The following is a 71,390-nucleotide window of genomic DNA, read 5'->3' as shown; positions in this document are numbered from 1 at the left end:
ACCGGTTGTCCTCCACCCGGACATAGGTGAAGGTGGTGTCGTCGTCCAGGTGGTGTTCGCGCCAGACGTCCACCAGGGAGTGATGGTCTACGATCTCCCTGAGGACGCCCGCGGCTGCCTGGGAATTCTCAAGCCCGGAGCGGTCCTGGTCCTCGAGGGTGGTGTTAAAGTCCCCGCCCAGGACCAGGCACTCGCGAGAATCCAGAGTGCCAAGGAAGGCCGCCGCCCGCTGATAGAAAGGCACTCGTTCCAGGCCCGTGTTCGGGGCATAGACGTTGACCAAGTTCAGAACCAGCCCCTCCACACGGGCCCGGACGTGCAGCAGGCGGCCCGGCACGACCTTGGCGACCCCCAGCACCTCAGGCCGCAGCCCCGGGGAGAACAGGGTGGCCACCCCAGCCGAATGGGCGCTGAGGTGGCTAAAATAAACCCCGTCTCCCCACTCCAGCCGCCAGCTAGCCTCGACGGCCGGAGCCGTGTGGGTCTCCTGCAGGAAAATCACAGAGTACCCCCCCTCCCGAAGGAAGGAGAGCACCTGGCTCCTGCGGAGACCCACCCTACAGCCCCGGGTGTTCAGCGATGCAAAGGTGGTAACTGTCATGCAGAGGGCTGGGGCAAATCCTCACGGGCGGAGGGACCATCGGCCCCCAGCGGGCCCCGCAAGATCCCGGTTTCGACTCCGAAGGTCAAAAGGGAGTCGCAGAATCTGCGGGCCCGCCGATAGGCCGCGATGTCCCGCCGACCGGACCCCCGCCCCTCCCCCAAAAGCGCCTTCACGGCCCGGAGGACGAGATGGAAGTCCCCCCAGCGCTGAAGGGCGAGCTGCACCTTACCCTGGGAACCACGGGAATCCGATAGAAAGAGGCGCAGCTCATCCCGCAGCGTGGAGGGGGAGGCAGCGGCCAAGCCGCCGCCATCCTCCGGCGGGGCCCCTGAAGGGTCCTCGCGGCCCACGGTGACGGACATACAAGGGGCCGAGCTCCGGTGCTGCTGCGCCGGGCAGCCCGTCCCCATCCCCGGCAAAGGAGAGGGCGCAACGCAGCCCCAACAGTGGCAGGAAGGGGAGACACGAAAACCGCCCCCTGAGGGTTGTCTGCAGGCAACGGAAATGCGACAACCCCGGGGGCGGCAGTAACACCAGAGGTGGCAGAAGGAGACACCTCGGGGACAAGATCTGGGGCAAGGGCGGGAGTAGGGGCGGGGCTCGAGGCGGGAGCAGGGACTTGGGCAGGAGAGGGGACAGGATCAGGGACGGGAACGGGAACGGGCTCCCCATCTCCCGCTGCCAAGCCGCTAGACTGCGGCTCCCCTCGGCCAAGGTCTGCATCCGAGGGGACGGAGGCAGCAGGGACAGGGGAAGCCTCAGGGGCAGGAACGATGGAAGGGGCAGGATCGGGGGCAGGAACCGGCCGCTCAGCAACAGCCGTCGCCCCGAGGGGCTCGGCGGCCGTGCACGAGATGGTAGTCGCGGCCGGGCTGGCAGGTAGGGCTAAGGGTTCTCCCAGGACTAAGTCGGGGGCGGAGGGGGGGGCGGGACTAAGCCAGCACCCGGATCTGGGCCCGCTGGCGGAGGGTCGTCCTCCCCCTGCGTAACCGGGGTCAGACCCAGGGCCTCGATCTCATCGAAGATGGAGGCGAAAGCGGTCCCCTCGGTCCCGGCGACCTCCCCGCCAGTCACGGAGACAAAGGCCGCCCCGGCATCGGCGGCGGGGGGCACGGACGGAGCAAGGGCCGGGAGAACCGCTACGGAAGCCTCCTCAGGTGTGGGCTCAACAAAGGGGACAGAAGTTTCCCCAGCTGCTGCCACGGCATCCACGGTCTCCATGGCCGGCACCTCCTGCTGGGCACCGTCCGGGGGCGCGGAAACAGAACTAACAACGTCGGCCCCCCGCGGCATCTTTCGGGGGGCCTGCTCTCCCTCCTCATCAGAGGGGAGGGAGAGAGCCCGCGACCTGCGGGCGCCGCGCTTCCCCCGGACGGTCACCCAGCCCCCCGAGGTGGAAGAGGAGGTGGAGGGCCGGTCAGCAGGGGCGGGGCCAGAGGGCAAGGGCGATGGCTTCGGGGCTCGGGGCGGCAGGGGCGGAGGGACAGCAGGGGGGAGGGAAACCTCCCCCTGGGGCGGGCCCTTCCCCGCGGCCGGCGGAAGCCGCCCCGCCCTCTCCTCCGATCCAGGGTCGGCGACGGCAAGGCCCGCCCGCTCGGCCGTCTCCGCGGCCAGAGCGGGAACCGCGGCAGAAGGAGGAGGGGCGGCGGTAGCAGCAGTGTCCGAACCGCCACAGGGCTGGCACCCTCCCGGGCCCCGGGGGTCTCGGACGCCCCTCCAGGCCGGGCCAGGGGACAGTCCCTCCGGACATGCCCTGGCGCCCGGCAGAGGAAGCACCGGGCCTCCCCCGTCGAATAGTGGACCCGGTAATGGGCCCCCCGGTAGGGCACCAGGAAGGACCCCTCGAGCACCACTCCGGCACCCGCCGCCGCCGGCAGCTGGAGCTGGACCTGCCGGCGGAAAGACAGAATGTGCCGGAGGGCGGGGTCCTTACAGCCCAATGAGAGAGGGCTCAGAATGGAAATGGGCTTCCCCAGGGTGGAGAGGGCAGGCAACAGGGCGGCGTTGGGGAGGTAGAGCGGGACGGAGGTCAAGACCACCCGTACGCCCAGGTCCTCCAGGGGTTCCAAGGGGACAAACACGCCCCCCACCGCCAGGCCTCTTTCCACCGCCTCCTGCGCGGCGGCCTCCGACGCCAGGAAGAACACGGCCTTCCCGTACATTTTGGAGGCCGCCACGATGGCCGTAGGCCCCACCACCCTCGCCAATGCCCGCACATATGTTTCAATGTGGGGCGAGGCAGGCACCAAGTGGCAACGGACGCCGTGCCTCCTAGTCAGCGAGGGGAAGGGGCCGCGGTCACCAGGGATGGGTCCAGAGGCGGAGGGCGGGGCGGACGAGACGGCGGCACACAGAGGGTGTAGATCAATCTCTGATAATTTTCATATAACTTTACATTGTGCCTCTTCATATAACCTTGTGGTGGGTCTACCCACGTGTGACCTCTGTATCCTGGGACTTTGTATCAAAGCCTCATTTAGAAACTTTGCATTGCCCTTGGTATAATATTATAGCCCCTAAGGATAGAATAAGATAGAAGAAAAATTTATTTTTGCTAGCAGTAGAACAAGAGCTCTCCCCCCCCACTCTTAATCAATTGCCCTGTTGAATGAATGAGGTGTGGATGAGCAAGGCATGAAAGGCAGCACCTCCAGACAGCCTCAACTGTTGGAGAGGGGCTGGGAGCCAGACCCAAGAACAATAAAACGTGTCAAGTGGGCTCATTAAAGACAAGCAGACATACTGATGGCCTCGGGGGTTAGAAGCAAGCACCTTCTTTTGGAAACACCCTCTTTGCAGCATTGGAACAACACTCAAAAGAAAGCAGCACAAAGGACCAATGAACACAGACACAAAGTTTGAATCTGGTATAGATTTGCATAAGAGGAAAGCTGCTATAAAAGTGAGGTGTCTTGCAGAGGACCCCGGGTCTCGTCTTGTCAACATGGGAGCATCGATCCGGATCGGCAGAAGCCCGGCTCCACCCCCTCCCCCATCTAACTCACCTGGCCAGTGAAGTTAAGGGGAGCAACTAATTGGTAACAACAAGACAGAGTGTGTTTGTGTGTGTGTGTGTGAGTGTAAGTGTAATATATTATATGCATATAATACAGTGTTAATGAATACATGTATCACTAATAAATGTGGCGTTTTGTCTTATTCCCCCTAAAAAGATCCTGTGCAGTACTTTAAGTACAACATTTTGGTGGAGAATGCGAAAGGGGGAGCAAGCATAAAATCCACAGTTATTATAAAACTGGTGTGCACACCGCCAGCTTTAGCAAGCCTGGCACTAGAGGAAAAAAAAGTGTAAACTTTCAGTTAATTAACCAAACTCTGAAGGATATAGGAGTTTAGGTTTAAATTGTGTTCATGACTGAGCTAAAGAGGAGAACTTAGTGTTTCTCACTCTGATCCGGGGAAGGATCTAATCCGGGGAAGGATTTGTATAATTGGTGTATGAACCCTCGGTGGTAGCAGACCAAGTAATACAGAGGGAAGCTTAGCGTCTCTCCCTCTGGCCCAGAGTGGGTTAAAAACATAAGATGCAGATCTTGTTCTGTTAAACCAAACTCTGAAGAATATAGGAGTTTGGGCAGTGTAGTGTGGTTTATGTTTGTTTGTTTTGTTTTGGTAAGTAATATTGTGGTAATTTCACAATTTAAAAAAAAATGTTTAAGAAACGGAACCAGGAAGGGTGGGGGCTAGTTGAAAAGCCCACCCTCCTTGCTAAATTGGTAGTGAAACAAGGCTTGTGCCCATGGAAAGAAACTGTTTATTGAAAAAAGCAGGATCGGGCCCAGGCAAGCAACAGATAGAGAAACTGGAAAACAGGTTGGGTACAAAGAGTTAAAACAGCACTCTCAAATCTTACAGCAGCAGTAACATCAGGAGAAGGAACATTTAAGACCCCAGAAGGGGGCAGACCTTTGGGACCCCTCTGGAAATTGGGAAGGGAGATATTTGGGTAAATTCCTCCTCCCAGGGCCAAAATGCCATTGAAACAGTTAACAACAGTGCCTGCTTCTGCCTCAGATCTCCAGGCCATGGCAAAATGGCTGAAGATTTTAAAACAGAAATTTTTTTCTAGATGGAGTGTTAACACCCTTTTACTGAAAGAAAGGAAGGATTTACACTCACAAGAAATGCACCACTTAATTAGCATTTGTGCAGCCCCAAGTAACCAAACACACTGTGGCAGAGACTAAGCAGGTTCTGCCGTGGTGGAAGCACTGTGCTAATTTGTTTCCAAGCTTCTATCTTTCAGGCTCTGAACCGGAACATCAGGAGAGCTGGTACCAGCTGAAGAGTTATAAAATACCATGGTTATAGTGTCATGACAAAGTCTGTGTTCAGTGTTTTGTGTTGCATGTTCTGTGTCTGTCTCTAGTGGTGTCCTGTGCTAGCATTGGGTCCAGAAAAAGAGGGAATACTACACTAGACAGGGTAAATGTCTTTTCCTCTCTCTACTTCCCCCATCTCCATCCAACTTATCAATCACCCCTTGTGTCCAAAAGACTTTGGTCCCCAGTGCATCAGGGTTATTTTGTTTTGTTTTGTTAGGTTCTCTAATAATCATTTTGTTGTTAATTTTTGTTCTTGATACATTTGTATTGTTAGTTACATTTGCTTGTATTATTATTAATTCCACACTTTCCTCTATGCACTCTGGTTCTATTTCCCCAAGCCCTGAAGGGTAGTTCTTGGGCCCCCATAACCTGTAAAACCTTGGCCCATAATTGTATGGCCCCATCTTTCAGGTCCCCAGAAACCTCTGAGAACAACTGTTAAAAATAGGAAATTCTACAACATTTTAGCAACTAAATGTTAGTTTAAGTCCAAATCAGCTTAACCTTGCATAACAACTGTGGTACTCCTACAAAATCTTATTTGTTGTGTGTGCTTAAGAAGGTCCTGACCTCAGTGACTTTTATTGTTTGATGGCTATTGCAGCATCAAACTTGGGCCTCATTTTGTTTGTCAATGTACCCAATTATTGTAATGGTAATGGTTTTGTTGTATTTCCAATTATTATAATTATAATTGTTTGCATTTGTGTTTATGTTATATCTGGTGTTTAGTCAATTCTAATAGTTTTAGTTATATTCACCTGGTTATAATTGTTTGGTTTGTTTGCAACAAATACAAAAGATTTATATGGTGACCACTCAAGAATTGTTCTTGAGAGGTCAAAAGGGGGACAATGTAGATCAATCTCTGATAATTTTCATATAACTTTACATTGTGCCTCTTCATATAACCTTGTGGTGGGTCTACCCACGTGTGACCTCTGTATCCTGGGACTTTGTATCAAAGCCTCATTTAGAAACTTTGCATTGCCTAGGGTTACCATATTTCAGCAAGCAAAAAAGAGGACGGGAGGAGCCCCGCCCTAGCCCCGCCCCTGCCCCTCCCACTTCCCGCCCCCCCAGAACCCCCAACCCTCCCCCCGTTCCTTGTCCCCTGACTGCCCCCTCCTGGGACCCCTGCCCCTAACTGCCCCCCAGGACTCCACTCCCTATCTAAGCCTCCCTGCCTCTTGTCCCCTGACTGCCCCAACCCTTATCCACACCCACACCCCCAGACAGACCCCTGGGACTCCCACGCCCCATCCAACCACTCCCCACCCCCTGACAGCCCCCCCAGAACTCCCAACCCATCTAAACCCCTCTGCTCCCTGTCCCCTGACTGCTCCGATCCCTCTCCGCACTCCTGCCCCCTGACAGCCCCCCCCAGAACTCCCAGTCCCCCACCCCCCCGCTCCTTGTCCCCTGACTGCCCCCTCCTGGGACCGCTGCTCCTAACTGCCCTCCAGAACCCCACCCCCTACCTAAGACTCCCTGTTCCTTGTCCCCTAACTGCCCCCTCCTAAGACCCCCCCCAACTGCCCCCCAGGACCCTACCCCCTACCTGTATCCTGACTGCCCAAAACTTTCTCCACTCCCCCCAAAAAGCCCCCCCCGTTTCTTGACTGCCCCCTCCAGAACCTCCCTGCCCCTTCTCCTGCCCCCTGGCCCCCTTACCCTGCTGCTCAGAACAGGGTGTTGGGCTCTGTGCGAGCCGAGCCGGACATGTGGCTGCGCTCCCCAGCACAACAAAACCCGGTCCCTGGCCCTGCACAGTGCTGCCGGACCGGGCTACAGGGGAGAGCTGCCGGCTCAGAATGCAGGGCGGATCCGGCTCCTCTACAGCTGCTCCAGAGTCCAGCCCGGGACTTTCCTGCAGCCCTCCCAGCCGCTCGCTCTGCTCTGCCGGGGGAGGGGGGAAATCCCGGACATTGTGAGTGCTTTACAAATTCCCCCCGGACGCTATTTTTAGAACAAAAAGGAGGACATGTCCGGGTAAATCCGGACGAATGGTAACCCTAGCATTGCCCTTGGTATAATATTATAGCCCCTAAGGATAGAATAAGATAGAAGAAAAATTTATTTTTGCTAGCAGTAGAACAAGAGTTCTCCCCCCCCCACTCTTAATCAATTGCCCTGTTGAATGAATGAGGTGTGGATGAGCAAGGCATGAAAGGCAGCACCTCCAGACAGCCTCAACTGTTGGAGAGGGGCTGGGAGCCAGACCCAAAAACAATAAAACGTGTCAAGTGGGCTCATTAAAGACAAGCAGACATACTGATGGCCTCGGGGGTTAGAAGCAAGCACCTTCTTTTGGAAACACCCTCTTTGCAGCATTGGAACAACACTCAAAAGAAAGCAGCACAAAGGACCAATGGACACAGACACAAAGTTTGAATCTGGTATAGATTTGCATAAGAGGAAAGCTGCTATAAAAGTGAGGTGTCTTGCAGAGGACCCCGGGTCTCGTCTTGTCAACATGGGAGCATCAATCCGGATCGGCAGAAGCCCGGCTCCACCCCCTCCCCCATCTAACTCACCTGGCCAGTGAAGTTAAGGGGAGCAACTAATTGGTAACAACAAGACGGAGTGTGTTTGTGTGTGTGTGTGTGAGTGTAAGTGTAATATATTATATGCATATAATACAGTGTTAATTAATACATGTATCACTAATAAATGTGGCGTTTTGTCTTATTCCCCATGGGAGCATCAATCCGGATCGGCAGAAGCCCGGCTCCACCCCCTCCCCCATCTAACTCACCTGGCCAGTGAAGTTAAGGGGAGCAACTAATTGGTAACAACAAGACGGAGTGTGTTTGTGTGTGTGTGTGTGAGTGTAAGTGTAATATATTATATGCATATAATACAGTGTTAATGAATACATGTATCACTAATAAATGTGGCGTTTTGTCTTATTCCCCCTAAAAAGATCCTGTGCAGTACTTTAAGTACAACAAGGTGCGGTGGCCACCTGGGCGTACGCCCTGGGGGCCTGAGACTGAACGCCACCAGAGCTGGTGGAAGGGACTGCAGGAGAGGGAGGGGCCGTGGCCGATGTCGGGGCCGCGGCTGGTGTCGGGGCCGCGGCGGGGATTGCAGCCCCGCCCACAGGAGGCTTGGCTCCACGGGCGGGGCCCTTGCCCTTCTTCCTCCCTTGGCCCTTCCTGCCGGTGGAGGGGGCAGCCGTGGCAGCGGCGGTGTCCAGGACAGGGCCAGCCGAGGGGCCGGCCACTGGGGCGGATGGGGGTTCAGGGGCAGGGGCAGAGGCAGGGGCAGGGGCGGGGGCAGGGGCAGGGGAAGGGATAGGGGCAGAGTCCCCTGCCATTACAACCTGCAGCTGCTCCTCCCCTCTAAGCAAGGGACAGAGGAGGAGGGTCCAGCAAACGGGCCAGGGAAAGCGGGGAAGAAGGGGGAGGGGGCTAACCACTCCCTCCTAGAAGGCTACAGGAAGGGGAGGAGGGCGCCCCCGGGGTGGGTGATGGGGGAACGAGGAAAAAGCAACCACTCCTCCCCGCTAGGCTGCAGGCTGGGGAGGAGGGTGCCAACGGAGGGGGCACACAGGGGCGAAAAAGGAGGGGGGGGCACAGGTGCCAGAAAGAAAGCCGGCTCCTCCGGCTACACTGGGGGGGGGGGGGGGAACCACAACAACAGTAAAAGGGGGGGGACGTGAACAGTGCAAAGGGGGGGCAACAAAACGGGGGCACAAGCGCGCGCGGGGGGAGAGGGGGGAGTGGGCGCACCAGAGCAGCGGCTCAGGAACAAAGTGGAATGTCCAGCCAGCTGCAGCCCAAGGACGAGGGTAGGAGGAAAAACTCCAGCCAGCCGCAGCCCAAGGACAGGGCCGGGAACACAGCCAGCAGGCTAGGAACCGAGGGGGGGGGAACGGGCACCAAAGAAAATAAACCGAAGGGACTCAAAAGGGTGGGGTGGGGTGGGGTAGGGCCAACTAATACAGGGGGGGGCTACAGGGAGGGGACCCCACCAGCTAAACGCAGTTGGGGGGCAGGAGAAGTCCAGGGCGAGGGAAACGGTGCACCCACAGTGCTCGTGAAGCGTAGGCTCTGCCGTTCACTGCTGCAGGTAAACAGTCCCGGACGGTGGAAGAGGCGGGGGGAGCAAACAGCCCCGCCGAGGGGCGAGAAGCAGGTCCAGGTGGCACACGGGGCGGTGGAGGGGTTGCCGGCGGCTGTCGGCGGTGGGGGTGGTGGCAGAGGGGGAGCAGATGGACGAAGGGGGGGGGCACCGCACCCCCCCCGCGCCCCCTTCAACAGTCCGCTACGGGGGACGGGACAGCAGGATCCCAAGTCGACCTCGGAGCTTCCTGGCAAGCGATGGCTTCCAGTCCAAGGAATTACGAGCGAGAGGCTCAGTACCGTCCACACTCTGAACGCGACCGGAGGCACCACCACCCCAGGAGCAAAGATGGCAAAGTCACTCGAAACACAGTTCTCAAACAACCCCCTCCACAATCTCTCGAACCAGGGACGCAGTCTCTTCGCGCTCCGCGACGGAGGCAGCGGCTCCCACACAGGACCAGCAGCAGCAGCGAGCGGCAGTCAGCCGGCCGGGCAGCCGGCCAGGCAGGCAAGCAAGCAGGCAGGTGGGCCCCCAGATGGTGTCGGTGTTGGTGTTGGGGGGCCGGTGCTTCTCCCTCCGGAGGCGAGGGCGAGGGGGGGGGCAGGCCGGTGAGGCCCCCCCCACCGCACTCACTCACTCACTCACTCAGGCAGCAGCAGCAGCAGCAGCAGCAACAGCAGCAATAGCAGCGGCAGGAGAGGGCCAGGGAAGGACGGAGGGAGAAGGGAGCACAGAGAGCTCCAGCACCCTGTAGTGAGGGGGCCTGGCTCCCGACGGCCCCTGAGAGGGACGAGCCCCTCCGGATGCGAAAGTGGGCAGAGCCACTGGAGCGTGCGCCCGCCCCCCAAAGGTCAAAGCCCAGGACAGGAAGTATAAAAGCCCCACCCCAGGGCTCAGAAGTGGCCTGGCTGCTGGAGAAGCCAGATGCTGGGGGCCTAGCTCCTGCTGGGGAGACTACTGCAGCCTGTGACTGACCCGAGGACTGGCCATACCAGTCAAGGCCTGATGGTGACCAGACCCCGGAGAAGCTGTTAAGCCTACCTGTGAGAGGCGACCCAGAGGAGCTGCCAAGCCTATGGCTTGCCGAGTACCCTGAGGAGCCCATTGTGACGTTATTGACATAAACTGGGACCGTATAGATCATTGTTGCAACCAAGGTCCTGTAGTGGCACCCAAATCTTGTATAAAGGGGGTCAAATGGGGTGTCTAAGACAAGGTTATGGTTTACTGGTTATGATTATGCTGTCTATATGTGTGTATCAGTTTTGTGGTCGAAGTTATGAATATTGGCTCTATACTGTCTGTATGGCAAACTTATGCTATGCTTCTGGGTGACATCCCAGACAAGCTGAGATTAGCTCTGCCTAGCCTGCTTGATGGCCCATTAAGGACCATCAGCTATACAATGGACCCATTGAGAGAAGGCAGATACGCCTTGTAACTCAGCAAAGTATGCAGGGACTGGCCCATGTGACTCCAGACTCCATTTTGCTGTAATTTTCCACGGTAAGAACAAAGAGGTATTCTTACACCTGGAAAAGACTATATAAGGCTGATGCCTCATCTCCATCTTGTTTTCAATCCTGCTTCATACCTCTGGAGGAACTTTGCCACACGCTGAAGCTTTGAACAGAGGACTGAGGACCCATCCCAGCGGGGGATGTATTCCAGAGACTTGATTTGAACCTGCAGTTCAGTCCATTGCTGCTGCAAGCCTGAACCAAGAACTGTGCCATTACTGTATGTAATTGATTCCATTTAACCAATTCTAGCTCTCATCTCTATCTTTTTCCTTTTATAAATAAACCTTTAGATTTTAGATTCTAAAGGATTGGCAACAGCGTGATTTGTGGGAAAGATCTGATTTGTATATGGACCTGGGTCTGGGGCTTGGTCCTTTGGGATCAGGAGAACCTTTTTCTGTTACTTGGGTACTGGTTTTCATAACCATTTGTCCCCGTACGAGTGGCACTGGTGGTTATACTGGGAAACTGGAGTGTCTAAGGAGATTGCTTGAGAGACTTGCGGTTAGCCAATGGGGTGAGACCGAAGTTCCCTTAGTCTGGCTGGTTTGGTTTGCCTTAGAGGTGGAAAATACCCCAGCCTTGGGCTGCAACTGCCCTGTTTAAGCAATTTGTCCTGAGTTGGCACTCTCAGTTGGGTTCCGCCAGAACCGCATTGTCACACCCATGGTGCTTGATTCCGTGGAGGACACCGACCAGATGCAGGTACTGCTAGATGGGGAGATAGGAAGTAGCCTGGGGGCAGCCGACCCTAGTCTGGCTGTGGCACACCCAGAGCCAATGTCAGTGTGTTGTGGCCAGGATCCCCACTGACACAGCAGCAGGCTGCCTGCCGCTGTTAGGGCCCTGGGCTGGGATGCAGTGGAGTGGGCGGGCCTGTGTCCCCCCTGCCACCCCACTCACGAGTGGCAGTCTTCCCCCTTGCCCCAGATGCCCTGACCCAGGGCCTGGGCTTGTTCCTGAACTATTTGCTCAGCCCCTGCCTGAGGGCCTGAGCTCCAGACTGTGTGTTGCCCCGCCCTGACCAAGGGCCTGGGCCGATTATTGAACTATTTGCTCAGCCTCTGCCTGAGGGTCTGAGCCCTTGACTGTTTCCTGCCCCACCAGGCTAATTCCCTGACTCACTGGACCTAAGTAGTGAGGCGGCCTGGGTCCCAGCTGCCCCAGAGAGGGGTGACCCCCCAATCGAACCCCTCTACAACACCTCACCATCATTATCTTTACAGCCCATCAGTCAGGTAGGGCACTGCTGCTATCCCCATCATACAGTTGGAGAATTGAAATACAAAGGCCCAGACCCTCAAAGGTATTTAGGCTCCTAATTGCCATTGAAATCAATGGAAGTTAGAAACCTAAATTCCTTTTAGGATGTGGGCTGAAGAGACTAAGGGCTTAACTACACTTCAGCTTTCTTGTTGGTAACCTGAGTTGCTTTGTGTTAAAGTATCTGCTGTCCACAATCAAAATGTTTCACTGTGGATCATCTGGCCTTTGAACACACATTATGAACCCTATGATATCTATGAACATTGCTGGCATTGCTATTCCTCTAGTCATTCTTGGAAACGCAGCTGCTTCCCTGGTTGATGAATCCTTTTACAGGACACTTGGGGTACGTCTACACTACCCGCTGGATCGGCGGGTAGTGATCGATCTATTGGGGATCGATTTATCGCGTCTCGTCTAGATGTGATAAATTGATCCCCGAACGCTCTCCCCGTCGACTCCAGAACTCCACTGCTGCGAGAGGCGGAAGCGGAGTTGACGGGGGAGCAGCGGCTGTCGAACTTTGCGTCCTCACGGCGCAGGAAAGTTGATCTAAGATACATTGACTTCAGCTACGCTATTCTCGAGGCTGAAGTTGCATATCTTAGATTGATTCCCCCCCTCCCCCCCCCAGTGTAGACCAGGCCTTGGATGACAGAAAGGAGCTATTATATTGTCGTCTTGGTAGTTGCAGAATGACAGTGGAATGTATACTTGGGAGACTGAAAGGTAGATGGAGATGTCTTCTGCTTTGGTTGGAAGCTGATGAGAAATATCTGGCTCTTATGATAATTGCATGCTGTGTGTTCCACAAACTTTATGAGAGTATCTGGTGAGACATCTGTGACACTGCACCCCATATTCTTCATAGTGATATTATTGATATGATTATGGCATATTTATGCATTTTGTACAAAATAAGTCATGTGAGGTGTCCTTGGAAAAGTTATGATTTGCTGAATATGATTATCCTATTTGTATGCATGTATCATTTTTGTATCTGAAGTTACAAATATTGTCTATATATCTGTATTTCACATGTAGTCAGACCTGGGCAACACCCACTGGGCAAGATGCTATCAGTCTAGATAGCTGGCTGGGAAGGACCTATTCATGTTAATGGGCCATTAGGAAAAACAATAGGCCTTAGGAGAAGCTTACCTCCCACCTGGTGAGCCTTTCTGGGGGCTTGGCTACACTTGCAAGTTAGAGCGCATTAAATCAGCCCTGGCTCCTGAGGTGTCCACACTGGCAAGGCACTTAGAGCACCTGGACTCCGTGACTGGAGCGCCCCTGGTAATCCACCTCTATGAGAAGCATAGAGCTTGCTGCACCTGGCTGAAACACCTGGGAGTCGGTGTGGTGTTCCATTACTGTACTGTGCTGTGCTTGGCCTCCGGAAACGTCCCATAATTCCTTGAAGTCAAGTGGCCACTCTGGTCATTGTTTTGAACTCTGCTACAGGCATGCAGATATCCCCTTTCAAAGCTCCGTTTCTGACAGCCTGCATGCATATCTGCTCCGGGACACAAAGCAAACCATTACTGTGGAATGCTGCTGCTGCCGAGGCAGGCGTGTGTGCATGAGAGAGGTGGGGGCGTGGGGGCTGATGTCAGGGTTTCCCCCTGCCACTGTCAGAACTTACAAGACAGCATGCTGACACACTCTCTGCTCCCCAAAACACACTGTTTCTCCCCCTACATACACATAACACACTCCCTGTCACACTCCACCCCCCACATTTGAAAAGCACGCTGCAGCCACTTGCATACTGGGATAACTACCATAATGCACTGCTTTCTGTGGTGTTGCAAGAGCTGCTAATGTGGTCACACCACTGCACTTGCAGCTGACAGTGTAAACACATGGCAGCACTTTCCCTATTGCTGTCTCCAAGAGCTGGTTTAACTCCCAGCCCTCTACATCTGCAAGTGTAGCCATAGCCTGGGAGCAATCAAGACAGCCTGTAAGCAATGGCTGCTATGACTCTACAAGGGCAAATAACCAGGCCACGTGACTCTGGACTACATCTTGGGATGTTAGTATTTTTCCACAAACCAGTCTGGGAACTAAGTTTTTAAACTAAAGGGTTCCCGCCATATGCTAAAACTATATAAGGCAGGGAGTGACATCATCGGTGGTTCTTCACTCCCCACACAAGAAGACTCCTGGAAATACCTAAGGAACAAAGACTGAACTGGGGGAAGTGATGGACCCAGACTAAAGGGATTTCTAGCTTGTGTATGAAACACCTGGAGAGTCCAAGCAGAAAGGCAAGTGTAGCTTGTGCTTTAAGAATCTACAAGTCTGCCTATACCAATAGCAGATTTTCACCCTATCTATCTAGTATATTAAGCTTTTGTTTATTTGCTAGGTAATCTGCTTTGATCTGTTTCTATCACTTATAATCACTTAAAATCTATCTTTTGTAGTTAACAAACTTTTTATTTTAATCTAAACCAGTGAGCTTTGACTGGAGATCTTGGGGAAAAATCTCTGCTTGGTTACCATGAGTGTGCATTGTTCTCTTCACACTGAGGGAGAGGTGGACCGAGTATTAAACCCATATACTGGCCAGATTGCCAGGGCAGGACGGTGCTGCTCTGGGGTCCTAGGCTGGGAAGTTGGTGATTAGCGATCCTGCATGTAACTGCAGTTGGGCATGTCCCTGTGTGAATGCTGGTGAAAGTGCAGGCTGGAGGGCTTTGCAGTTTGTCACAGTAGCACAGTGTGAGAGGGAGCCCAGACTGGTGGGTCAGAGGGCTCAGTGGTTCCCAGGTTCCAGGTGGTACCCCGGGGGGAACCTGCCACAGCCTGACCAGTCTGGTGATAATTTGTAAAGCATCACAACAGGTATTGCTCCAAAACCTGATTTACCCTCTCAGACTGGCCATCAGTTTGTGGATGGTAAGCAGTGGATGTATGAGTGTGGACCCCAAGCAACTGTAGAGTTTTGCACAAAAACCATGATGTGAATGGTGTCCTCGGTCGGACATGATCAGTTCAGAGAGACCATGGAGATGGAAGAGGTGTATTGCCAGGAGCTGGGCTATTTCTTCTGCAGAATGCAGGTGTGCAACAGGGGCAGAGTGGCACATTTTAGTTAGTTGGTCTAGCACTGTGAGGACGACTGCTCAGCAGACACAGGAAGCTTAACCATAAAATCCAGGGTAATGGGCACCAGGGTTTGGATGGAGTTTCTGAAGGCATTAGGGTGCTGAGGGGCTTGTTCCTGGCTTTTTGGTGTGACCACATAGCTCACAAGAGTAGACATAGGAGAGGATTGCTGCATGGATCTGGGGCCACCAGAAGGAGCAGGCAACCAAGTGATAAGTCTTGAGGTGGCCAATTGGCTGGCTGATGAACACTCAAGACAGAGCCACAGCATCTCCCATGGGGGCAGCCTGGTGGAATGTGTAAGTGACCCTTGATGTAGAGCAAGCCATCCCTTACTTCCTGACTCAGGGTTCCTGAGAATGTGTGACACTCTGTGCCTTGGGGAACACCCTGCACCCCCATGTTCATCCTTATAAAATGATTGTGTGGTATCCCATGCAAAGTTTGTCATGTCGGATGTCTTCAGAAGGCTCATGATGCACTGAGAATTGTTGTTATAGTAATATTGTAGATTGTAATTTCATGTATATAGTTATGAGGCTGAAAATGTGTCCTCATGGCTTAAAACAAGCCCTGGCAAAATTCCCCAAGAACAGAGGGGCAGTTCACACCTCATCAGGGCATGTCTAGGACAAACCCAGCCCAGCCTCACAGGAACAAAGGACATTGGCTTAGGCAGCAACAAAGGATCTGTTGGATTCTTGAGTGAGTCACCCCCCCTTCCCTTGGTCAGTGTGGGACTGGGATGAGGTAATGCTCACCTGACCCTGAAGGGGCGGGGGGCAAAGCCAAGAGGGAAGAAAGAACATGCTAAAAGGGAAAGACGTTTGCCATGCTTTTCCTCTCTTCCACCTACATCTACAGACACCACCACCACTAAGCGACCTAAGCACTGATCAAAGGGGAGAGCCTGGCTGAAGGGCAACCAGCCAGTCTGTGGTGAAAAGCATCTAAGTTTGTAAGGGCACTGAAAGTGTTAAGATCAGCTTAGACTGCATTTTGCTTTTATTTCATTTGACCAAATCGGACTTCTTGTGCTCTGACTTATAATCACTTAAAATCTATCTTTGTAGTTAATAAATCTGTTTGTTTGTTCTACCTGAAGCAGTGTGTTTGGTTTGAAACATGTCAGACTCCCCTTGGGATACCAAGTCTGGTACATATCAATTTCTTTGTTAAATTGACAAACTCATATAAGCTTTCAGTGTCCAGCGGGCACAACTGGACACAGCAAGACGGAGGTTCCTAGGGTTGTGTCTGGGACCGGAGGTATTGGCTAGTGTCATTTGGTTGCACAATCCAAGGAGCAGTGTACCTGCCAGAGGCTGTGTGTGAACAGCCCAGGACTGGGGGCTCTCACAGCAGCACAGGGTAAGGCTGGCTCCCAGAGTCAAGGATTGGAGTGACCTGGCAGATCACTGGTCCAGATAACACCAGGGGAATGTCACAGAATGGGCTCCTCCTTCATATCTGAATGGATTAGGGACAGGAGGGCTTGGGGAATGGTGGCATCCAGGAAATTATGGGGCTTCAGGATGCGTGGTGGCTCTATGCAGGAGAGATCAGTTGGGGAGATATTCTCCCTTTTCTGTACATGGCATCGGCTGCCTTGTTCTGGGCTCATGGGTTACAGTTGATGGTAAAATTAAAGCTGGTGAAGAACAGGGCCATAGAACCCGTCTTTGGTTCAGCATCTTTGCCCTATGGAGATACTCCAAATATTTATGATCTGTGTACACCTGTCTCAGGTATTGGGCACCTTCGAGGTGGTGGCACCATTCCTTGAAGGTGGCTGTGATCGCTAGAAGACTCTATCCCTCTCCCTTGCTATTGTGGTACCCCTGGCTAGGAGTGTGTGACTGGGGTCCCAGGGGAGCCAACTGAGGTCACTCAATTAGGGTGATCTGCAAAGAATGGGGCAGACAATCCCCAAAGCTGGTGGATATTCCAATACTTAGATTTACCAAACCAGCACAAGAAGCCTAGAAGTCAACAACACAGTTCCCTTAAAGCAACCCAGCCTCAGGCCTCCACCAAGACATCCAAGTCAAATATGATGAGGATTACTGAAAACCTACCTTGAACCTCCAGAGCCCCCCGATATCTTCACTTCTCTCGAAGCAGATTGGCTCCAGGCCATCATCCAAACAGCATTTAACAGTGCACAGTCCACTAGATCCACCACCAATGACTGCAATCCTTTTCTTGGCCATGGCCATCTGTCTCAGGAGGAGGCGCTGAGAGCTGTGGAGGGATCCTAGGAAGGGAAAACATGCCTCTTCCTTTTCACATGGTTTACAGCTTTACCTCCGGAAGAATCCCTACAACTTCTGCATGAGCCAAGCAGTCCAGCAAAGAAATTCCTCCCAGAAACGGCTTTGTTCTTTTTATTCTCGAACAGGCCCCTTGGTGCTGGATCAGCCAAAGATACTAAACCACAGTAAGCGCTTGTCTCCATGGGGAAGTTATTCTGGAATAAGGTTGGGGTGAATATAAAGGGCTATAATTATTCTGCAGTAACTTTCTGTGTGGACAATTGTATCTCAGAATAATTGTGTCCCCGGAAGAGCTATAGTGGGATAGTTATTCCGGGACAGCTGTTCTGGTCACTTTTCCTGTGCAGACAATCCTGAGGCTCTTTGATCTGGAATGGTCATGGTAGGTTCTAAACTATTCTTGGCCGGGACTGTCTCTTCTTTTGTTTGTACAGCACCTAGCACAGTGGGGTGCAGGGGGATGTCCTGATCGCGTCTGGGGTCCTTAGGTGCTATTACAGAGGTCTAAGAACAAAGTAACTTAAATTTCATCCCCTTGTCCACACAGACACTCAGTTTATTAGAACTACCCTTGGCAAAATTTGTCACAGGTTGGTGTCCATGGTTTTCAATGCAAGATGGCAACAAATGAAAGTTAACACAGAGCCATGTAACAGAGAATCGAGTCTCTGTCTATGCTGCTCTTTGGGGGAGATCTTTGGGGCACAGGACAGGCAGGCCTGGAAACTGAGCAAGGAAACTGCTTCCTGCTGTTTGTTCCTACTGGCTCCAGGGAAACAGGATTTTGCTGACATTATTTGTAAATACACACAATTGAAGGAAAGAAATAACTGACTCTGATCAATTTCTCCTCCTAATGAAAACAGCCGGGCAAGGCCTGAATGGTAATTAACCACAGGCACAATTATTCTGCGTGAGTTAACCTTCACTGATCCACTAAGCAGGGTTTTTGTATCTGAATATACGGTATGGGCAAGCAGGTCCTGTCCTGACTCACAGGAACAGGTGTCCTTGTGCACCAATATGCACTGGGCACGTGAGTCAAAGTTTCTCCCCAAGCACTTGTGCAAATCAAACTTGGCTGCACAAATATTCATGGGAATGTTTAATGAAAAAAGACAAAACTAACAAACAACCCCCCTCCCCCACAAACCAAATTCAATGCTGTTCTGGGTACACTGATGTTAGCCCAGTTTGTTCTCTATGGGCTGAGTGGAGGTCTCAGTGTGGCTTCAAATATCTTATTTTGTTTTTGAATAAATGTTTTCATTCCCATCCCGGCAACACCACATTTACTATGGCATCAGTGGTGTTGTCACACTAGGACCACACTTGGAAGGGGCACATCACGACCACATGGGGACCTGTAGCACTGTGGGACTCACCCCTGCGGCACCTCCTGCTGGTCTTTGTCAGGAATTAGCTCTCCAGCCGTTGGAGCGCCCTCTGCAGGCCGGTGATCCGCCTTACCGCTGGCCCCGTGTCCCTCCCAGGACCCCGGTGCCTCTTTCTCTGGGCTGCTTCCCCTCTGGCAGTAACCCCCAATCTCAGGGTCTCCCCTCCCAGGGGAACCCTCCACCCCCTATCCCCACCTTGCCTCAGTCTTGGCTACTGCCAGTCACCACTTAGCCCCCATTCACTGGGACAGACTGCAGTGTATCAGCCACTCATCACAGGCAAGGGGGGTCTGGACCTGCTGCTTCTGCCTTGCCTACCTGTGGGCTGCCTCCTGCAATCCAAGTGCCCTATTGGCCTTACCCTAGGCCTGCAGCCTGCGGGTTTCCTAGGCCAGAGCTCCCTGGCTCCCTTGGCCTTTCCCCAGCCCTACTCCACTCTAGGCACTTGGTTAAGCGCCTTGCAGCCAGGCCCTTCTCTCTGCTGCAACCTGATTGGGGCATGGCCCCAGCTGTGGCTGCCTTCCCCATCAGCCTGGGCTGTTCTCCTAGCCCTCTCCCAGGGCTGGTTTTAACCGTGTCTGGGCTGGAGCGTGTAGCCACCCTGCTACAGGGCCCACAAATATGTTTGGCGCTGGGCCCACAAAAAATTAATCCAGCCCTGGTAACAAACAGAAACAATCAAAGAACCAGACAGAGATCATACAGACAAACAATAGAGAAGTGGAGACCATAAAGACAATAAAGAAAAGAGGATTTCACAGCCACAACTATTGATAAGTGATTTCTTGCCAGACAAAATGCTATCAAACCAAGTTTTATTTAACCATCTAAAGATCTGTTTCTTTATCTGGTGATGGTGGATGCTATTAGGACAGGATCGCCATCTTAACAGGATGTAACTTTCTGCTTCTTAGCTAATGGCTGCTGCTTTTCTAATATGGCTGCAGACAAAGGCCTAACACACCTTACAATATGGCTACAGGAAAAAGCCTTATCCTTACAAGCTTAGTCTCCATGACTGCTACATTTCACTGCCCATTGCCACCCACGTGGGTGAGTCCAGGGAGTGTTGTAGATGGTGTTCTCATGGCAGTTGGTCAATGAGTCTGGAACAGGGACCAAACTGGCAGAAGCCTGTCTGCCCTAGAACATCTGGAAGGACACTGCTTTGACCTAGCGTTCCCACGGTAGCTATGTGCCAGAAGAGCATGGTGGGGGCCCCGTGCAGCACTTCCACTTCCCACTGTGTGCTAACCAAGAGAATGGCTCTGTTGATCCCTTGAGCAAGCGTGCCCAGGGGGAAGAGCAGACAGGGTTGTGGGCACAGTGCACCTAGGGGGTACAGCCAGCATTCCCTGGGCATGTGCATCACAGGGACTGAAACGATTCCTGATCCAACACCAGGAGGGCCACTCAGCACAAGGGCCCTAGCAAGGCTTACAGGCATCCAACACCCCAGTGATTACCCCAGGGCAAGGTTAGGTCACAGACGAACCACAACTAGAGGGAGAACTGAACCGGGGGACAGGGACACTGGGTGACATCTGCCTACTTACCCTATAGCCACATACACTGACCCACATTTGGCCCAGCTCTTCCAAAACACACAAGATGTGTCATGATACAAACATGCCGCATTCCATTCCCCTGGCTGCAGCCCATGTCAGCACAGCTGTGGTTAGAGCTGCTCCAATCATTTGTTGCAGGCAGTTGTTTCATTGCAGTTGGCCCTTTTTTTTTTTTTTTTCTGTGCTCCAGCACATCCTCCAACATGCTAACGCTGTCACTGATTGAGGAAAAGTCTTTATGGACTATGCCAGCCCACAGAGGGAGGCACCACACTTTCCATGCCTTTGTGGTGACTCGGCTGCTGAGCCCCTCCAAGAGAGACACATTAAAATCCTCTTTGCCCTTGCCAGTGGCATGCACCGTGCCCACATAGTGATGCAGAATGCTCGGCCCCCTGCAGACCTGCTCCCCGCTTCCACTCCTGGAGCTCCCTGTGCCTGCTCATGGGACCAAGCCCTGACATGCTGTGGAAGGTCATGGCCCATCGTCTGCACAAGCCACTGCTGCAAAGTGCATTTGCCCTGCCCATCTGCATGATCATATAACTCCTCTTCGGGAATCTCCCCACTGGTTTCCCATCCAGTATTGTATCACATTTACACTTCCTGTGACCACCTCCAAGGCTCAGTAAAACTGCTGCTCCTGACTTACCATCGCTTGTCAAGCTTCGCATTGCCTTGTCCCTTGTCCAATGCCCTTGTCCACACATCTGTCGACCCTTCACAATCCCCTTGGCATCTTCTCTCCTGCAACCTTCAGATGTAGTCTGACCTCCCTGAGCTCAGCCACAGGCCCCTCCCATGTCCACAGCTCAGTCCCTCTTACAGAGCCACGTCGCATCTTGTGCTCCTTGCACAACAGAAGCAATAGGAACAGAAACCACCATGGGCACAGCTGATTCCCAGAGAACCAGACTTACTAAATCCACTCTGTAGTGAGGCCTTATTGGAAAAACCTGGGAGGTGGGCAGGTGCAAGCCCGCCCACTTCTAACGGCCCGTCCCCCAGCCTAGCAGGAGGGACCACTGGACCTGGGTTCCAACTGAATACTTGGGGCAACAAATCAGAAAACAGGGGTTGGAGTGATGGTCACAGGTTCAAAATGAGGGTACCAGATGGGGACACCAAGCCGAGAACCCTGGACAGTGCCTACTGCTCCTCAAAGGTGTCTAGGGAGCTAGCGGACACTGCCCAGTGGAACTCTGCCCTGAGGCGTGAGACCAGGGAGGAACGGAAATAGGCCCCACAGTCGCAGAGCACCCCTCGTCCAGCATCCTCCTCCTGGTGTTATAGATGGTGACTTTGGCCAGAGCCAGAAGGAGGTTGACAAGGAGGTCTCATGACTTCGTGGGGCCATGGACAGGGTGTGTGAAAATGACCAGGTGTGTGGAAAAGTGCAACCAGAACGTCAACAAGAGATTCTGGAGGAGCTGGAATAGGGGCTGCAACCTGGCGCATTCGAGGTAGGCATGAGCCAGGTTCTCCCTCACGCCGCAGAAGGGGCAGGGCTCGGGTATGGGGGTGAACTGCGCCAGATCCACTCCTGTGCTCACGGCTCTGTGAAGGAGCCGCCAACTGATATCCCTGGTGGGCTGTGGGACCAAGGTGGAATAGAGGCTGGTCCACTGGGGCTCCTCACCCTCTACAGGTGGTAAGTAGTCCCACCATTTGGTGTGGGGGCGGGACACGAGGGTAAGGAAATGCAACATGTGAAGCATGAGCGTGTACAGTTGGTCCCTGGGCACGGTCTGGAAGCGAACCAGCTGCAGGGTACACAGCCGGCTAGGATTGTGAAAGGGCGGGTGCTGGGGGCACTCGCAGAACAGGGACCCTATAAAAAGGTCCGGAGGGCCTGGGGTGATGGGTGGGCGGGGAGCGCCCTCTCGTAGGGCCCGCCACAGGAAGATGAGTGAAAGGGGTGACAAGGCAGCCCCATCTCCTGGAGTATGCGCAGGGTGGTCGGAAGGGTGGAGAGCCCCATGCGCCGACTGAATGCATGGGGATCCACCCAGTCCCCCCCCCCATTGGAAACCTCCTGGACTACGACCCTGGTGGTTTCTGCCAGGACCAACCTCCGGCACACCGAGGGAGACTCCGCCACCTGCACATGTAGATCGGGGTTGTGTAGCAGGGGCTCTGCAAGGAGGTCCGCCCCCTTGGTGCCCACAATGGACTGAAAAGAGCTTCCAGGTTTGGAGGAGGTCCTGGTAGAAGATCGGCAGCTCTGAGAGGTCTCGCCGAAGACCCCTCGGGTGAAGAAAAAAGAGCTGCCAGTCGTATCGGAGCCCTCAGAGGTTGCGGAGCAAGGCGTGCACCAATGTGCTCCATGCCGGACTACCTGCACCATAAAAAAATCTCTGCCAGGCCTGGAGGTGGCAGACATGGACCTGGCTACGAAGGCAGACTCCAGGGTAAGACTCAGAACCCCTGCAGAGACCCAGTGCAGTCCTGGCCAGAAAAACTCCAGGGCTGTCCTCTGGAGCCTGGCCAGGATCCCCCGGGCCGGGCTCGGGATGTTGAGCCGGTGCCAGAGCATGGACAGGACTAGCTGGTTCAGCACTGGCGTCCTCCCCTGCAGGGAGAGACACCAGAGCAGTCCTGTCCATCTCCGCAGCCGCTCACCCACCCTGGCCTCCAAATCCTGCCAGTTTTCTGGCAGAGAAGAATGCGTGGCGGAAAGGTAAACGCCGAGATAGAGTAGTGGACCTGCACTCCACTGGATGGCTTGAAGCTCAAGTGGGAGGGAGCGCACCTGCCACCCGTCCCCGACCATCAGGCCAGAGCGCTTGACCCAGTTGACCTGGGCGGAGGAGGCCACCGAGTAGATGGCCTGGCAGACCTCCACCCACACCAGGTCACCTGGGTCCTGGACCACGAGGAACACATCATCGGCGTACATCAACAGGACCAGCCGCAGCTCCGGCTCCTGAAGCACCAAACCCGTCAACCTTTGGCGGAGGAGACAGAGGAAGGGCTCAATCACCAGAGCATACAGCTAGCCCGAGAGGGGGCACCCCTGCCATAGTTCCCGCCCGAAGCTTACCGGCTCGGTCAGGGTCCAGTTGAGTGTTACCAGACATTCAGCATCAGCTTACAGCATCTGGAGAAAGCCCACAAACTGGTGCCCAAAGCCGAATGCCCACAGAGTGCCCAGGAGATACCCATGGTCCATCCTGTCGAACGTCTTCTCCTGGTCCAGGGACAGAAGGGCGAACGACAGACCATCCCTACGCCCTAGCTCCAAGAGATCCCGGACAAAGTACAGGTTATCAAAGATGGTCCAGCCCGGGACGGTGTAGGTCTGGTCAGGATGGACCACGTCCGCCAGCACGGACCCCAGCCGCAGCAAGATGGCCTTCACTATGACCATAGGCGTGCGCAGCACATTTCATTAGGGTGTGCACCCGGGGATTTTTTTTTTAAAGGCAAACATCATAAAGGTTCGGGTGCGGGAGAGAGTACAGGGTGTGCAGGAAGGGGCTCAGGGCAAGGGATTGGGGCAGAGGAGGGGTGCGGGGTATATGAGGGGGCTCAGGGAAGGGGGTTGCAGTGCAGGAGGAGTGTGGAGCGCAGGAGGGGGCTCAGGGCAGGGGGTTGGGGTGCAGGAGGGGTGTGGGGTGCGGCATGGGGCTCAGGGCAGGGAGTTGGGGGGCAGGTGCAGCCGGGGGCTCATGGCAGTAGGTTGGGGTGCGAGGTACAGACAGAGGGCTTAGGGCAGGGGGCTGGGGTACAGGAGGGGTGCGGGGTGCGACAGGAGGCTCAGGGCAGGGAGTTGGGCGGTGGGGTGCAGGAGGGGGCTCAGGGAAGGGGGTTGGGGTGTGGGGTGCAAGCAGGGGGCTCAGGGCAGGGAGTTGGGCAGTGGGGTGCAGGAGGGGTGCGGGGTGTAGGCAGGAGGCTTAGGGCAGGGGGTTGGGGTGCAGGAGGGGTGCAAGGTACAGGCAGGGGGCTTAGGGCAGGGTGCCGGGGCGGACTGCAGGAGGGGGCTCAGGGCAGGGAGGTGGGGTGTAGGAGGGGTGGGGCAGGGGGCTCAGGGCAGGGGGTTGGGTTGCAGGAGAGGTGTGAGGTGCAGGCAGGGGGCTCAGGGCCGGGAGTTGGGAGGCGGGGTACAGGAGCCCAGCGCCGCTTACCTGCAGCGGCGTGCTCCCTGCCTGCCTGCCTGCCTGCCCTGGCCCCACACCACTCACCACATCCCGGCGCGGCCCCTGGGGCGGGGGGGGGGCAGGCGCACAGGACTCCGCATGTTGCCCTTGCCACGCCTCCAGGTACCTCCCCCGAAGCTCCCATTGGCCGCAGTTCCCTGTTCCCGGCCAATGGTAGCTGCGGGGGGAGGGGGGGCGGTGCCTGGAGCAACGCATGGAGCCCTCTGCTCCCCCCCCCCCGGGCCCCAGGGATGTGGTGCCATGCTGGCCACTTCTGAGAGCGGTGTGGGGCCTGCGGCACCACGGGGAGCAAATCCTGCAGACAGATCCCTCTGAGGGGCCAGATTCAGCCCACGGGCATTAGGGTGTGCCTGGGCACACCCGGCACACCCCGTGCGCCCGCCTGTGGCTATGACCTTGTAGACCATGCTGAGAAGTGAGACGGGATGCCAGTTCCATAGGTTGCAGAGCTTCCCCTTCTTCAGCAATAAGGCGAGCATGTCTCGCCTGCACGAGAGAGGGAGGACCCCGCTTTCAAAGGACTCGGTCCGGACGGTGACGAGGTCTGGGCCAAGGATGTCCCAGAACACGCAGTAGAACTCCACGGTCAGCCCATCCATGCCCTGGGATTTGTTGGTGGGCAGGAGACGAAGGGCTTCCAAGAGCTCGGCCAGAGAGAGAGGCAACTCCAGCTAGTCTTGGTCACCCACGCTGACCGTAGAGAGTTCGGTCCAGAGCACCCTGCAGGCTTCAGCATCAGTCGGATCCAGGGAGAAAAGGCTGGTGTAGAAGGCCCTGGCCCTTACATGCATCTCCTTCGGATCCTTGAGGGGGCGTCGTCCTCCGTCAGGAGGCAGGTGACATGCTTTTTGGCCCCCCTCTTTTTCTCCAGGGCATAGAAGAAGCGTGAGCCAATCCATCCTCCGAAGGAGACGGATGCGGGATCGAACAAAGGTACCCCGGGCCCAATGGTCCTCCCGGGCCTGGAACTCCTCCTGCTTCTTGTGGTATGCTGTGCAGAGGGGTGGAACCTCGGGGCCAGAGGCCAGACACTTCTAGCTCTAAGACCTCCCGCTCCAACTGCCCTATCACCGCATCCCTCTGCTGCTGGCGCCCTGGGAGTAGTCGTGGCAGAAGAGCCGTGCGTGCACCTTCCCCACATCCTAGCAGTGCAGCGCCGAGAGAAAGGCACATCGCTGTCCCCACCAGGCCAGCCAGAACTCCCAGAAGGATGCCACGAAGCCCACATCCTCCAGCAAGCTGTTATTAAAATGCCACCACTTCATGGCATTGGTGGCTAAATGCTGAGACACCTACACTTTAACAGATATTGCTGTCTGCATTCTGTTAGCAATACTACACCCCAATCTGCTTTCAGGGACCAGGCAGCCAAAACCTTGCTAGAACACCTATGAATGACATCATACAGTTTAAAGGTACTCAAAGGGGGTGTGACCAGAGACAAACAGAAATTTTAGGTATACTGCCTTCACCGTGAACAGTGTCCAAGACTCTGGCAGTAAGTTCAACAGGAGGGTGTGATGTTGCATCCCATAATGCTTTATGGGAATATGCTTATGAATGTATATATGACATAACCGGAATATGTTTTCTGCTACATATGCCATCTAACATATTTCTGTAAAGGTATGAGCTACTGAATATATTCATCCTCTTTATATGCATGTGTCATTTTTGTATTCGAAATTATGAATATTGGCTGTATACTTGTTTAATTTTAAATAGCCTCAGTGAAGCAGTTGGTCAGCTTCCTGAGAAAAGACTATTCTCAGTAAGTGCCTGTCGGAGAAAAACAGAGTTCTCACTATTTGTTTAGGTACAGCAAGTCAGATGCTTTATTAACTCTCACAATTGCGCAGAGGGAGAGAGCTAAGCAGGTCTCTCAACAGGTAAACAATTACAGCAAGCATTTATACCTTTTGTTACAGACAATAATGAGCAACAGTTGCATTTTGTTTATACATAGGTCATTCTGATATCTTGTTCTGCTCACTAATGTAGACTAAGAGTATTATCTACACAAGGTCGCAACAACTTCTCACACAGTTCTTTCCCACTCGCCTCACACATTCCTCGCTTCTACAAGTCTCGCGTTATTAGGGTTACAGTTAGCCTAACTCTTGCTAACGAACTGTCATGCATTGCATCCCCTTCCTGTCAGTTCTTTCTCTGCTTCCACAACCCCCCCTTTTGTACTACTAGTACAACAAACATTTTCAAATGTCTATTTGCATTAAATCTCGGAATTCAGATTCTACATCAGATGCTTCAACCTTAGGGGTTTTGATTGGATGTAATGACAATGCATGATGAGCATGGACATGAAAGGTATTACTATTATTACGTCCTTTACAACAACAATAACATACTCCTGCACAACACAAGCAATAACATTCCCATAGCGATAATATGATGGGGTTGTTGTACAATCTTAGTCATATAACACAATACATCATACTTAGTACATAAGGTGGATACTCTATAAGCTGTCTGAAAGGCATACTTTTTAACTTGATACATATTTTGAAGCATGTGAATTTGCCCTTGTACTTCAGAGATTTTCTGAACCTCTGGTAACAGTGAAAGCAAATTTTGAAATTGATCAGGTACTAAACTAGTCCAATTAAAGGGTATCTGGAACCTAAGGACTACTTGCAAAATTCTATCTGCAGGCCAGTAAATAATATGATTGCCTGCAGTGGTAATGAGATTAAAATGTATGTCTTGCATTGTGGTGGCTTTAACATACACACAGCTATCATTAGCTTGAAAAAATAAGTGTCCTGTCAGGGTAGTTCCTTGTCCCCTACCCTCCCAGCAAACGTAGTCATGAAGAGTAACAACTTCTCCTGGCTTCAGTTTATGGATACAGTGAAGCTGTGGGGGTTGTAAGGGCCAAAATGTCCATTGACTCCCTAACCCCATCCAAATGTCAGATGTAATCCCAGGAGCACTGACTAAAAATCGATTGGGCATACCAGGAGGTCTAATTTCCCAGATGTCTCGTGAATTAGCCAATCCCACATGCATCCTCCCCATGGACCCGGCAGGATTCGGTATGTGGGAGCCCCCCCGCCCCCCCACCCCCAACCGGTCCATATGCTTGGAAGGAGCACTGAGAATGTCTGCACTTCCACCCAGAAAGTCTCCAAGTATGTCTCCATGGCCACAGATTAGATGGTACTCCTGATGTGTCTGTAAGGGCAGTGGGCCAAGCCTGATGCTCTAGATCATTCCGAATGGCCATTAGCTGGTCATTCAGGAAATCCTGAATTTCTGAACATGCTAGATCCCACTGCAATGCCTTCCCAGCCTCAGTGATATTCAATACCATCTCTGTCAGCAACTTCTGGGTCATTGAACTAAGGGTGGAAATAACATGTAACTCACCAACTCCAGCCTGTACCTGGGTTAGTTGTACTCCAGAAACAAGGCCAATGGCCTTCTCTAGTTGCCCCAATTTCTCATCATGTTCTTAGTTCTTAAAAATATTCCAAACTGCTGCTGCATTATTGGCCCCATCCCAAAGGGATCCGGTCAAGTCTCTCTTCTTTCTAGAGGAAATAACCCAAGCCCTCTGTTGTGCTAATCTAATGGCAGCCCCCTGTGAGCAATTTGGGTATGCAGAGGTAATCTGGAAACTGGATAAGGGCAATGAAAATGTAACAGTCCCTAGTGTAGTGTTAATCACAGTCCATTGATATCCTAATACATCTCTCTTTGGTGTAGTACTATACCACATCTGTTGGTTGAACACCTTTATGTACTTCCGGGAGGCATTGATATTAATGGCATAAGAAGGGGTGTATTGCAATAAGGTACAGGTCACATTATTAGTCACTGGAATAATTTCTATGCAGGTAAAATTTCCAGTGGCAAAACAAACTCTGGGTATTCGTTTAATTGTTCACTAATTGGGTGACCAAATAACAATAAGGGCCTCTCTCATTTAACACAGTGCAAATTCCAGGAACATTCGCTATAGAACCCATCAATTGCAATTACAGATTTTTGGGGTTCACTGGTAGTGATATCATATACTTTTATCTCATCTGATCCATTCAATTGTTCGCTTATATGGGATATCCTGAACCTTAAAAATATATTTTTTCAAACAATATTTAAATAAATCACTAAAGTGTGAAGGCCTTGGTCATTGGTTTTATCAAATATATGGCATTGTCTGTATTTGGATGTGTTACAGGGGTAATAGTGTAATGGAGGAGATGGCAGGGGCAATGGCAACAAGGTGCCTTTGGTACTTACAATTTAAAATCCAATTAGGAAGGGCAATACATGCTGAAGGACTTATCCAAAACACAGGGCGCAGCCTGTAGAATAAACCCCAAAATCCAATCAATACCACATTCCCAAGCATGGGTCCCACAAGTTTCTTCCTGCCAGTGTATAATTCTTTGTTTCTTCACCAGGGTCAGTTCTTAATGTCTCTTGTAGTCAGGAATCCCTGGACTTTGTTGTTTCAATGAAGCAAGTGTTCCTTCTTCTCTTTTCCTGAAACAGTGTGGTTTAGCATCATACAGGGGAGAGGTTACTAGCACATCACCCTGTAATGGTTTTGCTTCTTCTAGAAAAATCCAGAGGCACAGTAGGTCTGTCAGTGGACAAGGGAGAGGTTACTAGCACTTCACCTTGGCTTTTTTTTTTTTTTTTTTTCTTGCTGTCCAGAAGACACAGCAGAGCTAGAAGGAGAAATAGGCTTATCATCAGTCGGAGAGTCCTCCCGAGGTGGAGGGGTCTTTTTACAGTGAGAAGCATGGGTCCAGGCAGGTAGTCCTTGGCACTTCACAGTGGTGGTGGTTAACAGGACTTGGGCCTTTCCAGTGTGGAGCCAAAGCAGTCTTTCGTTGATGGACTTTACGTAGACTCAGTCTCCTTGTTTCAATGAATGGCAGGGCTGCTAGGGTCTTTGGGTAGCACTTCTTTTATCTGTGAGAAAAGAAACCTAACACATTTCATTAATGCCTGGCAGTGTTTTGCAGATCTCATAGTTGCTTGGGCACATTCAGGCCCCCCTTTTCTTGGCTGTCAGCCAAGTCTTAGCTGTGGGTAGTATCCTTGGATGGGGCCAGCGTCTTATCTTTGGGCTGAGCTTGCTAGCTATTTTTTCCTCAGTTAACTCATTCTGTTCTTTTTCCTTCTCCCCTTCTTGGCTTCTTTTAACCTACAAAGGAAACTTCCACTCTTCACTCATACACCTTTTCCCAACAATGAACACATACACATTGCCATTATACAGTACATTAGTCTTATTATTCAATGTATGCCATGTACAACCTTCCAGTAAAATAACTTTATTACAGAGCTTTGGCGCAACAAACCAGGACAAGCACACCCACTTTTGAGGAGTCCACTCGGTACAACCTCAGGTGTCCAATAGCTTTCCTCCCTCCCCAGCCCTCTGGCTAGAAATCTGAGGTAGCCAGAAGGATCCCATGGGCAATATGGGGAGTGGGTTAACCTTCCATGTCCTTGCTTCCAAAGACTGTTGGTATGCAAATTTTAACAACAATTTTTTCAATTAAAAAAATCTGGCCAATGAAGTTTCTTTTTCTTACTTAAGCAACTGTATTAGACTTTAGTATATCACATTTTCCTGATTTATCCAAACACTTTTTGTATTCCAAGTTGAATAAAACAAGTATCTGCTTTTTGATTTAACCCTTCTATTTAATTTTGAACTAGACTGTCTTATGAAAATATTAAACCCAACAATTCTGCCACAAGACAAACACCACAAGACGGGAAAAAGAACACAAAAATAATTCCTATTGTACCAGTAAATGCATGGTACATTGAATGCTGTTCAGCTGGCATCCGTTTTCTCTGATGATCTGAAAGACAAAAGAACAGAGGTCTACCCCTTCTGGGTAGTCAGTCATTGCTTAAAATATTTCCTTTATATACACACAGTCTTGTTGATTTTAGACAAAACAGAAGAATTACCCCATATTTCCTTGTATTTGTTTCATAGGCAGCCCAGGTTTCAGTGGCTTCTACCTTATTAGTTAGAAAATTGCATTAATACAGATGCTTTCTGGCTTGCTTCCAGATCCAAAGCTATCCACAGCTTAAAGATTCTTACTTAAGAAGTCACAATTAACTTTCCCAGACTTTTGATTGCCTTTTACTTCTAACTCCTGCTTTCAAACACCCAGTGATCTGAAAGAGACAACACAACCTATATTGGTAGGTTTGCATTTCTTTTACCTCTGCTACAATATACACTGCACATGTTCTGGGGAAAATACACATCCTATCCACAATTCAATTTCCACAACACTAGCCACATCAATTTCTACACAAGGTGTAACTGTTTCTTTTGTGCTTATAAAATCTCCATGCACCCCTAGTAAAGTGACAGCTCGACCACACAGAGCCAGGGGCACTGTCCTTCTCTCTCTTTTTACCAGCTCTTCTATCTGCTATTTTGTTACCCAAAAACAAATTCAAATCTTTATTCTTTCCTGAACACCGGGTAAAGGCCATTTACTTAACATATAACCCTATGCTTAGAGGGTTTTACCAGAGACCCACCCATCTGCCTGCTGATACTCTAACAGAGAATTACACAGAGAACAGAGGGAATTATGGCCTAATAGGATCCTATTACAGGAATTTCTACTAATACTGACCGCTACAGGGGACGGGACAGACGGATCCCAATTCAACCTCAGAGCTTCATCGCACGCGATGGCTTCCACTCTGAGGAATTACGAATGAGAGGCTCAGTTCCGTCCACACACCTAACGCCTAAATGTATAAGACAGAAATTCATTAACCGGAGTCGCCAGTAACAGCCACACCAAAATATCGGGTCCACCTAGCTGAGAGCCAATAACAGCCAGACAGGGATAAGGAAGAGTTGCTTTATTCAGCAGAAGAAAGGAGAGCCTTGCACCTTGGTACAAAGACTCTGTCTTACACACATTTTACCATTTCAGTTATTATCCTGGGGATTTGAAATCCCCATGCTTATAATTACTTACTCCTTTCCTTCCCTATGCCCTCAAAGTTTCCAACCTGTTCTCCAATCTCTCTATCTATTGCCTGCCCGCTTGGGCCCGATCCTGCTTTTCTCGCTGAACCGTCCCTTCCATGGGCACCGGCTTTTTCACTACCAATTTAGATAGGAGGGTGGGCTTCTGAACTAGCCCCCACCCTTCCTGGTCTCTTCTCTTAAACATTCTTACTCACAAGGCTACCCGAGTCCTCCCTCGTGAGGCTTGCCACTTGGGCAAAACGCATGGCCCATTGGCGTTTAACTATTCAATTTTCTCTTGTGGCAAACACACTGCTCTTACAGCATATGCTAACACAAATGGTTAAATTCTGACAAGTCCCTGAAGGACCGGTACTTGCTTAGCCAGTGCTTCCTTTTCTGCCTGGAAGTCCTGTCTCAAGGCTTGCAACTTGCCCTGGGTGTAGGTTTGAGTTGCTGCCTGGTTCATGATCTATGCTCTTAATTGCTCAATTCTAGTTATCAAGTACACAACTCTTCCCTTTTCTCCAACTTCTCTATTGCCCAGTCCTGCTACGACTGGGGTAGATCCACCTGACACCCTTCCCGGTCAACCGGGGTGGAAAGAGGAATGCTAAATCCCTCTCCGGTTCTCAGACTTACTGCGGCTGAGAGTAGGCACACTTTCATACTCACACACGTACGTCCAGACTGGCCATGTCTGTGTATAACGTTCAGAGAAGGTGCTGTGCAATCTCCAACTTGCTTCCTCTCTTGGGAGGGCAGTTCTTTTACACCCTGAGGTCTCCTGGGGTGTCTTTTCAGTGATTCCAGTCCAGGCCGGCTGCCTGTGGCTTCTTCAGCGTCCCCAAACCACGCCGGCTCCAGGGTCGCAAAGGCAGACTGTTGGATCTCACTGGACAGTTAAGCTTTGCAAATGTAATCTCAGCACTGTAACTTGTATTGCCTTTGGTTTGACTATGTCTATATTTTTTCACAGTCAGCTGGGGCCGAAAGCAGTTTTTCTTTGTACTTAGCCTGGTCTGCATTGATTCTTGACCTTGAACGCAGATTAACTTTCTCTTTATCTCTGGACCAAGCTGAATTTCAAATTAACCCGTTCCTTTCCTCAATAGACAAATTGCTCCCATTGTGTGTCAGAGGCTTTTTTGTGATTAAAAGCTCCTCTGAGATGTATGATCTTATCTAGATTGAAGGTACCTTCTAGTGGGCATTGTTTAGATGAATTTTCACGCGAGTAATGATTCCAATTCTCTAAATACCTGCAGGTTTTAGTACCATAATGTACGTACATGAAATAAGCTGGGGTACCCTTAGTGGGTGAGAGGGAATCCTTAGACTGTCCCCCACCCATTTTCCAATCACACACACAGGGAGGAGGATGCCCTGTCCGCGCTAGCGGCACATAAACTAAGGATCTCTCCCTTCAGGGTACTCACACAGGAAAGACTAACAAGGATGGCCACGACCCTCCTACACCTCCCTTCAGCAAAGAGTGTCGGCTAGTCTCAGAGAGACGGCGCCGCTTACTCTGTTGCATCCAGTGAGATGATCAGACTGTCAGTGGCTCACACGGAGAGGAAAAGGGGAGGGAAGATGGGTTCACACACTCCTAGACTCAGGTAGCCTCCTCGCCGGACGATGCCAGGCTGAGTTAGCCCACCGTGGGTCGGATCTCCTAAAAGATCCTCTAGTTACCGGGCTTGCGTTAGAGTAGTTCTGGTCACGAGACTTCTGGGCGTCTTCCGGTAACACTCAATTCACACTGGTGTACACACACACACACACACACCAAGGCCTTATTCCAGGTACTATTCCCAAGTACCTCGATGCATCACTCGAGGTGGCAAAAACCCCTCCTGAGGCGGTAACAACCCCTCAACAGCGGTGCATACCTATGCACCTCGCATATGCATACAGGCGGCGGCAACAATTCCCCTAAGCCGCTCAGCATCTGACCTTGCTGCACAGTCAATAAGTTCGGATGGCGTGAGCCCAACAGGGACAGACGGCCCCACGGACAGTCCTCCTCCGACACCCCAATAGAGATTTCAAAAGGTCTCCTACCTCTATTGTGGCGCCATGGGGTTCGAAGGGGAACGATCCGTAGCAGATGCCGGTGCTTCTGTGGGCGTTGCCATCCCGGACGAGCCCCCAAATTGTTGGAGAAAAACAGAGTTCTCACTATTTGTTTAGGTACAGCAAGTCAGATGCTTTATTAACTCTCACAATTGCGCAGAGGGAGAGAGCTAAGCAGGTCTCTCAACAGGTAAACAATTACAGCAAGCATTTATACCTTTTGTTACAGACAATAATGAGCAACAGTTGCATTTTGTTTATACGTAGGTCATTCTGATATCTTGTTTTGCTCACTAATGTAGACTAAGAGTATTATCTACACAAGGTCGCAACAACTTCTCACACAGTTCTTTCCCACTCACCTCACACATTCCTCGCTTCTACAAATCTCGCGTTATTAGGGTTACAGTTAGCCTAACTCTTGCTAACGAACTGTCATGCATTGCATCCCCTTCCTGTCAGTTCTTTCTCTGCTTCCACTTTTCTCTGCCCAATCAAGAAGCCCTTAAGCCAACAATGAACTTGGAGATGCCAATCCACATCTGAGCTTTCCCAGGAATGTGGCTTGGCTGGTAAGGAACTCAATCATGCATGGACATGTGACTTGCCCATATGACTCCTAAACTCCATTTTGTAGCTGGATTCTACACAGGGGGAGGGAGAGGTGTCCACCCACAAGAGAAAGTCTATTTAAACCCCTGGGAGACGCCTCCGTTTTGTCTTCAGCTGGGGGTGTGAGTGATTGCTGGACCCAGACTAGAAGGAGACTAGTCTGCAAAAGGAAGCTTACTGGAACACCTCTGAGGGTGAGGTTTTATCTGTATTCAGTCTTCTTACTGTATTAAGCATAGGCTTGCATGTTACTACTTGGAACCACTTAAATCCTACTTTCAAGTGGTGATCTGAGAACGGAGCTGGCCGAATGCTGGAGGTGTGGGCCCGGACCAGATGGAAACCTGATAAATAAAATTGGTCCAATTGGGAGTGGCACGACTGATCGTCCTCCATCCAGACATAAGTGAAGGTGGTATAGTTGTTGAGGTGGTAGTCAGACCAGACATCCACCAGGGAGTGATGGGCCACGCCCTGAGCAGTCCCAGTCCTCGAGGATGGTGTTGAAGTCCCCGTGCAGGACCAGGCACTCGTGAGGATCCAGAGTGCCGAGGAAGGCTGACACCTGATGAAAGAAACACACCCAGTCCGGGCCCACGTTTGGGGCACAGACGTTGATGTACTTCAATGCCAGCCTCCTACGCGGGCCCGGACGTGCAGCAGGCGGTCTGGCATGACCTCGGTGACCCCCAGCAACTCGGGCCATAGCTTAGGGGAGAACAGGGTGGCCACCCCAGCTGAATGGGCACTGATGTGGCTGATATAAACCCCGTCCCCCCACTCCAGCTAGCCGCGACGGCTGGAGCCGTGTGGGTCTCCTGCAGGAAGATCACTGAGTACCCCCCTGTGACATTGCACCCCATAAGGCTTTATGGAAATATTCTTATGAATGTATGTATGACATAACTGGAATATGTTTTACGCTACATATGCCATGTAACATATCGCTGTAAAGGTTATGATCTACTGAATCTATTCATCCTATTTGTATGCGTGTATCATTTTTATATTGGAAGTTATGAATATTGGCTGTGCACTGGTTTGATTTTAAGTAGCCTTAGTAAAGCATTTGGGCAGAATTCTAAATTCTTTAGAAAGGAATTTGCAAGTTAAGTGCCCAATCAAGAAACACTTAACGGACCATGGACCTTGGAAGACTCCAATCCACATACGAAGTCTACCTGGGGATGTTCAAGGTAGCATGTGAACAATGGCTGCCACCTGTAAAGTTCTGAGTCATGCATGGACATGTGACTTGCCCATCTGACTCCAAAACTTCATCTTGTAGCTGGGTTTTTACATGGGGGAGGGAGGGGTATCCACCCACAAGAGAGGAACTATATAAAGTCCCAGGAGACCCCTCCATTGGGTCTTCAGTTGGCTCAAGAGGTAGCCTCTCCACCCCCAAAGGATACCTGAAAGAGACTGGAACATAGGACAGTAACCATAGAGGTGTGAGTGATTGCTGGACCCAGACTAGAAGGAGGCTAGTCTGTAAAAGAAGCTTACTGGAAGATCTCTGAGGGTGAGATTTCATCTGTAATCACTTTCTTACTGTATTAGGCTTAGACTTGCATATTTTATTTTATTTTGCGTGGTAATTCACTTTGTTCTGTCTGTTATTACTTGGAACCACTTAAATCCTACTTTTTGTATTTCATAAAATCACTTTTTACTTATTAGTTTGCCCCCCACGTATTAATAGATACTCTGGGTTAATAGCTATGCATATCTCTCTATCAGTGTCATAGAGGGCAAACAATTTATGAGTTTAAAGCTTATATAGGGTAAAACGGATTTACTTGGGGTTTGGACCCCATGGGGAGCTAAGCATCTGAATGCTGGAGACGGGAACACTTCTTAAGCTGTTTTCAGTTAAGTCTGCAGATGTTGTTTAGATCAGGGTCTGTGTTTGTAGCAGACTAGCGTGTCTGGCTCAAACCAAGCAGGACACTGAAGTCCCAAACTTCCAGGGAAACAGGCTCAGACGTAATCTCGGCACATCAGGTGCCAGTTCCCAAAGGAGTTTTTGTGATCCAACCTATTCACAGACCCACCGCGAGCGGGCCTCGATCTGGCCGGCGGCTTAGTCCCGCTGCCCCCTCCTCCCTGCCCCTCACCCCAAGCTGTCGCCCCCATTCTAGGCCTTGGGGTGCCCCTGGCCCTACCTATCTACCCGGCCGCAGCTGGCACCCCAGTTGAGGCCACTGAGCCCCTTGGGGCGACAGCCAATGCCGAGTGGCCAGGCCCTGAGCCTGTGGGCGTACCCTCCACCACCTGGACAGAGCGGACTAGCCTCCCCTCCGGAGGGGGGCCCCACTGAAGACTCCATCATGCCTGATGCCATGGCTGTGGGTGACCCATTTATTGCAACTCCTGTGTCCAGCGTCGGCGAAGGCCCCTCTCCCACCCCACCCCCGTCCCCTTGGCCCCAAACCCCGGTCGAGAGGACTGAAAACCCACCTCTGTCCCTGCTCCCACCCCTATCCCTGCTCCTGATCCCGCTCCTGGCCCCGCTCCTGCCTCCAATACATTGACCACCCCTCACCCCTCTTCCCATGCTGCTACCGCCCCCCGAGGTTGTCTCATTTCCACTACCCACGGACAACCCTCAGGGGGCAGTTTTCGTGTCTTCCCCTTCCCAACACTGTGGAGGGCTGCACTATTCCCTCCGCTGCCCCCTCCCTTACCGGGGATGGGGATGGGCTGCCCAGCGCAGTCATGCCAGGGCTCGGCCCCTTGTTTGCCCATCTCTGCAGGCTGTGAGGTCCTCTCAGAGGCTCCACCAAATGATGGCAGCAGATTTGCCTGCCGCGTCCCCCTCTGTGCTGAGGGATGAGTTGCGCCGCTTCCTAACAGACACTTGTGGCTCGAAAGGCAAGGTGCAGCTCGCCCTCCAGCACTGGACTTTCATTGCATCCTCCAGGCCGTGAAGGCCCTTTTGGGGGAGGGAAGAGGGACCGGGAGGCAAGACATCGCGGCCTACCGCTGGGGCCGCAAGTTTTGGGGACTCCCTATTGACTTTCAAGGTCAAAACCAGGTTGTTACGGGGCCACTGGAGGCTGTCGATCACCCTGCCCGTGAGGATCCACCCCAGCCCTCCATATGAAAGTGACCATCTTTGCTACATTAAACACCCAGGGCTGTAGAGTGGGTCTCTGCAGGAGCCAGGTGCTCTCCTTCCTTTGGGAGGGGAGGTGTGATGGGTTGGATCACAGAAACCCCCTTGGGGCTTGCCAACTGATGTGTTGAGACTACTTCTGCCCCTACTTTCTTGCCCTGGCAGCTTTGGACTTCAGTGCCCTGCCTGGTTTGAGCCAGACCCAGGTCCTGAACCACGGTTCCACAAACTGCAGGCTTAACTGAAAGCAGCTTAAGGAATGTTCCTGTCTCTAACACTCAGATGCTCAACTCCCAATGGGGTCCAAACCCCAAATAAATCTTTTTTACCCTATATAAAGTTTCTATAACACAGATAGAGAGATATGTACAGCTGTTTGCCCCCCCCCCCCCCCCCCCCGCGGTATTAATACATATTCTGGGTTAAATAAGTTAAAAGTGATTTTATTAAATACATAAAGTAGGATTTAAGTGGTTCCAAGTAGTAACAGACAGAACAAAGTGAATTACCAGGCAAAATAAAATAGAATACACAAGTCTATGTCTAATACAGTAAGAAAACTGAATACAGATAAAACCTCACCCTCAGAGTTGTTCCAGTAAGCTTCCTTTTACAGACTAGTCTCCTTCAAGTCTGGGTCCAGCAATCACTCACACCCCCGTGGTTACTGTCCTTTGTTCCAGTTTCTTTCAGGTATCCTTTGGGGGTGGAAAGGCTACCTCTTGAGCCACTGAAGACAAAATGGAGGGATCTCCCAGGGGTTTAAATAGCCTTTCTCTTGGGGGTGGACACCGCTCCCTCCCCCTGTGTAGAATCCCAGCTACAAGATGGAGTTTTGGAGTCACATGGGCAAGTCAAATGTCCACGCATGACTCAGAACTTACAGGTAGCAGCCATGGTTAACATGCTACTTTGAACATCCTCAAGTAGACTTCTTATGTGCATTGGAGCCTTACAGTGTCCATTGTCTGTTAAGTGTTTCTTGATTGGGCACTTAACTTGCAAAATCCTTTCTAAAGAAGCTGTCCAAATGCTTTACTAAGGCTACTTAAAATCAAACCAGTACACAGCCAATATTCATAACTTAGAATACAAAACTGATACATGCATACAAACAGGATGAATAGATTCAGTAGATCATCACCATTGCAGAGATATGTTACATGGCATATGTAGCGTAAAACATATTCCAGTTATGTCTTATATACATTCATAAGCATATTTCCATAAGGCATTATGGAGTGCAACGTCACAGGGTCATCCTCCCCCTGGGTGATCGGGGTTAGACCCAAGGCCTCGATCACCTCGAAGATGGAACTAAAATCAGTCCCTGTGGCCCTGGGTTCCCCCCCCGCTGGTAACCAGGGCAACAATTGCCCTGGTAGCGGCGGCGGCGGGGGGCACAGATGGCAAAGGGACTGGGGGATCTCCTGCATAGGCCACCTCGAGGGGGGATTCTGTGAGGGGGGGCGGTATTGCCTCCCTCTGCTGCCATGGCTTGTAAGGCCGGGCCCTCCTGCTGGGCTCCATCAGGGAGCATGGTGGAAGATGTAGCGGCATCAGCCCTCCGCAGCATCTTTCGGGGGGCCTCCTCTCTCTCCTCGTCGGAGGGGAGGGATCGAGCCCGTGATTTGTGGGCACTATGCTTCCCCTGGACAAGCACCCAGCCCTCCAAGGTGGAGGTGGAGGGCTGGTCAGCAGGGGCAGGGGGCAAGGGTGATGGTTCCGGAGCTTGGGCAGCAAGGGCGGGACAGCAGGGGGAAGGGAAACCTCCCCCTGGGGTGGGCCCTTTGCCTTGCCTGGCAATAATCTCGCCACCCTCTCCTCCACAGACCCCGCCGAACTGCAGCTGACTGAGGCGAGGCCCGTCCGCTTGTCTGGGCGTGGTGGGGGGGCTGTCCCCATGGCCCGAGTGGGGGCTGTGGCAAGAGGAGGAGGGGCAGCAGCGGTAGCTGGGCCACCAGGTTCACTGGCGATGATAGGGCTGGCGCCCTCCCGGGTCTCAGGGGTCCAAGATGCCCCTCCGTGCCGGGCCAGGGGACAGTTCCTCCGGATGTGCCCCGTCCCCCGGCAGAGGAAGCACCGGGCCTCCCCTGTTGAATAGTGGACCCGGTAATGGGCCTCCAGGTAGGGCACCAAGAAGGACCCCTCGAGCGCCACTCCGTCACGCGCTCCCGCTGGCAGTTGGATTTGCACCTGCCGGCGGAAGGATAGAACATGACCGAGGGCGGGGTCCTTACAGTACAGTGGGAGAGGGCTGATGACCGAGATGGGCTTCCCCAGGGTGGAGAGGGCAGGCAACAGGGCAGCATTGGGGAGGAAGGGCGGGACGGAGGTCAACACCACCCGTATGCCCAGGTCCTCCAGGGGTTCTAGGGGGACAAACAGGCCCCCCACCACCAGGCCCTTCTCCACCGCCTCCTGAGCGGCGGCCTCTGACGCCAGAAAGAACACACCCTTCCCATATGTTTTGGAGGCTGCCACGATGGCCATGGACCCCACCACCCCCGCCAATGCCCGCACATAAGTTTCAATGTGGGGCGAGGTGGGCACCAGGAGGCAGCGGACGCCGTGCCTCCTGGTCAGCGAAGGAAAGGGACCCCAGCCGCCAGGGATGGTACCGGAGGTGGTGATTGGGGCGGATGGCACGGTGGCATATGAAGGGGCGGCAGCCACCTGCGCATACACTCTGGGGGCCAGAGGTGGAAAGCCCCCAGAGCTGGTGGAGGGCATGGCAGGGGCAGGAGGGGCCATGGCAGGTGTTGGGGCAGCAGTGGGGAGGGTGGCCCCACCCACAGGAGGTTTTGCCTTCCAGGCAGGGCCTTTGCCCTTCTTGTTCCCCTGGCCCTTTTGGCCGGTGGAAGGGGCGGCCATGGCAGCAGCAGAGTCTGGACCAGTGACAGTCGAGAGGTCAGCCGCAGGGGCGGTGGCAAAGGGGGGGATCATAGGGTCATCAGGGGCAGGAGTAGGGACAGGGGCAGGGTCCTCCGCTATATTAGCAAGGGACAGGAGGAGGTGCTAATATGGGGGTGGGGCAAGGGGCAGCCGCTCCTTCCCACTAGGCAATACGCAGGGGAGGAGGGTCCAGTGGAAGGGGCAGGGGGATGAGGGGCAGGGGGATGGGGGAGAGGGAACGGGGCTAACCACTCCTCCCTGCTAGGCTGTGTTCAGAGAAGGGGGGTACCAGTGTGGGGAGGGGAGAACTACAGGGGGCACTGGGGGAAAGGGAAGAAGCAACCACTTCCCACTAGGCTGTGGGCAGGGGAGGAGGGCACCAGCGGTGGGGGAATGCAGGGGAGAAAAGGGGGGCACAGTTACAGGGTAGGGATACCGGCTCCTCTGGCTGCACTGGGAAGGGGAGGAACTACAATATCATCAGAAGGGCTGTGAACAGTGGGCGGGGGGGGGGGGCGCAACTGAAAGCAGGCACAAGCCTACCAGTAAGAGGGGCTGAGCTGGGGGGAAGCAAGGGAAGGTAGGTGAAAAAGTGGGGGCAGGCAAATCACAGGAGGGAGCTGCAAGTGTAAGGGCTGGGTAGGCAACCAAACCAAAACCCAAAGTTTGGGGCGGGGCAGGTAGTAAATACCAAAGGGCTGGGGTGGGGCAGGCAAACTAACAGAAAGGAAAACACCCAGAGGGTCAACGTGAAAATTTGGGAGGGGACAAAGGGGCAACAAGGGACGGGCAGGGAAGGCTGCAGGAGGGGAAGGGGCTAACTAACGCAGGGAGGCTGGGGGGCACAGCAGGAAGGGGCCCTCACCAATCAAATGCAGCTTGGGGGGTAAATCCAAGGTGAGGAGGCACCTGCGCCCACGTAGCTCAGTTCTTGCTGCTCACTGCTGCAAACAGTCCAAGGTGGAGGGGCAAAAAGCAGGTCCAGTTGGTAAGTGGGGTGGTGGAGGGGGCGGTGGTGGAAGGGGGGAGCAGATGGGTGGGGGGAAGGCTCCACGCCTCTCCCCCTTGCTCCCTACAACAGCAACGGGAGTTGCCACCACCCAAGGAGCAAAGATGTTAAAAGTCACTCAGGTTTGTGAACAAACCCCCTCCACAATGTCCCTCAGCAGGAGTCCTTCTCTTCCTCCTCCTCAAGGGCAGCAGTGGCTCCGACACAGCAACAGCAGCAGCGGTCATCCAGCCAAGCAGGAGGGACCCATAGGTGGTGGCAGGGTCCCTGCTTCTCCCTCCCGAGGCAGTGGGGGGGGGAGGCCAGCAATGCCCCGCCACACTTAGCAGCAGCGGTCCAGAGAAGGGAACTCCAGCCAGCCAGCACCCCAGGGAGAGAGCTCCAACCAACAGCAGTAACAGCCAAGGGCAGGGAGAGCAGACTAATCAATCCCTGTATTGAGGCCTTATTGGATATCCTGGGATGTGGGCGGGCAGAAGTCCACTTCTAAAGGCTCCTCCCCCAGCCTAGCAGGAGGGCTCACTGGACCCAGGAACCAAATGAATACGGGAGATAACTAATGAAAAACAGAGTCGAGAGTGAAGGTCACAGCTTCAAAACTAGGGATTCAGAGGGGGACACCGAGCAGAGAACTCCGGACAGCACCTACTGCTCCTCAAAGTGTCAAGGGAGCCAACGGACGCTGCCCAGTGGAACTCTGCCTGGAGGCATGAAACCAGGGAGGACTGGAAATAAGCCCCACAGTCACAGAGCACCCCCCCCCCCCCGTCCAGCATCCTCCTCTTGGTGTTATAGATGGTGGCTTTGGCCAGGGCCAGGATGAGGTTGATGAGGAGGTCTCGTGAGTTCGTGGGGCCATGGATAGGGTGTGCGAAAATGACAAGGTGTGCGGAAAAGTGCAACCAGAATGTCAACAAGAGGTTCTGGAGGAGCCGGAATAGGGGTTGCAACCTAGCACATTCGAGGTAGGTATGCGCCAGGTTCTCCCTCACACCGCAGAAGGGGCAGGCCTCGGGTATGGGGGTGAACCACGCCAGGTACACACCCGTGCTCACGGCTCCGTGAAGGAGCTGCCAACCGATATCCTCGGCAGGCCATGGGACCAGGGTGGAATATATACTGGCCCACCGGGGCTCCTCACCCTCCACAGGTGGTAAGTAGTCCCGCCATTTGGTGTTGGGGCGGGACACGAGGGTGAGGAGCACAAGCATGTACAGTTGGTCCCTGGGCACGGTTCGGAAGCGAACCGGCTGCAGGCTACACAGCTGGCTCAATGTATGGGGGTGGGGAAGCCTGGGGGGTTCGCAGAACAGGAGCCCGATAAAAAGGTCCGGAGAGTCTGGGATGAGGGGTGGGCGGGGAGCGCCCTCTCGCAGGGCCCGCTGCAGGAAGACGAGAGAATGGGCGACAAGGCCGCCCGCACCTCCTGGAGTACGAGCAGGGGGGTCGGAAGGGTGGAGAGCCCCATGCACTGATTGAGCACATGGGGATCCACCCAGTCCCCCCTCTCATAGTCCAGGAGGTCTCTGACCTTGGTGGTTTCTGCCAGAACCAGCCTCCGGCACACCAAGGGAGACTGCCATCTGCACACGTAGATCGGGATTGTGTAGCAGGGGCTCCGCTAGGAGGTCCGCCCCCTCGGTGCCCACAATGGACCTGGTCACCAAAAAGAGCTTCCAGGTCTGGAGGAGGCCTTGGTAGAAGGCCGGAAGCTCTGAGAGTTAACGTGGAAGACCCCTCCTGTGGAGAAAAAAGAGCTGCCGGTCGTATTGGAGCCCTCAGAGGCGGCGAAGGAAGATGTGTGCCAGCGTGCTCCATGCTGGACTACCTCCACCATAAAGGAGTCTCTGCAGGACCTCGAGGTGGAAGACATGGACCTGGCTATGAAGGCAGACCAGGCCCTGTCCTCCCTCCTCCAGGGGAAGACTCAGGAACCCTGCAGAGGCCCAGTGCAGTCCTGGCCAGAAAAACTCCAGAGCTGTCCTCTGGACCCTGGCCAGGATCCCGGGGCTGGGCTCCGGGTGTTGAGCTGGTGCTAGAGCATGGACAGGATTAGCTCATTCAGCACCAGCACCGTCCCTCACAGGGAGAGATACTGGAGCAGTTCTGTCCATCTCCACATCTGCTCGCCCACCCTGGCCTCCAAATCCTACCAGTTCTCTGGCGGAGCAAGATACGTGGCGGAAAGGTAAATGCCGAGATAGAGCAGCGGATCCGCGCTCCACAAGTTTTGTTTTCACATGGTAATTAATGTTTGAATTCTTTAAATATCAGCATCAGCTGGTCCTTCTAGCTCCCCAAGCCACCCGTGCTGCTGATGCCACTCAATGGCTGCTGGTGGAGGGATGCCTCTTCTAATTCAGCCCATATCCACCATCCTTTCACCTCCTCTGCTCCTCCCTGGCCAGCTGCATCCATTGTCAAGATCCCCCACCTGTAGATTTTCAGCAAGCAGACCCATTCTCAAAGCCTTGGCTATGCCCATGGAAAGGTGACCCTCTATTCACCAGGTACAGCTAGAAACTGTAGCATGCGCAAGGCTATTCAACATCAAACTATGTTTAAAATCACTGAAACAAGCAACAAACCTGCAACTGCAATGATAACGACTAAATGCCCAGGCAACAGCTCAATGGCGCATGCTCTTTTAGACCCTCTGGAAGGACTGCATCTGTCTCTTTGCCTCTCACACACTGAATCTGCTCGCTATGGCTATACATATTTTTTAATCTAGGGTTTCTCATAGGTAGTGACACCACCCCGTGGTTCACTCCTCTCTCGTTGGCTAAGACACACTAGGAACGGGATGGAGAAAAGGGTTTATTGCCCTGTTTCTCTGGCCAGTGAATGCAGAATAATAATAATAATAATAATAATAAAAAAACTTGGAAGAAAGGTTAATCAATAACTCACTTCTGACTCCACACATTCACTTGCTTGTGAGTCTGCACAGTGGTAGTGTTAAGACATGGCTTGGCAGGGACCGTAGATGAAATCACCCTCACTAGTTATGTTATTTTTATGATGTGCAGCTGTGTAAAGCACGGAGATATAGGTCTTGGCCCGGAGAATGTGCAGTCTATGAAATGGACATGACAAAACAAGATACGTGGAGAAACCCACAGGAGGATTCATGTTATTTTGAATGCTCTGCTACAATCTTTGATCCCACAGTACTGCATATATCAGTATATGCAGAGTATATCTCAGCATAGTGTGTCTATATTACATTCAACAAACTATGCTAAAAGAACATTAAGGTTGCAAAGTCAAGCACTCAGAAATTAGGAAAAGCCCCTTCAACCTTAAGTCAGCCCCCTAATGTGTTTGTATTAGGATACAGTCTTTAATTACATAAGCACATCCTATTTTGTCCCCAGGACCTTCTGCCTCATTCAGTGCACAGGATGGATGGTGTCAATATTTCCTTTTATCTTCAGCATTTACTTTGTGGCTCAGGAATTGATTTACCATGAACCATCCAAACCCTGCTCTGAATACAGAATGATTAAGGGAAATGTCTGTGGTGCTGTCTGTCAACATAGCACAAAGTGATTCACAAACTTCAATGAACATATCTTCACAACACTGCTGTGAGCTGAGTGGGTATCATTGGGGAACTGAGGTGCAGAACTGTCAGCATCCACTGATTTTGGGTGGCTAATGTGAGACAACTAAGGTACTTGGCATTTTCAAAGCACTTAATATATTCAGAGCACGGCTCCCATTGACTTCAATTGCGGTTGTGAGTGCTCAGCATTTCTGCAAATCTGGTCCACGTTACATCACATTGGACAACCAGAAATGGAGAAGCATACAACTAGTGACCACCTGTGAATAGTCTGGTTTAAGTGACTTGCCTGGCATCACACAGCAACTCTGTGGCAAAGCCATGGATGGAATCCAATTCTCCAGGGCCTCATTCGACCACTGTAACCAGGAGACCATCCTTTCTCTGCCTGCAATCTCGTCTCAAGTAGTTCTGCAATCTCTTTTCTCAATTCAGACACTGTGCCTTCGCTCCACAATACCAAAATAACTATCTACTCGGTATTTCCGCCTCACTGGTTATACAAAGAAACTATTTGCATAGCTTTTCCTCGTTGGAGGCCTATCAGATCCAGAGGGACTTCTCACCTCTGCTCTAACTAAAGAATTTATTTGCTGCCTCTTTGGAAACTTTGTTAATTTCCTTTTCATCGCCATTCTACATGACAACATTTATGTTCTTTCCTATTTGTCTCACCAAGTGTAGACCTCCATTTATTATAGAACTGATTTTGCTTAGTTGCAATCAGCTTCATAAAATGGAGAAAAACAACAAAATGCAGTTTGGCGCACATCACTTCTACTGTTATTTTGATAGTTTTTGTTTTCTGTAGTGGATGTGAAGGGTAACAAGAAGGGTTTCTACAGGTATGTTAGCAACAACAAGAAGGTCAGGGGAAGTGTGGGCCCCTTACTGTATTGGGGAGGCAAACTAGTGACAGAGGATGTAGAAAAAGCTAATGTACTCAATGCTTTTTTTGCCTCTGTCTTCATGAACAAGGTCAGCTCCCAGACTGCTGCACTGGGCAGCACAGTATGAGGAGGAGGTGAGCAGCCCTCTGTGGAGAAAGAAGTGGATCAGGACTATTTAGAAAAGCTGGACAAGCACAAGTCCATTGGGCTGGATGCACTGCATCGGAGGCTGCTAAAGGAGTTGGCGGATATGATTGCAGAGCCATTGGCCATTATTTTTGAAAACTCATGGCGATCGGGGGAGGTCCCAGATGACTGGAAAAAGGCTAATGTAGTGCCCATCTTTAAAAAAGGGAAGAAGAAGGATCCGGAGAACTACAGGCCAGTCAGCCTCACCTCAGTCCCTGGAAAAATCATGGAGCACGACCTCAAGGAATCAATTTTGAAGCACTTCAGGGAGAGGAAAGTGATCAGGAACAGTCAGCATGGATTCACCAAGGGCAAGTCATGCCTGACTAACCTAATTGCCTTCTATGATGAGATAACTGGCTCTGTGGATGAGGGGAAAGCAGTGGACGTGTTATTCCTTGACTTTAGCAAAGCTTTTGATATGGTCTCCCACAGTATTCTTGAAGCAAGTTGTTGAAGCATACTGATGAATGGACTATAAGGTGGATAGAAAGCTGTCTAGATCATCGGGCTCAATGGGTAGAGATCAATGGCTCCATGTCTAGTTGGCAGCCGGTATCAAGTGGAGTGCCCCAAGGGTTGGTCCTGGGGCTGGTTTTGTTCAATATCTTCATTAATGATCTGGAGGATGGCGTGGACTGCACTCTCAGCAAGTTTGCAGATGACACTAAGCTGGGAGGAGTGGCAGATACGCTGGAGGGTAGGGATAGGATACAGTGGGAACTAGACAAATTAGAGGATTGGGCCAAAAGAAATCTGATGAGGTTCAACAAGGACAAGTGCAAGAGTTCTGCACTTAGGACGGAAGAATCCCATGCACTGCTTCAGACTAGGGACCAAATGGCTAGGCAGCAGTTCTGCAGAAAAGGACCTAGGGGTTACAGCAATGCCCCTACTTATACAGCCCAAAATGCCATTAGCCTTCTTGGCAACAAGGGCACACTGTTGACTCATATCCAGCTTCTCATCCTCTGTAACCGTTACCTCCAGTGATTCTAATGATTCCCTTGCCTTCTCTCCTGCCTTTCCTCAAAATCTAGGAGTTCTTTAGAAAACTCTGCAAGGGTCTAGGAAGAGGGGAATGAGCAGTGGAAAAATGCATTTTGAAATATGTTTGAAAAGAGTGATTTGTGATACAGTGCAAAGCATGTTCTTCCTCTTTGTTCATCACCGTTCACACTTAACAGGTTTTGCTTACATGCTAGGGGCTGATGGGTATTCCTCACATGCAGGCACACGCCTGTCTTTGCATGTGATGTGAGCACGTGTGTTTGCACCAACAGTGCTTGCCCAGTCACCCTGCTTGGTGGGACATAGTCAGGGATGAAAATATTACCTGTAAAGTCTGCTAGACAACTAGTGCAGCTGAGCTTTGGCTTTCAGGAAGGAACACAGCTGTTTTTAAACCTGGTTCCGTGTGCATAGGTAGACATGATGGCTTGGATCCTCCACTGCTATAAATCAGCACAGATCAGCTGAAGTCAATGAGCGATGTTTACCAGGCTTGCTGATCGTAGTTTGGTCCTAGCCCTGCTCCGCTCTTGCCCTGTCTCCAGCCACAGATGAAATCCCCCAGCTGGGGGGCAATCCGTGATGATCCACGAGCTACCCCTTAAGTTAACCCCCTTTCACACCCTGGCATTGGGGGAAAGAGGAGGTGAGCAAAGCACAGTTTCCAAAAGCATCTCCTGCTGGCTTCTCCTGACTCTGTGGGGACTAGCCTCCTCTCCTCAGCCAAGCACAAGGCCTCCTGGCTGAGCAGCCCAGGAGCCGTGCTGGCATGGGAAGAAACCTGAGGGCTAGGTGCACTGTCACGCTGCTCAGCTGGGACAAGAATTTGCACCAGTCTAGCCCCTTTCCCCCCTACCTCTCCCCCGCAATGTCCTATCTGTGCTGCAGTACCTGGGCAAGGTGGATGATGAACCAGAGGGCCTCTCTAGATTGCTGCCTCTGAAAGCAACTGCAGCCTGGCAGATCTGGCAGCACTATCTCCGCAGAAGCTGTTAGCTGCATCCCGCTAACGGAGGTAGAATGCAGGCCAGTGGATAGATGGTGAAGCTGGCCAACTTTAGACTGGAAATAAGGGGTACATTTTTGACAGAGTAGTTAACCATTGGGACAATTTCCCCAGGGTCATGAGGGATTCTCCATCCCTGGCAATTTTTAAATCAAGACGGGATGTTTTTCTAACAGATCTGCTCCAGGAATTATTTTGGAGAAGTTCTATGGAGGACAGACTAGGTGATCATAGGGGTCCCTTTGGGCCTCAGAGACTCTGACTTCTCCTTTCACTTGTGCCTATGACTTTAACACAGTTTGTGCCCTGAGCCGACTCTCAATAAAAACCCTTCACAGAAACAGCACCGTTTGTGACAAGCATCTCTCTATGCACATCTGGTTCCCAGCCTTTCTTTGCAGGGCCCCATGCTGACACAGATGCTTCTGCATGAGTAACACTATGAGTCAATAGCTAAGTGCTCCAGGACACTGTAATTGCCTCTTCCTGCCCTTCCTCCCTGTGTTCTCAGCTGAGTCACTCTGGGGAGAGGGGAACAGCAGCCGTCCAGCATTTAGGTTACAGCTGAGTTTCCATTATAAGGCCCCCATCAAAAATCCACCAGAAAAAATGTCCCATCAGCCTCCAAACCCTAGGTCTGGGCCCAACGTGGTCTTAGTGGTTTGGTTCAGGGGCTGCTGACAGGGGGCTGCACTCTGCGTTCTCTTTTTGCAAGGAGATCAGCTGGAGACTTTAGAAACCTACATTAACTCTCTTGATGGATCCCGTCAAGCTCTGTGAAGCTCAGAAGAGATGGGTGCTGAGCCCGCAATGGACCGAAGGCTCATGAGAATGTAACCCCCCATGAGAAGCACTTTGATGGGTTCCATACATGCAGTGGGAGTGGGCGGGGTCCCTGTCACAGAGAGGCATTCACCAGAGGGCAAAACATCCTATCGTGTGTTTTGCCATTCCATAGCAAAACCACCCATCAGAAAGCAGGAGGGACGTACGTGTATGCTTGCTGAGACCTCTTGTTGACTCCTTTAGGGAAGACCAAGTGCTCAGCCCTGAGGTTTCATTTATTGCAGTGCAAATTTTAAAGTTATCAATGTTTTTAATTGAGACGGATGCCCGCTCCAGCAATCTCAATGGCAATGGAAACCTAGCTTTTCATTACTAGAGAGAGAGAGAGAGAGAGAGAGAGAGAGAGAGAGAGAGAGTCTCTAGGTCCTTTCCTTACAGAAACAAACATCAGAGCATAACCTGATCACTGGTGAGGGCAGCTAATTATAGGTGGTGGGTGGAAAAACTCAAAGAGTGGGGGGTGGGGAGGCTGAAGTTCCTAACACTTCCTGGGGACACTTCACAGCCACAGAGCCCAGGAAGTGCTCAGGAAGGATGGCTGCTTTAGGACACCTTAGAGACACAGGGCGCTGAAGAACTCCTCCAAAGGAATCAGTAGAGTGTGCTCATCACAGTGGTGGGACTATCAGGAAGTAATAGTCTCCTGTTAGTGGCTAGGAGCATTTCCCACCCAACCCCAGAGGAGCCTTGTGCCCTACAGAAAGCTCGGGGCCATTTGCAGGGAGCTATTCGCTGACGTTGTTCGTTGGACATTACATTGTCCCAAGAAGCAGGAAAGGCCGGAGCAATAAGACAGCTAAAGAACAAATTGTTGTGGCTGCTATCTGCAAGGATGAGAGCAATTCATCCTTGTGACAGGCCGCCACCGCTTCTGTCCTCTTTGTTTCACATAGTTGGCGCCAAGACCTTCCCTTTCCACTATGAAGTTTGCTTATAGTATTTGATGCCACCATCCTTACAGACCAGTGCAATCAGGGTATTTTCAGTGTTATCCTGACTCCCGGCTCCGCAGCTCCCATTGGCCAGGAACAGGGAACTGCGGCCAATGGAAGCTGCGGGGTCAGTGCCTGCAGGTAGGGGCAGTTTGTGGTGCCATGTACCCCCCAAAGGGCCGCAGGGACGTGCCAGCTGCTTCCAGGAGCAGTGTGGGGCCAGGGCAGGCAGGGAGCCCTGAGCCCCCTCCTGAACCCAAACTCCTTCCTAGAGCCCACACCCCACACTCCCTCCTGCACCCCAACTCCCTGCTCCAGCCCGGAGCCCCTTCCTGCACCCAAACTCCCTCCCAGAACTTGCACCCCTCACCCCATCCTGCATGCCAACCCCCTGCCCCAGACTCAGCCCAGAGCCCCCTCCCACACTCCAAACTCCTCTGCCCCAGCCCAGAGCCTGCACCCCCATCCCCTGCCCCAGTGAGTGAGTGAGGGTGGGGGAGAGCGAGCGACAGAGGGAGTGGGGATGGAGTGCAGGGCACCAGGGAAGGGGCAGGGTAGATCCTGGGTTGCATTTAAATTCAAAAAGTGATCTTGTGCTTTAAAAAGTTGGAGACCCATGCCCCACACACACCACAATTCCAAGCACAGGGGCAAAGCTGGGAAAAAGAGGGCATGGCCAAAGTGCTGCTGTGCTCTGGTGATTGCTGGCTGCTGAAATGGTTCTTAGGACATAATTTGGACATAATTGAACAAAACCTTGAGGTTGCTCTGAACTATGCTAGAAGCTGGGCCAGCCCGCAGTCAACCTCAGGATCAGGGAGGCACAAGGTGAGATTATACCACATTTACCCCCCTAACACTCACTCCCACCTACACTAAGATATCTCACCCAGCGTGAGTCTAGCCTTATGTTGGTAATAGTACTAGTGGAGTCTTCTAAAATAGAGATGGAAGAATACTACAGAAAAGGTTTAGATATTAGCACTTTTTCATAAAAGTACTTCAACTGGATTTGCACTCTTTTCCTGCTCACTTTTAGGAAACAGTCAAGTGAAAGAGATTTGGTGGTGGGTATGTTTTCAATGAATTATTGAGGAAAGTTCCTGGAAAGAGTATCCACATTTGTGAACCCACAGTCCAAAGTAAATTCACACTTCCAAACCTGATTCTAAGAGTTACAGCCATACACTCAGGGATCTGAAAAATACCCTGTGATCTGAATGCCCGATTAAAATTTAAGCAGAGCATCATAGACTCTAAGTTCAGTTGTCACTGGATAGATCTTGCTGCAGAATTTAGGGCCATTTTGCCATTTTGTTGCTGAATACTGGAGATTTTGATATATATTTTCTGTTTATGATCATAAGAAAGTTCTTCTGTTCTAAAACATTGCTAGGTTTAATCCATCTCTATCACACTATCCTCTCCTGCCATTGTCAGAAAATTACACGTGCAGAGATTTAATTGTGGGGCTCTGAATATGTACACAAGTTAAGGAAAGCAAACTGATGAGCATGCGTTGTATTGCATTTACAAATAGCTGTAACTGCATGGTTTCTAAACCAAATATCTGAAAACAAGACAAAAGCTCTAGTGCATAATGAAGACAAAATATGTACCAATTATGTTATCTTAAAATAAGCCACATTTGATTATTCAAGTACAGTGTTCACTTAATTGATGAAAAAATGCTTTTTTATGCACTTTCAGGTAACTCAAAGGTGACCCGATGAGCATCTCAGTCTTAAGTCTATCACCTCACTATTGCATTGCAATATGACACCCCCAAAATGTTTCAAACTTAATTACTGCAAACTAGCCAGATCTATCTTCAGCACTCGCTACTTCAGTTACTTTTCATGATGTTTCACAAATGATGCAGCAGGCCTCCGTAATTCTCTCTCTAATCTCATGTTCCAGGTAATTGTTGGTTTCTTGGAATGCCTGTGCCTATATTTCATGTCATAATTAAAGGAATCGCATAAACTTTGGAACAGTATTCAGAAACCTGAAAATGGAAGTTTAATTTACAAATATTAGGGAGGAATAGGAAGCCAAAGAGCTAAAATCAGCAGGCTGTGGTGTTCACTTTGAATAGTCTGAGGAAGACACCTTTCTGTTTTAGCCATCAGGACTGGACACTTCCATGGGATCCTTTAAGTTCATAGAGAAAGAGATCAATGAAAGTGACAGCAGTTCCTCACCGAGGAGAGCAAAGGGCACTTATTGGCAGAAGAGGAAGACTGCTTAAAACTAAACAAATGATCGATTTTTAAAGTTCAAGAGTCAATGCTAGAAACAGATATGCATTGCCATAGGGAAAACCATATTACCAAAGAGAAAAAGGCCTCCTCCTGCAGCAGCTCATCAACAACAATCCTGGTGTAGGTTTTGATGTCCCCATTTAAGGCTTGAATCTGGCTTTTCTTTTACAAGCAAAGGCATTCTGAAGGAGGTCCAGAGGGCTATGCTGCAGCTGGAGTCCAAAGGAGGAATTTTGGATGACTCAGTCAAAATTCTGCCTGGGGGCTCCCAGGTAGTTGAATGGTAACTGCACCATCCTCTATCCATTGTGCTAAGTAGCTCTTTCATGATAAGGGAAGGCTCAGAACTATGTTCTTGCCTGAATCCAAAATGAATCCAAGCCCCTGAATCTGACATGTCCATTTTTGTCTGGATGTTCCTGTGGCTATGCCAACAACACTTATTCTAGGACATAGGCCAGAAATATTAAGTTAGGCACCAGCAAGGTTCTCTCAGAGGTATTGTTTGCCTTCCTAAAAACGATGTCCCTGTCCCAGTAACAATTCAGCTAAGAACTCTGTCCTAAAGAGTGCTCGCCAACATTTTTTGAATGAACAATCTGACAATAAATAGCCTTTTCTGGAAAATCATTCTTTCCATGAAAAACAATTTTTTTCTTTTTTTCCCAATTTTTGTGACATTTTTAATTTTTTTTTTTATTAAACTGGTTACTGAAATTTTCTACTTACTTAAAACTGGGTTATGTTTATTTCAGAGTTCAGCATCATCTTAGGTGTCTGGACTGAGCAACGTTTCAGGTAGCCTTTCTGGGACCCTTCTACAAAATTTCTATTGAGAGTGAGACTACTAAATCAGTTTCCCCTTGGCTGGAAGGCCTTCCCTTAAAGACAATAGTCAGGTGACCCCCTTCCCAACCTTCCATTTGAGTACGCAACACCCATTGTGCCCATCCTCTGTTCTACTGGCCCAGCTCATAGGCCTGTTGCTCACTTGTTCATTGCACTCCCTCCTGCAGACACAGACAGAGATATTTCCCAGCTGCACCAAACCCAACCCAGGGACTTTTTTATCATGTCTAGTTCCTGCTCCTTTCTGAGAGGAGGCAGTCCCTCTTCTCTTGCCCTGCTATGGGGTTCAAAATGCAGGCTGTCTGCTCATAGAGTACAACAGCACTTGCTGGTCATTTTCCTTTGAAAGCACTGGGACCTCTAGGCCCTCCTGCTGCAGTTCTTTGACTATATTGTGGCCACAATCTCTCCTGTCTCTAGTGTCATACCAGCTTCAGTCCTGCTTCCCGATCTCTCCCAGCCCTCACAGCTCTCCATAAGGCTTAGATTGGCTTTTCTAAACTGTTCTTTCTCCAGGCCACTCCCTTGCAGTTCTTTGTTCAATTCTTCTAGCTTCCAGATTATGTACTTTGAAACCATCTCTGCTTCTCCCTTCTTCAATTTATCCAATATCTTGAAGCTAAATTAGCCACCTTCTCCAAATGCGGTGACCATATCACTCCCCCCACCCCCGCTTCTTCACTAAATCTCTTTTTGCATAAAGTTCAAGTTCTTCACGCTAATTTTTAATCACCTGCACAGCCCAGCTTCTGCCTCTATCTCAACACTCCTCACCTGTTAGTCCTCACTTCACCTCACCCCTCCCCCCACCACCACTTTATCACTTCCTGTAGCTCCTCCTCCTCTTGTGCCCTTTTCCTCCACTGTGTTAGCCAAATGGGCTCGTTTCCCCCTGGAGCTGCCCAATTACCCCAAGGAGGCACGGGAGTCTAGAAGAAGGCTTCAAGTTCTTTATTGATCAGTCAGCTGAGCCGGTGTCCCCCTCGACTCATGCCAGAGGGAGGAACACACCTTACAAGCGTAGAGCAAGCCTTTTTATACCCAGTAACAAATGACTTAACGTGCATACATTCTGCTGACCTAAGGAATTTTTAAATTCCTTTCTAGGGGTATATAGGATACATCTGTTGGGGCCCCCTTGATTGATTGCTTTCCAGGGATAGGGGTAAATGGGATACATCTGTTAGGCCGTAAATAGGATACTTTTGTTGGGCCTCCTTGATTGATTGTCTTGCTATACGTCCATATACGGGAAATAGAGCTGTGGCCATGGGAACAGCTGGGATTATAGGCGAGTATTTGGCCTTTGTTCTAACAAGGTTCTCCCCCCTTAAAAGCATTTTGAGAGCCCTATGGCCCCCAATCCTCAACTTTAACCGGTTGATATAGTGCCATCATGCGTTGGCGTACAATTTGATTAGCCATTCGTCGGACTAATGCAACTACACAGGGAGCAAAGCAAGCTAGGGATAATAGGGTTGTAATAAAGAGTATAAAGAGAAGAAGGCCTTCTCGGAGCCATCCCAGTTGCGGTAACCAGGACGTGAACCAGTCCGTATTCCACCCACCCCATGCTTGGACCGGGACGTGGGCCAGCTTTCTCATTTCTTTTGTTAGCTGTTTTACCGCCTTTCCATTATCATCTATTTGTAAACAGCAATTAGATTCGTTTAATTTTGCACAGATTCCCCCTTCCTCTGCCAGCAAATAATCAAGAACTAGATGGTGCTGGTAGAGCACATTCCTCATCTGAGTGGACTGATCGGCCAAAAGATCAAGAGCTGCAGCCGTCTGATTAGTTATTATTTCTAAGATGGCTTGCAGCCTAATTATCTGATTCAAGTTGTAAATGGGCTCCCTTGCCCCTGAGATCCACTCATTAGGATTCCATGTGGCTGGACCATAATGTTGTATAATTCTTTCAGGGGGCCACTCTTGAGCTCCCCGCGTTTGGGAGCTTCCAGCGGTTAATGCGGGATCAACGGACCGCTTCTCCCTAATCAAGTCGTCATATACCTTAATTCCTAACTTATTTCCCTGAATTTGGGGTAGTAGAAAGAACAAGGGCCTAATGTACCCAACATAACATATTCCTGACCAATTTGGAGGCAATCTCCGATATGCGTGTTGCCCACATATCCAGTAATGGCCTTTTAGGGCCCATTGTCCATTCGCAAAGGGGCCATCCCAGGTCTCAGGGTAATCCTCGGGGCCCGGTTCTTCATAATACAAAGGGTTACCCATTTCCAAGGGCCCCCCTAGTACAATAGATGTACCGTCAGGATTGCAGTATTCACATTTCCATGCCCCAGCCCCTTCCCTCCAAGCACAATTACAACCAAATTTAGGGCTATTGGTAGTAGACCAAAAATGGTTAAAATGGGTTACCCGAGTTCCATTAGAGTGTTGCCATGCCCACTGATACCAGCGTACCACGTGGTCCTTACTGGCGGTATTATCTCGCTGGCAACTTAGAAAGAGGGCATCAAAGTACCCATCTTGTCCAACTGCCTTACAGCCTTCGCCGGTATGATGTTGGAAGGAACATCTTACCCAGCTATGATTAGTGAGTTTCACGTGGGTTTGGTTCCATCGTCCTTGATATTTAGAACAGTCATACGTATGGCAGCTAGGGTGATCATAGCAGTCAAATCCTAGAGATAGAGTCCAATCACATCGGCTTTTGCCTACATACACCCCTTCTGGTTTTGTTCGGTTAAGACAAAGGATCCCTACTTCAGAGGAATAGAGTCGCCAAGGGCTACTATCCTCAGTCCAAACTTCTGTTCCTTTGTGGACTATACTTAAATTACTAATCCACCATTTAGCTTGCACAGGCTGGGCTACCCAAGGCCACTCATCTAATTCCCCTGGGCCTCCGCATACCCAACAATTACTGAGGTTAAAGGATTCTGCTATGGTCTCCCCTAGCTGTAAAAACCTATTCTCCCAACCATAATAGTGGTGGAAGCATATAAACAAAGATATTAGCAGCAATTTCATTATCTTTTTCTAAACAGTCCCTTTAGTCCGTCCAAGTACTGGTACTCCCAGGTAGAGTCTTCACCTGTGCCATCCCGGGCGTCCGGAGCCGGGGCGGGCAGAGGGCCGGTGTCCTCTTCTGCTAGTTCAGTCTCCAGGCTAGGGCTCAGAAACCGCTTTACCCGCGTATGGTGTGTCCATTTGTCGCTCCCGAGAACTTTGACTGCAGTTTGGCTGATGAGCGAGACAGTGTGCGGGCCGTCCCACCGTGGTGTAAGGGGGTCATGCCTCCATTTCTTGACAAGGACCTGATCACCGATCTGGAACGGATGCACGGGTTGGTCCAGGGGAAGGGCTTGGAAAGGCACCGCGTACCGATGCAGCTGTAACAAAACAGATTGCAACCCGGAGACCTGCTTCCATAAGGAGTCCTTTCCCATTTCCCAGTTTACATCTTCCCGGAACCCCGGGATCAGGATTCGGGGAGGGAACCCAAAGACCAGTTCAAATGGTGAGAGCTTAAGACCCTTACGTGGGGCCCTTCGAATGCGGGTAAGGGCGAGCGGTAACGCATCAAGCCATTTTAGACTAGACTCTGTGCATAGTTTAGTGAGGGTATCCTTGAGAGTCCTATTCATTCTTTCCACCTGACCCGAGCTTTGCGGCCTCCAGGTTGTATGCAACTTCCATTGCATACCGAGTGCCTGGGACACCTGTTGCAAGACTGCAATACAGTCATGAGTGGGGCTGGTCTCATAGGAAACCCGAGGGTCGGGCAATAGGGTAGCTGGGTTGAGGGAGCTAACTGCCCTAAAGGTTAAATTAGGGGCTAGTAAGAGCCCTACTTCATATCTGGTATGTCGACTGGGATTTAGATGCTTTTCCCCAGCGTCTGTCCCCAGTATTTGAGGCACCCCGTGGGGGATCACAACCTCAGTGTCGTCCCCCCCCCCCCCCCAGGGTCAACTTTTCAGCCTCCTGTACAAGAAGAGCGGTTGCTGCAACGGCCCATAAGCAGGCAGGCCACCCCTTGGCGACAGGGTCCAGCACCTTTGAGCAGTATCCAATGGGTCGCCAGGTTGGTCCCGACCTTTGGCACAGAACTCCAGCAGCCACCCCTCCCCTCTCGTGAACGTATAGGGTGAATGGTCTCCGGGGGTCTGGGAGGGCTAGAGCGGGAGGCTAAACCAAGGCTTCTTTTAGCTCTCGAAATGCTTTTTCCATCTCTCTGGTCCACGTCCAATGGAGCAGACCTTCTTTAGTTAAGGATTCATACAGTGGTTTGGCTCTTCCCCCGTAGTCAGGGATCCAGAGCCGACAGAAGCCAGTCAATCCCAGAAAAGCCCTTAATTCTCGGGGGTTCCGGGGTTGAGGGCTATTAAGTATAACCTGGATTCTTTCTTTACCCAGACTATGACTTCCTTGGCACAAATGATACCCAAGGAAAGTGACCTGCTGCTTAACCAGTTGTGCTTTTTCCTTTGAGACCTTATACCCCTGTGCCCCAAGGTAATTCAGGAGCTCTATAGTTTGCTCTTTACAGGCTGCCTCTGTTTCAGTACTTAAGAGCAAATCATCGCAATACTGGACTATGTTACATGAAGGGTGTTTAGCCAGGAATGGGGTGAGGTCCCTTTTTACTGGCTGCCAAAAATCTCGGGTGCACAGGTAAGTCCTTGTGGGACAACGGTCCAAAGGTATTGAGCTTTGTAGTGGGTATCTGGGTCCTCCCACTCAAAGGCAAACAGTCTCTGCTATTAACTTGTTAATTTGTCTTAGGTCCTGGACCAACCGATACTGCCCATTAGGCTTAGGCACCCCCATTATTGGAGTATTGTATGGGGACGTGTCTTCCTTTAACCACCCGCACTGCAAGAACTTTTGAATCAGGGGTTTTAACCCGATCCGAGTGGTTAGCTTAAGGGGGTATTGTCGAATTCAGACTGGGCTGCTTCCCTCCTTAAGGGAAATATGCACTGGTGTAGCATTCCTGGCTCGGGCCACGCCTCCTTCCTCCGCCCAGACCTTGGGATTGACCCCCGGCAGCTGGCTTCCATCACTTCCCTTACATTCCAGGGAGTGATCTCTAGCATTTATGAGAGCCATCTGGTAATTAGAAGCTTGTTGCTTAGGGATTCTGACTTCCATTGTCCCGTTATCGAATGAGATCTCCGCCTGTAATTTAGTGAGGATATCTCGTTCGAGCAGCGCTATGAGGCAGGAGGGACTGCAAACAAACTGATGGGAAATTTGACGGTCCCCTATTTTTACTGGGAGAGGCAAAGTTTTTTCCAAAGCTGTAGTTTGTCCCTCTATCCCCTGGATTATGGCACGTCCCCGAGCTCTATCTCGGGGAGCCTTATTAAGGGGGAGCAAACTAAGAGTGGCCCCAGTATCAATAAGGGCTTCAATTGGGCGGCCCTCCACTTTAATTTTTACCATGGGATCCAGGCTGGCAGCTTGTGCTGTCAGGAGGGCCGCTGGGTCCCCCGGACCCCCTATGGGGAAGACTCCTCCCCTGAACGTCCTGTACTGTTGTAGAGGATGGGAAGGGACGGGGTTTTATCTTTACGTTTGTAAGCAGAGTCAGGATGAGCTCTACCCTGACATCTGGTGGTGAATTATGGCGAGTGTGGAAAAGAACTCCAGGGGCTGATCTTGTTTGCATAGGCACACCCACTCGCCTGGCATGAAACAACAGCAACTCAAAGTGGTTACTTTGGCTGGTGTGGGATCCCCAGTTTCTTTGTTATTGGGGCAGGAAGAATAAAGTTTTGTTACCCTGATTCTGTGAATCAAGGGCAGTGAACCTGTTGTATGACAGAAGGACTGAGTGAGTCCTTCACCATTACCTAAGTAGCACTTGCTTGACAAGGGGCATGGGTTACAAAACCCAGTGAAGAGAGAGAGGATGGGGACAGGTATTTGTACCTGATGGTATGGGCCCCTCTCTGAGGGGTTGAAACACCAATTGCACTACCTCCTCTCTCCACTGTTGAATATCAGAGCTAACTTTGATTCCATTAGAAGTCTAATTACAGACTGCTGAACTGAATTCACTTTGGGCCAATGGTGCACTAGCATTGGGGCTCCCCTACTATGAGCTGAAATTGCTAAGAGATGAAATCACAAAAGAGCTGAGATCACTGAGGCTGTGTTAACTAGTGGGGGAGCCTGAAGCTATAATGCTAAGCGGCTGGTGGAGCAGCTAGCAGAGTGGAGCCTTGCGGGACGGTTGGAGTGGAGCTGAGCGACTCACAGGTCGGTGAGTGGAGCGGAGCGGAGTGGCTGGAGGAGCAGCTAGCAGAGCGGAGCGGAGCCTTGTGGGAGTGGCCCAAGGGACGGCTGAAGTGGAGCAGAGCTGAGCGGCTCACAGGTCGGTGAGCAGAGTGGAGCAGCTGCCAGAGCAGTTCGTGGGACGGCGGGAGCAGCTCACGGGACAGCTGGTGGAGTGGAGCGGCTCGTGGTGAAGGCTGTGGCGGAACCCCGTCGGCCTCGGATCACGTAAGGTGCCCCTTAACGCCCTGTGTGCCCCCCCCCCCCGAACTCTGGGGCTGCACTCACCAGGGACAGAGACTTTGGGGGGTTGTTGGACTTTTGGGACTTTGGTGATCCTTGGGTTGCTGGTTTCAAGAACCCAAGGGAAAGGACACAGCCCAACTTGCTGGGGTGGGGTTTTTTTTTGCTCATGGTTTGTGTTATGAATCCTGTTTGTGGTGTTTTTTCTAATTTAATGCTGATGTCGTTTACCTCATGTTATTAAACATTTTTTTGTTACACTCAGACTCCGTGCTTGCGAGAGGGGAAGTATTGCCTCTTAGAGGCACCCAGGGGGTGGTATGTAATTGTCCCAGGTCACTGGGTGGGGGCTCGAGCCGGTTTTGCATTGCGTTATTGAAGCGGAACCCCTAGATACAGAACCCGGCCCTTGTTGCTGCCAACTTAGATGGGCAGAAGGGTTACATTTTTGGGGGCTCGTCCGGGATCCCTGGGTCAGTACCCCTCGCAAGCACCTGTTGAGTGTCCCACTGCACTGGGAAACAATTGTGTTTATATTTTGAGGAAATTACTGTTTGTATAATGGCTAATATGTCAGGTTTGTTGGGCCCCGGCCCTGCAGCCTCTAGCTCAGGGGCCGCAGCCTCAGCTAATGATTGGGCAAAAGCACTGGGGCAAATATTGGAAAAGGTTGTGTTGTCCCATGCTAGGTCAATCTCTTGTCGTGAGTTAAGGTTATTTGCTGGGGCAGAGGAGTTCGAACCCTGGTTGGAGCATACCACTGAAATGCTGCAGGAGTGGGCCGTACCTGATGCAGAAAAGCGAAGATGTCTAATAGAGAGCCTTAGTGGCCCAGCATTAGATGTGATTCGCACCCTGAAGCTCGTTGACCCTGGGGTCAGTGTGAAGTACTGCCTGGAGGCCCTTGATTATACCTTTGGGAGTGTAGAGGGCCCTGAAGACAGTTACTGTAAGTTCCTTAATTCCCGACAGCAAATTGGTGAGAAGATTTCAGCCTATATACAGAGGCTGGAGAGACTGCTTCAGAGAGCTGTCATGAGGGGTGCAGTGACTGCTGAACAGATGGATCGGACCAGACTGGCTCAAATTGTAAGAGGAGCTCAGTATCAGAACTCGATTCTACTCCATCTCCGGCTAAGAGAACGACGGGAACATCCCCCAAGTTATTCCCAGCTGATAAAGGAGATCTGAGAAGAGGAAGAAAGGCAGGCTGCCAGCGAGTTTTGGGAAGCCCAAACATTGGAGCCAGCCGGCACAACACCACTGCAAACGGCCAGTGTACTGATGGTGAGCACCACAGAGGAACTTGCCCAACAAGTGCAGGTCCTGACAGAACGGATAGCTGAACTGCAAAGCACCATTGACCGAGCTAAGACTTCCGGGAATAAGGAGCCTCTGACTGTGGCGATGGAGAAGTCAGCATTTAGAGCCACCATCCCATCTGGGCGAAGGGGGAAAGGACAATTCTTCTGCTACCGATGTGGTCAGGATGGACACAGTGCTGCCAAGTGCCATAATGAAGAAAACCCCTCCTTAGTGTATGGAAAGCTGAGGATCAGTTGGGAGAGATCCGGTAGCTGCCAGAGAGTCCGGGGACGGGGACCACCCAGGCCTGCAGGATTTGAAGATTCCCCCCAGAAAAGACTGTCCAGCTGGGATCCCCGCAGGACTGATAGGGCCTCGAGCAGAGGTCATGGTGAAGATTGAAGGGGAGGAGTGTAAAGCCGTGCTTGACACTGGATCTCAAGTGACTATTATATTTCAGTCATTCTACCAACAAATGCTTAGGCACCTGCCTATACAGCCACTGACTGGCGTTGGTCTGTGTGGCCTCAGCATGGATGAATACCCCTACCAAGGGTATGTCATAGTGCACCTGGAATTCCCAGAGGAGGTTGCTGGGGTAAGAGAAGAGGTGGACACAGCTGCATTAATATGCCCTGACCCTAAAGGGACCTCTGATGTGTCTGTGCTGATAGGGACCAACTCCAGTCTCTTCAAGGTGCTCGCGGATTACTGCAGACGACGGGCTGGGGACCAGTACCTGAATACCCTGATGATCCATACGCTTTGTGCTGAAGCCTATAGGAAGATTGAGGGTGCTAAAAAGGAGACATCTAAGCTACCGATTGGGGCACTGAAGTACATAGGCACAACCCCCTTAGTAGTGCCTGCAAGGACGGAGCAAGAAGTGCTTGTCATGAGTACTCGGCTGAAAGGCAGTAAAGGGGCATTAGCAATGGTAGAGCAGCCAGCTGAAGGAGAGCTCCCGGAAGGAGTGCTGGTCCCCAGTGGAGTCATAACCCTACCTGCTGAAGCCCAAGAAAAGGTGACTATACTGATTGCTAATGAAACAAGTCGAGATGTTGTTGTGAAGCAAGGACAAAAGATAGCAGATCTCTTCAAGCCTGAATCAATTGTAAAACCCCAGTGTGAGACTCAAGTTCCGACAATAGACCCTGCAAAGTTTGACTTTGGAGATTCACCATTGTCCGAGGAGTGGAAAGATCGCCTGAGGAGGAAACTTTGTGAAAGATCCAAGGTGTTCTCATTGCATGAGTGGGATGTGGGATGTGCAAAAGGAGTAGAGCACAACATCAGACTACATGACTCTCGACCTTTCAGGGAGAGATCTAGGAGGATTGCCCTCTCCGAGATGGAAGATGTGCGACAACATCTTCAGGAGCTGGCTGCGAATGGCATCGTTACAGAGTCCCGTAGTCCATACGCCTCACCCATTGTGGTGGTCCGTAAAAAGAATGGGAAAATCCGGATGTGTATTGACTACCGCACCCTAAACCGCCGTACTGTGGTTGACCAGTACACAATGCCCCGCGTCCAAGATGCCTTAGACTGTTTGCTGGGAAGCCAGTGGTTCTCTGTGTTGGATCTTCGGAGTGGATACTACCAGATCCCTCTGGGTGAAGAAGATAAGGAGAAGACAGCCTTCATCTGCCCATTAGGGTTTTATCAGTTTGAACGCATGCCCCAAGGGATTTCTGGAGCACCTGCCACATTTCAACGTCTTATGGAGAAAGTTGTGGGAGACATGAATTTACTGCAAGTGCTAGTTTATTTGGATGACCTGATTGTGTTTGGAAGAACCTTGGAGGAGCATGAAGAAAGACTTCTTAAAGTGCTTGATAGGTTAGAGGATTATGGTTTGAAGCTTTCAATTGACAAATGCCAGTTCTGCAGGACCTCAGTGAAGTATGTGGGTCACATCGTGTCCCAAGAGGGTGTGAGTACTGATCCTGATAAAATAGAAGCCCTCACTACATGGCCATGTCCAAGTAACTACAGAGAACTCAAGACCTTTCTTGGGTTTAGTGGCTACTACCGCAGATTTGTGGAGAACTATGCTACGATTGTAAAACCTCTGAATGATCTTACCAGGGGATACCAGTCCAGCAGGAACAAATCTAAGACCAAGAATAAGGGGAGGTCCCCAAAGCCTCCTGTGCAGAGACACTATGGCCCCTTCGAACCATTTGGGCCACGGTGGGATGAGAGATGTGAAAGGGCTTTTCGAGAAATCATTACATGCCTAACTCATGCTCCGGTCCTAGTCTTTGCTGACCCAAGCAAGTATGATCCTGCATACTGATGCCAGTTTGGAGGGTCTGGGAGCAGTACTGTACCAGGAAGTGGAAGGAAGACGTAAACCTGTAGCCTTTGCCAGCCGAGGACTGTCTGATAGTGAAACTCGCTATCCCACCCACAAGCTGGAGTTCTTGGCCTTGAAATGGGCCATCACTGAGAAATTTCGAGACTACTTGTATGGTGCTCAGTTCCAGGTGTGGACGGACAACAACCCACTGACCTATGTGTTAACAAGTGCTAAGCTGGATGCTACAGGGCAAAGATGGGTGGCCGCTTTGGCTAGCTATGACTTCAGCATTCAATACCGATCAGGGAGAAGCAATGTAGATGCAGATGCATTGTCCAGGCGTCCACAGGCACCAGGAGTTGCTGTGATACCCACAGATGGAGTGAGGGCTATTTGCAGTGTGAGTCGCCGGGAACCAGAGTCTCAGGAGAGTCTTCATGGATGTGCTGCAGAAGCTTTGGGCCTGTCCCCCTGAATGCGTGCCTTCTGCTTCAGTGAACTATATTGCGTTGGACCAATCTCTTTGCCCATGCTCAATGCGGCTGACTGGCAGGAAGCCCAGCTGCAAGATATTGACATTCGTGATACACTACTTGCAAAAAGGGAGGGGCGAAGCCCAGCTGTGGTTGTCCCACCTAACCCGGAGGGTAAACTACTATTGAGAGAATGGACCAAACTTAAACTGATTCAGGGAGTGCTACACCGAGTGAGCACAGACCCTTTACAAAAGCAACGAGCACAGCTAGTGCTGCCAAAAGAGTACAGAGCCCTGGCCATGAGGGCCCTGCATGATGACTTTGGACATTTAGGGATGGAGAGGACCCTGGAACTTATTCGTAGTAGGTTCTATTGGCCTCGGATGGCTGAAGATGTTCGCAGGAAATGTGAGACCTGTGCTCGATGTGTTCAAAGGAAAACTCTGCCCACGAGGGCTGCATATCTGAAGAACATCACCAGCAACAAACCTCTGGAGCTGGTATGCATTGATTTCTTGTCTTTAGAAGTAGACAAGAGGAATATTGGGAACATTCTAGTAGTGACTGACCATTATACGCGATATGCGCAGGCATATCCCACACGTGATCAGAGGGCCACCACCGTTGCTCGAGTACTGTGGGAGAAATATTTCTCAGTTTATGGATTTCCAGCCCGGATACACTCGGATCAGGGGCGGGACTTTGAGAGTCATCTTCTGAAGGAGGTGCTGAGGATAGCGGGAATTAAAAAGTCTAGGACAACGCCTTATCACCCACAAGGTGATCCTCAGCCAGAGAGGTTCAACCGAACCCTATTAGATATGTTGGGGACTTTGCGGCCAGAGCAGAAGGCAACCTGGAGCCAACATGTCGCATTTCTGGTGCACGCCTACAATGCCACAAAGAATGATGCTACAGGAGTCACCCCATATTTCTTAATGTTTGGACGAGAACCAAGATTACCCATAGACCTGTGCTTTGGTGTATCAGAGGATGGAGATAGCTATGAAACTCATCAGCAATATGTATCCTGACTAAGAGAAAAGCTGCGGGATGCTTATCACTTAGCTACATCTGCTGCTCGGAAGAACGCAGACCGCAACAAACAGCGATATGATGCTAGGGTACGTTTACAAGAGCTCCAGCCGGGGGACAGAGTCCTGCTGCGAAATTTGGGTATTGCTGGCAAACACAAGATAGCTGACAGGTGGAAGGCAATACCTTATTTGGTGATGGAAAAGCTAGGAGACCTGCCGGTCTACAAGATTAAACCTGAAGAGGGTCCAGGGCAGATAAAGACAGTGCATAGAAACCTTTTGCTCCCTGTGGGAGAACTGGTAGGCACCCCTTATGAGATGGGCCACAACAAGGCAACCGGGCAGAACGAAGGTGCTGGACCAAAGCTGCCCTCCAACGTGGACAGCCAGCCCCCTGCAGCTAACCTACCCCTATGCAGCACATCCGAGAGTGAGTCTGAGGAGGAAGACACAACCATGGTGTATCCTGGGATGGAGACAAGATTTCAGTCTCGATCAGCTGAATCAAAAGAGAGCTCCTCCTCTTCTGCCCTAAACCCCATGGCAAAAGTATTTAGGCCCATTCCTGACACCCCTGAGCCACTGGTGGGACACCCATGTGATGACACACACAGGTTATTGGACAGTGGAGACATACAGGTGGAGGATGTCCAGGGCACCTTGGACCCTCCACTGTTAGAACTAGAAATGCAGGGGCCTATGCCAGTAGCCGAGGGGCCCTCAAAGGAAACCACTCCATCTGTCGTTCAAGAGGCTGTCCCCCCTACCACGGCAACAGAGATTCTCAATAGACGAGACAGGGTAATAAGGCCAGTAAAACGGTTGACTTATGATGCACCTGGGGTGACTAGTGAGGAACCAATATGTTTAGCACACAGGCTTGTGGAAGCTAAAGTGGGCTATCTAAGGCCCTTTGGAGGGAACCTGTGAGTTGTTATAATAGGGAGTGTGATTTGTCGGGACGACAAATTTTTGGCTGGGGGGAGGATGTAAGCAGAGTCAGGATGAGCTCTACCCTGACATCTGGTGGTGAATTATGGCGAGTGTGGAAAAGAACTCCAGGGGCTGATCTTGTTTGCATAGGCACACCCACTCGCCTGGCATGAAACAACAGCAACTCAAAGTGGTTACTTTGGCTGGTGTGGGATCCCCAGTTTCTTTGTTATTGGGGCAGGAAGAATAAAGTTTTGTTACCCTGATTCTGTGAATCAAGGGCAGTGAACCTGTTGTATGACAGAAGGACTGAGTGAGTCCTTCACCATTACCTAAGTAGCACTTGCTTGACAAGGGGCATGGGTTACAAAACCCAGTGAAGAGAGAGAGGATGGGGACAGGTATTTGTACCTGATGGTATGGGCCCCTCTCTGAGGGGTTGAAACACCAATTGCACTACCTCCTCTCTCCACTGTTGAATATCAGAGCTAACTTTGATTCCATTAGAAGTCTAGTTACAGACTGCTGAACTGAATTCACTTTGGGCCAATGGTGCACTAGCACTGGGGCTCCCCTACTATGAGCTGAAATTGCTAAGAGATGAAATCACAAAAGAGCTGAGATCACTGAGGCTGTGTTAACTAGTGGGGGAGCCTGAAGCTATAATGCTAAGCGGCTGGTGGAGCAGCTAGCAGAGTGGAGCCTTGCGGGACGGTTGGAGTGGAGCTGAGCGACTCACAGGTCGGTGAGTGGAGCGGAGCGGAGTGGCTGGAGGAGCAGCTAGCAGAGCGGAGCGGAGCCTTGTGGGAGTGGCCCAAGGGACGGCTGAAGTGGAGCAGAGCTGAGCGGCTCACAGGTCGGTGAGCAGAGTGGAGCAGCTGCCAGAGCAGTTCGTGGGACGGCGGGAGCAGCTCACGGGACAGCTGGTGGAGTGGAGCGGCTCGTGGTGAAGGCTGTGGCGGAACCCCGTCGGCCTCGGATCACGTAAGGTGCCCCTTAACGCCCTGTGTGCCCCCCCCGAACTCTGGGGCTGCACTGACCAGGGACAGAGACTTTGGGGGGTTGTTGGACTTTTGGGACTTTGGTGATCCTTGGGTTGCTGGTTTCAAGAACCCAAGGGAAAGGACACAGCCCAACTTGCTGGGGTGGGTTTTTTTTTTGCTCATGGTTTGTGTTATTAATCCTGTTTGTGGTGTTTTTTCTAATTTAATGCTGATGTCGTTTACCTCATGTTATTAAACATTTTTTTGTTACACTCAGACTCCGTGCTTGCGAGAGGGGAAGTATTGCCTCTTAGAGGCACCCAGGGGGTGGTATGTAATTGTCCCAGGTCACTGGGTGGGGGCTCGAGCCGGTTTTGCATTACGTTATTGAAGCGGAACCCCTAGATACAGAACCCGGCCCTTGTTGCTGCCAACTTAGATGGGCAGAAGGGTTACACGTTCCTTTCCCATGGCCTGTCACCGGGGGCATTCATTCTCCCAGTGCCCCTCTTTCCTACAGATAGCGCACTTATTTCGACCCAGGCAGGGGCCCCGCCCCTTCCCCGGTGGCCCTGGCCGTCCCTTAACTTTGTCCCCCCTTTCTTCATATCCTTTCCTTTGGGCCATGGCTAAAACGTGGGCCCCTTTCTTCCGAGAACGGGCGATTCTGTTGCTTCCAATTACATAGATCACTAGTGGTAAAGGGAACATATACCATAGTGAGATTACCCTCAGGGGCTACAGTTTCCCGCAGTGGACACAAATAATTCTGTTGCAGGGGCCCTTGGAGTACCGGGCCACCCTTGCTCGATGAGCTAATATGGGTAAACCGAATATCCCCAGGGTGGTATTCAGATGACACGTTCCACTGCATTTCGGAGCTCTGAGCTGTCATGGGGCCAGTCTTGCTCCTGGTGTGGTTAGACACCGGGGAGCTCAGAGAGGGCTCCCGTTTGGAAAAGTCCTGGTCGCTTGGCTCACCCCTTTCAGTTGAGCCATTATCCTCAGAGGAGGGGGTAGGGATTTCAATTGAGGATACCGGAGCCAGGAGGCCGGGATACAAAGGGGGAGGGGGCATAGGATCAGGGGCAGAGGGAATCACAGCCCGCAGACAAGATTTCTTAACAGGGAAACAGGGTTTCCTAACAGGGGCACGGGCCATTAAGGTCTTAATAGTTTGTGATTTACATTTCTGTAACCATGGGGGAGGATTGGCTACGAGGTCCTGCCAAATATCTATATAGGGATATTGGTCCCAATGCCCATTCCGGGTCACAATGCTATGTACTGCTTGTACAATTTCTGGTTTGAGTGTCCCTCCCTCGGGCCATCCCACCCCGAATGTTGTCCAGAATTTCACAAGATTGTCTTTACATAATACAGTTCCATAATCAGCCTGGCGTCTAAACGCCTTCCAGTTATCCAGCATACATCCCAGGGGTGTCCTGGAGAAGGTGCTTTGTCCGGACCCCATTGTGCTTTACCCAGAGTTTTCCGAGACAGAGGTATCAAGAGGGGGAAGGGGTAGGGATCAGATATCCACTGGGTCACGAGGTTCGGCTGACCCCCCTTGCAATCAAGATATCCTGGTCACCGGGTTTCCCCTCGCAGGAGTCTTGGGGCGGCTGAAGTCAGCTTAAGCCTCAGACCTGTCAGCAGCACTCATTCATCTTTCACACAGATCCTTTAATCAGTTACAATCTCGGTTTCCAACTAGGGTGACCAGATGTCCCGATTTTATGGGGACAGTCCCGATATTTGGGGCTTTTTCTTACATAGACTCCTATTACCCCCCACCCCCGTCCCGATTTTTCACACTTGCTGTCTGGTCACCCTATTTCCAACACACCATTAAGAGGAGAAACAAGATTACCCCTCCTATAAACAAGAGTAATCCCTGAGGTTGCTCCAAGTCCCAATAATTGTTAAAAACGGCCCATGGACTTGTGGAGTTAGTTACGTTACTCATTGGCCATTATTTGCTTACCCTTTACCCACAAACACGACGACAATACACTTACAATACTACGACAATATTAATATACCTTCCCTTATACGGGCTGCCTAGGGGATTTCCACCGTCCAACCCACATCTCGGGGGCGTTATTCCTCAAACCCAGGAGGTAAACGCACTTACCGCCCGAAGTGGCCGCGTCCGGCAGTCAGACTTCCCCTCCTTCTGAAGCCGTCTTGCTTCCGTGTCCTTCAGAGTTCTCTTCAGAGAGGACGCAGCCGCCCCGGCCGATTGTGACGATGCGAGGCCAGAGCAAACCAACCGCTTGAGGTGGCCACTCCTCGGAATCGCCCTCGGCCGTCGGTCAGTGCCCTCTACAGGGAGAGAAGTCCCTTCGTGGTCGCCATTTGTTAGCCAAATGGGCTCGTTTCCCCCTGGAGCTGCCCAATTACCCCAAGGAGGCACGGGAGTCTAGAAGAAGGCTTCAAGTTCTTTATTGATCAGTCAGCTGAGCGGGTGTCCCCCTCGACTCATGCCAGAGGGAGGAACACACCTTACAAGCGTAGAGCAAGCCTTTTTATACCCAGTAACAAATGACTTAACGTGCATACATTCTGCTGACCTAAGGAATTTTTAAATTCCTTTCTAGGGGTATATAGGATACATCTGTTGGGGCCCCCTTGATTGATTGCTTTCCAGGGATAGGGGTAAATGGGATACATCTGTTAGGCCGTAAATAGGATACTTTTGTTGGGCCTCCTTGATTGATTGTCTTGCTATACGTCCATATACGGGAAATAGAGCTGTGGCCATGGGAACAGCTGGGATTATAGGCGAGTATTTGGCCTTTGTTCTAACAACTGCTTTCTATACCTGGAATGACTTCTCTCTTCCTGTGTGCCAGGATCCTCACTCCCCAAGAGCTGGTCAAACATTTTCTATCAAAACATTTTCTTGACAGAGAATTTGTGTTTCTATTCAAAGAAAACTTTTACAAAAAGTGTCAAAAAAAAAAATCAATTTTGCCAGAAAACTGAACAACCCCACACCAGGAAATATTCCCTTTTCAGCAAAAGACATTTCAGTTTTTAAACAAAAATTTTCATTTTTCAGGTTCTTGTTTTTTGATGAAAAATTGAAACTTTCTGTGGGGGAAAGAGAGGGAGGGGGATATTTTTCTGTCCAGATCCCTTCGCAAACCCCACCTTTGCCTTGTCTCCTTCCCTTTTGCTGCATATTGCTAGATAATGACACACACTATTGTTTTTATTAACCTGCCTCCCTCTTTTCTTTACTTTATTCCTGTCTTTAGGGTCTGTGGTGGCGGTTGTTATTGTTATGTTTGTTTTTTCTAATTTACAGTTAGAGACCATATCTTTGTGTAACCCTTCTGCCCCTCTGAGTTGGCAGCAACAAACGCCGGGTTCAGTATCTAGGGGTTCCGTTTCAATAACGCAATGCAACACCGGCTCGAGCCCCCACCCAGTGACCTGGGACAATTACATACCACCCCCCGGGCGCCTCTAGGAGGCAATACTTCCCCTCTCGCAAGCACGGAGTCTTGAGTGTAGCAAAAGCCTTTTAATAAAGGAGGGAAACAATGCGGCATTATGTTGGGGAAACACCACAAACAGGATTCATAACACAAACCATGAGCAAAAGACCCACCTCCAAGTAAGTTTGGCAGTGTCCTTTTCCCCTCAGGGTCTTAAGTCCAATCACCCCAAAGTCCAACAACCCAAAAGTCTCTGTCCCTGGTCAGTGCCACCCCAGAGTTCAAAAGTTTATCTGCAGGGTTACCCCCCCTCCCCTCACCTGGGTGGAAAGAGGGGGAGCAGCGCGCAGACCCATGTGTTAAGGGGCACCTTATGTGGTCTGGGGCCGACTGCCCCGCTGCTCCGTGGAGTTCTGCTGCAGCCTTCACCACGAACGGCTGAACTCTACCAGCTACTCCTCCAGCCATCCCGTGAGCCGCTCCAGCTGTCCCCGCAAACTGCTCTGCTCCACTCCACTCCGCTCGCTGTTCCGTGGGCCGCTCCAACCGTCCCACAAACTGCTTCGCTCTGCCAGCTGCTCCACTTCACCAGCCATCCCATGAACCGCTCCAGCTGTCCCCACAAACTGCTCAGCTCCACTCCACGTTCCATTCCAACCATCCCGCAAACTGCTCCGCTCTGCCAGCTGCTTAGCAATATATCGTCAGGCTCCCCCACTAGTTAACACAGCGGTCAGTGATCTCAGCTCAGTAACTTTGGCTCTTTTAGTGATTTCAGCTTGTAGTAGGGGAGCCCCAGTGCTGGATGCACCATTGGCCCAAAGTGAATTCAGCTCACCTGTCTCTAGCTAGACTCTTAATGGAATCAAAATTAGCTCTGCTATTCAACAGTGGAGAGAGGAGGTGGTGCAATTGGTGTTTCAGGCCCTCAAAAGAGGCCCATACAATCAGATACACATACCTGCCCCCAACCTCTCTCCATTCACTGGGTTTTGGAACCCATGTTCCTTGTCTAGCAAGTGCTACTTAGGTGATGGTGAGACCCTCTGTCATAAAACAGTTTCATTGTCCTTGATTCACATAATCAGGGTAACAACACTTTATTCCTCCTGCCCCAATAACAGAGAAACTGGGGATCCCACAGCTACCAAAGTGACCATTTTGGGCTGCCGTGGGCTCATGCTAGGTGAGGTGGGTGTGCCTATGCAAACAAAATCAGTCCCTGAAGTTCTTTTCCACACTCGCCATAATTCACCATCAGATGTCAGGGTAGAGCTCATCCTGAATCTGCTTACATCTGTAATTCTGTATGAATGTTTACCACACATGCCATCTCACCTGGTTCCCAGTCCTTACTCTGAATACTCTGGCCCCACATGCAGCCACACTGCTTCTTCACAACTGCCAAGCTGCCCCTCCTTGGGGTCGTTACACTCAGCTACCAAGGCCCAGTCTCCCTTGTTTTGCAAAAGAAAGGAAGGACACTAGTCTGGCGACTGGATAGTTCCCAAACTTGACTCTTTCTTCTCAGGGAAGATGCTTTAGTGGGCTCCCAAATGGTAACAACTCACCAGGTCTTGTTAGTCATATGTAATGTCTGCTTTCTTTTCTCCATCCTCACGGCTGGCTGATACTGTACAGAGCTATTAACAGGTGAGCTCTAGGGTCGTTTATTGTGAGGGAAGGAGGGAAATAGAAACTTAGCAGATTTACTACACAGGTGAAACATGCCAGCTTGATGAACCAGGAGGCTGAAGTCCTCTGGTTCTTCAAAAGAGTGGAATTGTACAAAC

The 71,390-nt window shown here is 51.3% G+C and overlaps 3 long non-coding RNA genes across 3 annotated transcripts; all 3 read right to left on the bottom strand.

Annotated features, from left to right (window-relative positions):
- Positions 1 to 3,494: 3,494 nt before the first annotated feature.
- On the bottom strand, positions 3,495 to 9,837 carry LOC135973107 (uncharacterized). Its single transcript, XR_010589803.1, has 2 exons — positions 7,430 to 9,837; positions 3,495 to 3,769 (listed from the first exon to the last, which is right to left on the bottom strand). It is a non-coding gene; the product is annotated as an uncharacterized LOC135973107 (long non-coding RNA).
- A 16,314-nt stretch (positions 9,838 to 26,151) lies between these two features.
- On the bottom strand, positions 26,152 to 34,413 carry LOC135973106 (uncharacterized). Its single transcript, XR_010589802.1, has 2 exons — positions 30,130 to 34,413; positions 26,152 to 29,281 (listed from the first exon to the last, which is right to left on the bottom strand). It is a non-coding gene; the product is annotated as an uncharacterized LOC135973106 (long non-coding RNA).
- A 19,131-nt stretch (positions 34,414 to 53,544) lies between these two features.
- On the bottom strand, positions 53,545 to 69,112 carry LOC135973110 (uncharacterized). The gene is made up of 2 exons (XR_010589809.1): positions 68,286 to 69,112; positions 53,545 to 55,973 (listed from the first exon to the last, which is right to left on the bottom strand). It is a non-coding gene; the product is annotated as an uncharacterized LOC135973110 (long non-coding RNA).
- Between the last annotated feature and the right edge of the window lie 2,278 nt (positions 69,113 to 71,390).

This window comes from Chrysemys picta, chromosome 8 (assembly GCF_011386835.1).
Source record: "Chrysemys picta bellii isolate R12L10 chromosome 8, ASM1138683v2, whole genome shotgun sequence".
Taxonomy (NCBI): domain Eukaryota; kingdom Metazoa; phylum Chordata; order Testudines; family Emydidae; genus Chrysemys; species Chrysemys picta.
Note: the sequence above shows the minus strand (reverse complement) of the source record. Positions and strands in the feature narration are given on the sequence as shown.